Raw genomic sequence first — 70,707 nt, 5'->3', positions numbered from 1 at the left:
AGGAGAGAGAAGTTATGAGACCCTGTGGAAGCGGTGCGATTGTCAATGACATTCTGAAATTGATGGCTCATTAACGAGGTGTAAGGAGAGGAGGCAAGGAGCGGTTCTGCTGGCAGGATTTGCGGTAGACTGTGGCCTGTTCCCGACTGGGCTGCCTGGAGGAAGGTGAGGGATGGAGTACCACTCCTGTCGGGTTTGTTTTTGGAGGTGTCCCTTTTTCCTTTTACTATGAAATGATTATCTGCCCAGTGACCTTGTTATTACCATGGAAAGAGACACTCATACCTGAGGAGCAAATAATATGACACTGGGCAGTGATGTATAGACATGAGCTCATGAATTTCATGTGAAAAGTGTCCTTTTCTGTGTTTATAGAGGTAGAAATTGAGACAAAGGGAGCCGAAGTTACTTAGCAAAATTGCTACCAATTTTTTTTTTTTTTTTTTTTTTTTTTTTTTGGCTGTGTTGGGTCTTCATTGCTGCACCTGGGCTTTCTCTAGTTGCGGCGAGCAGGGACTACTCTTCGTTGCAGTGTGTGGGCTTCTCATTGCAGTGACTTCTCTTGTTGCGTAGCACGAGCTCTAGGTGCGTGGGCTTCAGTAGTTGTAGCGTGCGGGCTCAGTAGTTGTGGCTCACAGGCTCTAGAGCACAGGCTCAGTAGTTGTGGCACATGGGCTTAGTTGCTCGGAGGCATGTGGGATCTTCCCAGACCAGGGCTCAAACCCGTGACTCCTGCATTGGCAGGCGGATTCTTAACCACTGCGCCACCAGGGAAGCCCCCAATTTATTTTTTACGTTAGAAATTATCTGGTGACATTTATTCATGACATCTGGGTTAGGAACCGCTTGATTGCAACTTTCCTTCCTTCTTATCAAGGGACAGCCAGCGCTTGTGGAGGAGAGGCCGACAGGCATGTCAGGATCTCGTGCATCCACAGTGCTTGGACGAGGCACTTGAGAGCATTTGTGGAAGGAGTCATGCATGAATGACTGAATGTCTGAAATCAACTGAAAGGCACAGAGAGGGGCCATCTCATGCTTAGGCCGAAGAGGTGGCTTCCTAAGCAGTGTGATTCCAGGGGCACCATAAAATACCACCCTTCTACCCCCAACAGTGTGATAACAAACAAGCTCCTGCCCCCAGGGAACCAGAGTGCCTGGAATTCCAACAATGGAGAGTCATTCTTTTAGGCAGAGCATTGCTTTCTCAAGAGTTTTATTTTGAAATGCAAATATCCCTATTGAGGCTAACCCTGCCAGGTGACTAGGTGAACTCCTCTAGGGGCAGCTGAGCCATCATGTAGGATCTTCCCAGACCAGGGCTCAAACCTGTGTCCCCTGCATTTGGCAGGTGGATTCTTAACCACTGCACCACCAGGGAAGCCCCTGATGAACGTTTTGAGAGCTTGACTTATCTCACTTGGATGCAACTGGGGAGAAGTCAATTGTTTTCCTTCTTTATGAATCCCTGGCCTCCTCTCCATGGAGGTTCTGGTTACTGGTATGCAAAGACTACTCAGGGGCAGGTGTGGGGGCCAGCAGTGCCTGCCTCTTTTGTACAGTGGGCCACTCTGCTTTACCCAGCAGTGGCAGGCATGAAGCTCTGTTTGCCCCGAGGCTGGTTGCTTCAGGAGGTGCTGACTTCTTCTCCCTCCTGGAGACACACATGATTTCCTTGGAAACACACAGCACAAATTTCTCATTGGGCTTGAAAAGTCATCTGTTATTAAGGCAGAATCCTGAGCAGAGAACAGTCCTGAGGTATATAAGTGCTGCATGGGAGGCACATAAATTCACTCTGATGCCAAGGAAGCCCTTCCTCTTTACCCCCTTTTATTAGGTCACTGATCAGCAGCGTTGATCAGAAGAAATTATGCCTTGTTGACCATGTTCTTGGTTGAAGATCAATGATGTTAATTTTCAGTACATCAATACCCGCATCAGGTGCTAACTGGAAGGGATAAACCTGTTTAGTGTATCACCAGGTGGGACCTGGAAACCGTGCCCTTGAAGGGTGTCCAGATTTGATTTTACCAACCTATTACTCAGATAATAAAATAGTAGGTGGACTCTGAAGACAAGTTGAAAGGCCATTCCAATCCTCTAGTGCTGAGAAGGACAAATGACATAGCAGAGCTTAGGAAAGCCTTTGTTCCTTCTACCCCAGATATGAGCCTCTTCTTTCTTCCCCTCCAGCGTATGTTTTATTTTCTAAGCCCCATATCTTGTAACCATTGTGAGAAAACTTTACTGTGAAAGATGACAACTGTGTCAAGGCTTCTAGGGTTTTAGTCTGAGTGTTGACCTATCGCTTTTTTTTAATGTCATTTTTTTTGTGTTTTGGTCTTGAAGGTGGGCCCGAGTTATCTTCACCTTCGTGAGAAATGCTTGTTATCGTGTGAGTGAAGGTGCAACGTTTCTAGATAGCTGGCCAGGAAGGGGATCAGGAGGCATTGTCTCCCCGGGGTTCTGGGAATCTCAAGTGTCAAAGCCTCTGCTATGGAGTGACTGTGCTACCCTGTGACGGAGGGGGAACTGCCATAGACGGCGGGCCCAGTTGACTCGAAGACTCTAGTCCAGCCTGGCCTTTGCTATGGTAGCTTTTCTAGGCCCTGGTTTTTGCTGAAGTTTCTGGATTCTCAGACACTAAGTTGAGTAGGTTCCTTTCCTGTGACATCTCACCTCTTTACTGCTTTTGCCTGAGGTTGAATTATAATGGCAGACTGTCTTACAACTCCTGGGCATGGGGGGGCCTTCACATTTCCTTCTTCCAACTGCCTATTTGACTTTAAAACAATTTAGAGGGGTTTTAAGCAGAAATTATTGTTAGAATAACCAAGTGTTGTTTTTTTGTTTTTTTTTTTTTAGTGAGACCAAAAAGTCAGGAAATTGGGTTTAGATGAAAACAAAAGGGAATGTCTTCAGATGATTTGACCAATCTGACCATCAGGGTACACTGAGTGGTTGAGAGAAGGTGAGGAGGGTTCCTGCTCCCTTGAGATTTAAAAAATGGGATAACCAGCCACCTACTGTAGATAATGTTGCTATTCCCCACCCAGTGACAGGTGGTTTTCAAGGTTCCCTGGGCTTGAGGGGTCCAGGAGTGCTGTAGGATGAATCAGTAGTTGTGAGGGTGTCCTGGGAGCTCTTGGGGATCAGGACCTAAGGCTGCCTGCGATGGACTGAATTCCACACCCCCCCATACCCCCTGCCGCCCCATTCATATGTCAAAGCCCTGATCCCCAGTGTGAGGGTATTTGGAGATGGGGACTTTGGGAGGTAGTTGGGTTTAGATGAGGCTCTCATGATGGGGTTAGTGCCCTTATGAGCAGAGACACTGGAGAGCTTGCTCCCTCTCTTGCTGCCATGTGAGGACACAGTTAGAAGCCAAGAAAGAGGGTCCTCACCAGAACCCAACCATGGAGACACCTTGATTATGGACTTGCAGCCTCCAGAACTGTGAGAAGATTTCTGTTGTTTAAGCCACCAAGTCTATGGTATTTTGTGTGGCAGCCCGAGCAGACTAAGATACTGCTCAAAGAGGTTCAAACTACCGTGTCTGCAGAGGAACATGGTGACTTGGTCAGTAGTCTCTTTGTTTTGGAGGTTGGGCAAATTTGATTAACCCCTCCAGGCAGGTGTCCTGGAGACTTCAGTGGGCTCACAGTCACGGGCACTTTTCTCTAGTTCTGCTTGGGCACACCAGGTTTCCTCCCCGCTCTGCCCTGTAGACTCTTACTTAACTCCTGCTAAGAAAAAAGATCCAAAGAATTTAACTTTTTTCTTAAGAGATTTCTGTATATCTTGGGGAAAAAAAAAAAAAAAACCAACCCAATCAATCAATGACCCTTTATCAAAACACTTTCCTATGCTCTCAGTGACACTCTTCAGTGGCTGAAGACATATGTAATTTTCCTGCCCAAGAACCAGCAGGGTAAAACCTGGAATTCAAGGGTCTCTTGTCACCAGATGTGCAGAAATGTGAGAGGCCCATGAGGAACTGTCTCCCAACATCTCTCCCAAGGGCTCTGCGTTGCCACCTTGGTGGAGTGACAGGTGGTGGTGGGAACGTGTTAAGTCCTTATTGATGGGCTGTTTGAAGGCTGTGACTTGGCAGGGATGGTTAAGCAGGTGTGTGCTGCTGATCTGTGCTGCAGTGAGGTCCTCCTTGGGGTATTGAGGTTGCTGGTTGGACACAATTTCCTGAAATTGATTGCATTGACTTGTGGATTCTTTTGCAAGCAGCTGTTGTCTCTGCAAGATGCAGCCCCTGAATCACATCCAATTTGTTGAGATCTGACTTGTTGGGTTCAGATGTTTTCTGTTAATTAAACAGCTGCATTTCTCATTTTGAGCTACGGAAAGGGATTGCGGGGAGAAGGAGACACTATGCTCGCGCAGTTTCTCCCCTACGGAAAGAAATTTAAGTTAATCTAGTACATGTTTATTGAGCATTTACAGTGCACAGGGGACTTGGGGATGTAGAGAGGCAGAGGGCATTAATGACACCCTGGTCCCTGCCCTCCAGAAGTGTCCATCCAGCAGGGAGGGGTCGTGGCACTGAGGGAGAGCAAGTCCTGCAAACATGAGACAGATAGCAAGGAGACAAGACTTGTTAGCCTGCAACTGGAAGTGGAGTTATATTACTTAATACTGCATAACAGAGTACCCCAAACTGAGTGACTTAAAAGAACATCTATGATCTCAGTTTCTGTGGGTCAGGAATTTGGGAGTGGCTTAACTGAGGAGTTCTAGCTCACGGTTTCTCATCTTGCAGTACAGATGTCAGCCAGGGCTTCGGTAATCTGAAGGCCTGACTCGGGTTGGAGGACCTGCTCCCAGGAGGGCTCACATGGATATGGGTGGGGGTCCCTGCTTCCTCGCTGTGTGTGCCTTTCCACTTGCTGTTTGAGTCTCTTCACAAAATGGCAGCTGGCTTCTCCCAGAGTGAATGATGCAAGAGAGAGCAAGGCAGAGGCCGAAGTATCTTTTATGACCTACCCTCCAAGGACATCATCATTTCTTCAATGAACTGATTGCACAAGCCAGTACTACTCAATACCAGGAGACAGGGGTCATTAGGGACTATTTGGGGAGCTGGCTGTCACAGGGCTGTCTCCTGCCTGAAGAGGCACCGGGACTGGAGAACCAAACCCTCAATTTCCCTATCTATTTTTTTCTCTTTTATTTATTTACTTTAATGGTAAAATATGCATACCATACAATTTACCATTTTAACCATTTTTAAGTGTTTGGTTCATCCCTGTCTACTCTTACTCCTGATCAAACTGACAGCCTCTGCAGGGACTACTTTTGGAACCTCTGCCTCAGGTCCCCGCCAGTGGGGAGAGCTCTGAGTCTGCCCTGGAGGTGTTGCTGGTGCCTGCTCGGGAACACAGATGCCCCTGCTTCAGAGGGCTCTCCCGGCAGGGCACAGGGGAAGCAGCAGGTGGCTGTGCACTCCGTTTGCCCCCTGAGCTGGCTCCCATATGATTACTCACTCATCTTCACTTTGCACCGTCAGTGTGGAAGCTTCCTCGGCCCTTCATCTAAGCTGAGGTTCACCTCTCTAAAAAGGAAGTTTTTGCATTGCTGACCTAGATTGGTCTCTGCAAAAGCAAGATGCATTTTCTCCCAAGATCCATGGCAGTCAGCCCCCAAATGAAGTTTATTTAATAGAGGAATTAGTTTCAGTTCAATTCTCGAGATGGGATTATGGGTTCATTTGAAGTGAAATGAAAGAAGCAGCAGGCTCCAACGTTGAGGAGAAGCTAATGAACACTGTTTTCTAAGCGTACATGATGCACAATCTGAAAAATGCAGTGTTTCCAGAATGACATTGTTGTTTTCCAAGCTTGTGGCTTACTCTTTCTCCTTCTCACACATATCCTACGAGGACTACATTCCATCACAGATGCACGCGTAGGCCATGGCTCCTTGTGTCTGTGTTTCCATTCCTGGAGCAGTCCCTCCAGAGCTGACACCTTGGAGTAGGCCCACTTCAGATTTCTAGTTGTAGGGGACACTAGTTATTTTTACCTGCCAGCATGCACCTCCCTCCTAGGAATAACTTACTTGTTCTTTGCTCTTAGCCCATGTGCATCCAATGAAGGTGAGTCCATCCTGGGCTCACCCAACCAGCACATTTAGTCCCTCTGGCCCTGGCGATTTGTTCCAATGAGCATGTGATCCAGGCCAGGCCAGTTCGAAAAGTACTCAACTCCGGTACTTTTGTTGAGCTGGTGTACCTGCTGCCATGGGCTCACCACCACGTGTAGCCACCTGTGCATCAGGCAGACACGAGAGACAGCAAGAAGAGGCCAGGCCTTAATGCTTCTGTGCTCTGGACCCAGCTGCAGCCAAATCCAGCCCATATATTCTGTTTTGGCTTGAACCAGTTTGGATTGCCATATTTGGTCAATATGATACAATTTTACTTCTTGGAGATCAGGTGGGTCCACCTCTCCTACATGGAACCTGATGCTTCAGGTACAGGTGCTGTGGAGAATGGATTTCTTTAGTGTCTGTGTGTCACACCATTTGAGTGACCCAAGGCAGTCCTGCACTGTGGTCTTGAGCACCATGCACGGATGTCCACTGCATCCATGCATTTATGGGACGTCTGCCACCAACCTTGAGGACAGGTCTCAGAATTGTAGGCTTGGGCTGGTAGAAACAAATCTGAGGCTTGTGGTCAGGCTGTCATAGTCTAGCATGTGACCTGTCTGTGTCTTAGCAACCTCTTTTGGCAAACGGGGAGAGTGGTACTTGGATTGCAGACTTGTTCTCTCTCTAGTCTTCAACCTTCATTGCTTTGGTACCCATTCTTCCCTCCTTTCTCCTTCCCATCATCTGGGATCTTGCTCCATCAGTTATCCTCTCTTCCACCTCTCAGGTTCTACCTGTTAATTGCCTTCTCCTCCCATGCACAGATTGAAGGCTTGGATACTGAGCAGAAAATGTCCTCTACCCTGGCCTTGGTCCTGCCATCCTCTAGCTACTCATCTCTTTCCCTTGTCAGCCAAGCTTCTTGAAAATATGGTCTATACCACTTCCTCCCATCTCATTCACTCACCCCCACTGCAGTCTTCTCTGGTAAAGGGGACCAGTTTGCCATATTGGCAAAATCAGTGGAAACAGCATACACAAAACCACAGCACAGAATGTACTCAAGGCATGGGTGGCTTTGTGCCTGTGTATGCCCTTCTGTGTATGTGCCTGTGTGTGTAGGTCTCTGGGGCATTGGATATTTGGAGCCCTTCGGTTACTTGAAACTCTCCAAGCCCTGAGTTCCACGACCTCATTCTCTGATGAGTTTTCTTCTAGTTCTCTCTTTCTTCCGCTTCTCTACTTCATGGTCTCCTTTGTGTTCCTGCCTCTGTGGGTTTTGCCTTTAAGATACTGTCCTACCTCTGCTACAGACTCTCTCCAGTGGCACTCATGGTTTTAGTTACTAGCTCTATGCCCTTGCTCCCGAATATTTATCTCTGGTCCCAACCTCTCCCATTACTTACAACTGTTGGGTAGATATCTGCAGTTGGGTATTCTGCAGGAACCTCAATTTCAAAATGTCCAAAGTGGACTTCTGCCTCTGACCATGACAGAGCAAAAGGACTGGACTTATCAAAAACAACTAAAAAAAAAAAAACAAAACAAAACAAAACAGACAAAACGGACGTAACAACTGCTCTCAGCCATTGAATAAAAGGCAGCACAGGGCAGTGATCTATGAGAGAAGGGAGACAAATGAGGTGAGGCCGGATTGCCTGAGCTTCCTGCCTGGAGTGGGTTTCCAGGGAGACGGAGTCCACACAGAGCCCAGTGGTTTCCCTGAGTTGAAAGGCTGAGTGGAGGATTCAGGGAGGCAAAGTAGCTAGAATTTACAGGAAGAATACCAGAGAAGAGATGGAGAGAGCATGATAGAGGGCCCTGGAAATTTGCAGATTCCACTCAAGCCTTTAGTCGAGTATTGGTCAGTGTGTGAATGTGAGGAAAGTACTTGAGGCCACTGGAAAAACCACCACGAAGAAGCAGGTAGAACAATCTCTGGAACTGATACAGGCCCAGAATAGGTCATGTTCCCAGTGGCCAGAGTGGAAAAATACTCAGTATTCCACAATATAGATAAAATGGACAAATTTCTTGAAAGATACAAATTACCAAAGCTTACTCAAGAAAAAAAGTAGATAACCCAAAGAGCCTTATGTCTATTAAAGAAATTAAGTTTGTAGTTAGAAACCTCCCCACAAAATAAACTCCAGGCCCTGATGACTTTAGTGGGGCATTGTACCAATCATTTAGGGAAGAAATAATATCAATTCTATCCAAACTCTTCTAGAAAATGAAGACGAGGGAACACTTCCCAATTCATTCTGTAAGGCCAGCATTACCTTTAATTTCAAACCCAGAAAAAGACAATACAAGAAAAGGGGACTGCAGTTAAGATTTCTCATGAACATAGATGCAAAAATTCTTAACAAAATTTTAGCAAATTGGATCCAACAAAACATAAAGAATACATCATGACCAAGTGGAGCTTATCTAAGGAATGCAAGCAGTTTAACAGTTGAAAATAAATCAGTGTAATTGACCTTAAACAGACTAAAAAGGAAAATCACATAATCATCTCAATAGATGTAGAAAATAATTTGATAAAATCCACAAACAAACATGATAAAAATCCTCAGTAAACTGAATAGAAGACATTTGCTCAACCCGATAGTGGGTTTCTGTGAAAAACCTTCTGCTAACATCATACTTAATGGTGAAAGACAAAGTGCTTTCCCTGTAAGATCAGTAACAAGACAGGGACGTCCATTCTTATTATTTCTATGCACTTCTCTTCATTTCTATTCACTTCTAGCAAGTACACTGTATTCCTATATACTAGCAATAATCATAAATTTAAATTTAAAATAATATAATTTACATTAGCATTAAAATTTTGAAACATCTAGAGATTGGCAAAAAAAGTGCAAAGCCTGTAAACTGAAACCTACAAAACACTGCTGAGAGAAATTAAGAGACCTACATAAATGGGGAGAGATATACCATGTTCATGGATCAGAAGACTCAGTATTGTTAAGATGTTAATTCTCTCCAACTTGATCCTATAGATTCAACATGGTCAAAACTTCAGTCAAGATTCCAGAAGTTTTTTTTTAAGAAACCAACATGCTAATTTTAAAATTTGTATGGAATTGCAAAGGTCCTAAAATAGCTAAAATAATTCTTAAAAGGATGAACAAAGTTGGAGTACTTGCACAAACTGGAAAGGAAGCAGATAAATGGCTAATTGTGTCTGGAGTTTTATGGCCAGGCTGGATTTGGCAAATCTCCTTCCATCCACATCTCGTTGCCATAGTCGAGTCACTTCATGTTACAGAATGGGTGTTGGCCCACCTTGATCCTCTTGGGTCACTTTCATCAACTCCATGCACCTATCCCTGAGCATCTGTCTGTTTTCTGCTTACAGATGGCACCTGCAACCTTCTGTGGGCTGCTGTTGTTTACCAGAGCCTCCTCCCGTATATGTAGAGAATATTGTGTGACATGAGACATGACTGACTGCTGTGGGAGAAGAAAAGACCAGCATTTTTGCCTTGAGGCAGGTCAAACTCCAAGATGTCATTTATGCTCCACAGCTTCCCATGGATCAGGCTGAGTCTGGGACTTTCATGTGCAGTCACATCAATCACATTCTTGTTTGCCTTCTCCCCTTCTCTATCCTGCTTCCCCCCTACCTCCTTGCTAGCATCTTCAGCAGCATATTTTCAACAAATCAATTGCACCCAAGAGAAGCAAGAACTGGTGAGCACCTACTCAGTCTCATAGCTCCTTATTTACCTAACTTTTTCTTTTGGAGACTCAGGTCTAGGCTTCTCTTTGTGAAGAAACCTCCTCAGCTCATCTCCATCACTGAGTGGCTCTGTTGACATGACATGTCTGTTTTCCCTCACTGGACTGGCTCTCCTGCAGACAGGAACTAAGCCACATTCATCTGTGCATCCCAGGTGCTCACGCAGCCCAGCAGCAGGCATACAGTGGACACACTGTTCCTAAACTTTGCATCCCTTCATGAGGTTCTGCTGCAAGGGAAGCATGAGGTACGGTCCAAGGGATCTTTGTTCTCTGCCACCTCCCTGATGTGAAGAGAGCCGAACTGTCCAATGAGACGGCTGGAGAGAGATGCTGGACTCTCAGTGCTGTCCTCAGGACAGTGTTCCCAACTCTGGACTTTGCATGAACAGTTAAATCATTCTTGGCCCCCCAGGCATTACAGCTCCCAAATTACACACTCTATTGCTTTGCAATTAAGCAATACTGCAATTAGAACTAATGCAGCAGAGATGATGATCTGTGGGGCTCGTTCATAAAAATGCTTCATTTAAATATTGAGCTCAGTGCTGAGAAAGAATAAACAGACATAATTCTCTTTTTCTTTTTCTTCTTTTTTTTTTTTACATAAAAAGGAATTTGTCTCAAAACAGTTGTGAGTTTTATGAGTCATCACTTCTGTCCAGCCGGCAGCTTTCTGCTGTGAGATGCATCGGGGTCTCGCCCTCGTGGTGTCCACTTTGCTTGTCGCCACCGTACAGTGGGGGTGGTTCCACAGGCAGATCATGTCTCTTGCCACTTGTGCAGCCCCTCTGATGCTTTGCCATGCAGTGCCTGGGGACCTGATGACAGTTACCTTGTACTTTCTACCCTCTTCCCTCTCCTGGGGAGGTGGGGGAGGGCGGTGCTGAGTCAATACAATGGAGGAGGGCCATTAAAGCAGAGCTTTATGTCTGGAGCACAGAGTCTCCATGGCAGTGGCCCCAGGATGGGCTTCCCTGGCATTCTTTGTCAAGATGGAGAAAGTCAGCCCTGGAGACTCCAGAGTGATGTGGGTCCCTGGCTCCCAAAGCTCGTCTGATGAGCGCAGTGCAAACAGCACAGCAAGTGCTTCATGTCTGGCATTGTGAGACAGAAACCTTCCTATATTTTTGGCTAAAATAGTCTTACCTATTTGAAATGGAGTTTTTTTCCCAATGTTCTTGCTTACTGAAGTCAGTTACCCAGATTGTTTTGTATTCAGTCGAATCATGTGAAATCGCTAATATTTGACTGTTTTGACCTATAAAAATGGCAAATTTGCTTTTATTTCATCATTTGACCAATAAGAATGGCAACTTTGGATGATTCAATCTAATAATTTTACTAACGCTTGGGAAACCAAACATCTGGGGCCCCATGGTGTAGTTGGAAATAACCATATGCCAGGATTGGGTGGGTTTAGAGTCGAGTTTGGTTTCTACTTCTTCCATCGACCCTGGTAACTCCCTTGCCTGGATGAGTCTGTGGAGTGGAACTCACAGTCCATGTCCTTCCCACCTCACAAGTCACATGCCTTTTAAATGATAAAGTGCCCTGTGCACGTGGGTTAATGGCCTACAGCTGGGAAGATTCTTAGGTGTCATGATCAAACCCTCGGCTTGGACTTTTTGGGAGCAAAGTGTTCCTTCTTTAAACTCCAGTTTTTACCTCTTTGGGACGAAGACACTTGGGGCCCAGCTCTGGGGACTGGCCAAGGTAGTCTGCGAGAGGCTAAATTCTATATCTGTTATGGTGGCATCTCATCAAAAGTCAGAACAATTGGGTTAAAAGTGCAAAAATCAATCTGCCAGTTACATTGTCTCCAGAAGATTATGCAACCAGTTTGGATCTTTTAAAAAAAGAAATTGACTCTAGAAAAAACCTTGAAATTCAGTTTTCCCTTCTTGGGGTGGCTTAGAGACCATGTTATTTATAAAATGTTTGGAAATTCTTAGAATAATATCAAAGAGGAAAAAAGTATCATTATTCAGGAAGATGTTTCTAACTTTTAAAGCTCATAAAGTGACTTTACTCAACATTCTACCTATGAAAAATCTCTACTAACTATGTTTTTGTAAAGGGCCTGATAGAGTGGTACATGGTATTTCTATTACAGACCTGGAGGAATTGAAACATTCTCAAGTGACTTTAGTACCTCCAAAACAATGTAGTTCAGTCTAGTCAGCCTTTGGAAATTGTGGATGTTGTTGGTTCCCTGCCCATGTCCTGTTACCCTTCTCACTTTAGTGCATGTGAGCCTTGTTTCCAACAGCCAGCACCTGCATATCTTTCCCGGAGGACTCCTTTGTCACTGGGCACTGTAAGCCAGAAGAGCTCCGGGAGCAGTTCTCAACAACAGCAGGAGTTGGTGTCTGAAACCCGCAGCTCCCTCATTCCTTGGGTGGGATAACTCTCAGGTGTGACTTGCTGGCTTCCAGAGTTCCCCAGTGGGATTAGTTTCAATCTCCCATCATGGTAACTGGCCTGGTAACATACCCTTTATCGACGGCCTTCCTTCCCTGTTTCACTTTCCCTCTCCCCTATAGATATTTCATGATCTCCCAAACAAACTACTTTTGCTCACATCTTTATCCCAGTAGCTGAATCTGGGGTGACTCAAACTAAGACATTCAGTATTCTGGGGATGTTGTGTGTGTGGTCCCAACATATTAACCAGAAATATAGGATTACCCACGACCTGCTATTTCTTGGGCATGCTGGATAATGGCTTATATAACATTATGTAAAATAATTACAATTATAAGAACTTATGCATTGTCCCCAGAGGTCTAGTTGCTTTAGCCAAATTATAATGTGCTTGCCTTCTTCTGGAGCAGTCCCTCAACTTCCCCTTCAGGAACATTCTTCTCCCACCCTCTGTCCTCAGCTCTAGTGAGAGGCTAATAACTCATGTTGGCCAGTGAGAGTGCCACATCTTCCTGGCCACCGTGGTTGGCTCTAAGTTTGGCATATAACCCAACCCAGACCAATGAGAGGCAACCCCAGGATTTTTGCTGGAGTTTTAAGGAAAGAGGTGGTCTCTTTCCACAGGTTGCTAAAGCAGTGGGATGCAGGCTGGGAGCCACAGGAGTTACCACATGGAGAGGGGCCTGCCCAGGACCCATGTGAGCCTCAAGGAAGGCAGAGCTGGGAGGTGGAGGGAGAATAGGGCCTGGTAATGGTGTTTCACCCTAGGTCATGCCTGCACTTTTCATCACATGAGTTGTTTTTCTGTTATTTGCAGTTGAACCAGTCCTGACCAAGCTGCTGAACTGGGAAGAGGGTTTCCCTGGGGGAGTACAGGGTTCCCTTCTCAGAAATGGCTTTCTTAATGGAGGTGTGGGCTACTCTTGGGTGTGGTTACTGAGAAGAAAACTCCTGGCTCTGGTGCCAGGCTTACAAAAGATTAAACTCTATGAACTGGGAAACTTGCCTTTGGTGGCTTTTCCTAGAAGAGAGGTATACAAGAGTTTGGACAAAAAGGTGGGGTACAGGGGCATGTGAAATGCTGAGTAATAGGGGTCAAGGCCGCGCTGCTTCTGCAGCCTCACCCGTGGAGCACAGTGCCAGGTGGTCCCCCCCGGCCCCTGTGGAGCCTTACAGACAGGCTCTGCAGCATTCGGGTGGTAGCCTCTCCACTGAGATTGTGTTGCTGCCCTAAATGGGCACCCCCTCTACCCCACGGTGGTTTGGCCACAGAACTTAGCCATCTCCTGACTGGCTATTAAGAAGGGAAGGGCTGTGAGGGGCATGTGGCCACAGCCAAGAAGAGCAGGTGAAATAGGAGCACCAGGTACTGGTTGTCACTGAGGCCACAGACAGGGCAGGATAGAACAGATGCAGATGGAGGCAAGGGGGGCTGTAGGGGAATGAGATTTACCAGAGGCTGGGGCCAGCATGGACAGCTGAGAACACTCCAGGGACAGGGTAAAGGGGACAGATGGAGCACACAGACCACTTTGACTTGGCCAGTTGATGTGACTACACGGAAAGTGCTATGTTGAAATGTAAAATCACGCTTTTAATTAATCAGTGATGTTCCCATCACGATCCCTGGCAGATTATGGGGTAAGGCTCAGGCCTGGGGTCTGATGTGATCTGATTTGATCATTACTTGGTAAAAGTAATTACTTGGCTATAAGTTTAATGGTTTGGTTTGTAGGCTGAGTTAAATGCCCCTGTGTAAAAACAAGGCCCATCAAAATGCCATTGACAATTCACTCCTTATCATATCTCAACAGTAAGAAGTCTTCCTTTCTGCCTTTGCTATTTAGCAAAGAGATTTCTGTTGTTGGGTGTGGGGAGGGTGGGCCCTTACTTAGTGGACTGAAGAGGGCTGAGTGTGTCCTCCTTGGCTACGCAAAGTATGGACTGTGCGCTCACATCAGCACCACCTGTTACCCCAGACCTGCATTTTAACAAGATTCTCCAGTGGCTTGTGGCACAGAGAAGTGTGAGAAGCACAGAAATAATGGATCCATTGTAATATCTTAGCAGATCACAGTGGCACCCTGTTCCCTCACCAGCAGAATAGGGTAGGGCTGGCAGCCATACTGGATACCATGACCCCAGCTCCTTGTCACATTCAATTAGATTAAGGCTGGTCATCTGACCTAAGATTTGCCAATCAGAGCCCTTCTCTGGGAATTTGGAATAGGACTGGTGTGTGTGTGTGTGTGTGTGTGTGTGTGTGTGTGTGTGTGAGAGAGAGAGAGAGAGACGGGGCGGGGATACAACTTCTCCTTGGGTAAGTGGATGTATAACAGGTGTACTTTCACCAGCTGCAGGGCCCTGAGCAAAGGGAGCCGGTTGGTAGAGAAGACAAGCAGATGTGTTTGACAATGCGTAGCTTGGCTGTACACTGAGAAGCAGGCAGAATGCTTTCCAGAATGATCCACCTGAGGATGGTGAGGCAGGGGCATTCACCCATGGGATCCTCCAGGGCACTGCCCACCCCCGGTGTGCTTCTACTGTGTCTGCTCTTGATGGAACCAGGCTCCACGGCTTAGAAGAAGCCCTTGGTAGGAAAGCAGAGAGCACAGGCTGCACCTTGGGGTGGGGCCTCAGTCATTGTCTGGAAGCATCCACCACAGCTGCGTGAAGTCGGAGAGGGCCGAGGCAAAGTCCTATGTGACCCAGAAAGTACCCGCCACAGTCAGGACACACTGACAGTCACATCTCCATCCCCTCTGTGCCTAAGTAACCCAAATGTGGGAACGTAGTAGATGCCCCCAAATTGGAATGGCTGAAATTATCACCTCAAGTGGCATTTGCAAATGATCTTCCAGCGAAACTTCCCTTTTAATCTTTACCAACGGCATAAATTGGGAAATTGAGAACTTATTTATAGTAACAAGCAAGGACAAAAATCTCTGAATTTTCTCCCCGGTTTTATGGACTTCTTTCTACGATTTCTATTTTGTAGAAAATGCACACTGTAGCGTGCCAAACACCGTGCAGCTCTTTCATAAATAAAAACCAACTGCTGAAATATTTCCTGCCTGATAGATCATTTTCTTAGTCCCTATCTTATAAAATTTATGAGGGAAATGGCAAATTTCTCATTTATTTGACTGATTTTAGTTTTCTACAAAGGCAACAAATACATCCTTTGGACCCGGATCTGCCTATTCATTTGCAAAATTTCCACGTGGCTCATCTTTCTGTTTTCCCAGGTGAGTCTCTGTGCACAGACTGACCAGCTCTGGCAAAGCTGAGAGCAGAAGAGCTGACGTTTCTTCAGTCTTATTTGACTGGAGTTTTCCTTGTTCTTTTTGATTTGTGGTGTGCCTGGCTTCCCCCACATCTGTCTCCATCATTATAGGTGCCCTCTGATTCACGCGGCGCAGCACTGTCTCTCCCGGACACCGCCTGCTTGGAATGGCTCAGGACGGGTCCCACTCCCTGCGCCTGACTCAACTCTGCACCTGCTGCCTGTCACAGCCCTGTGCAGACCCATGTTCATGAGTGGGCTCTGAGACTCCCACATGGCTGCCTTTTGCTCAGACACCCTGAGACTCACTGGTTCTTGTTTCCATATCTCAACACACCTTGGAAAAAGATGTAATAAGGCCTCTACTTCTGGTGACAGCCATTTGTGAAAAAGCACTGAGTTTTGCCCAAATGACAGCAGCTCTGGTGGTAGGGGAAATCCAGCTGTGTCTGGTCTAATAGGACTCTCCAAGCACTGGGGAGAGGGAGGGAGGCCTCATAAGTCTCAGCTCAAATGCCACTTCAGTTCAATTCCACTAACATTTGATGAGTCCTTGCTATCCCTCCCCCACACCTCCTCACAATTAATTATTCCTCCCTCGGGGCCCCTTTCTACCCCATTTCTGTGCTTATCATGGTCCAACTTAAATTCCAATTAACTGTGGATGTGTTAACCCTCCTGCTGGACCACCAGCTCCTTTATGGGGTGGGGGTGAATCCTTCCGTAGTCATCTCTTTCTGCTATATGGGGCAGTTTACAGAATAATAATCAATGTGTTTGTTGAACGAATACAAGTAGCTAATGTCCAGGCCCTGCAGACCTTGTGGGTCCCTGGCCCCCAGGATACCCCACATCCCTAAACTCCCCTTCCTCTGGGTCCTGGTTGCCACCTCTCCCCTGCTTAGGCCAAACAGATCCATTTTTGGCGGTGGCAGGTGTGGTAGATCACCCACCCCAGGTGTACCTCAGGCTCCCTGCCTCAGCTATCTGCTCCACCCTCAGCCACCAAGGAGCCAGGTGTGAGAAAAATTACATTCCTGCAGAGCCTCTCCATAGCGTAAACGTTCTTCTGAAAACCACTGGGAAGTTACACCTTCATAATTGAATCTTCCTTTGTGTGTGTGTGTGTGTGAAATTGTCTTTTCTTTAATTAAAAATATTTTATTGCTTTTATCTTATTACAGAAGTAATAAATGTTCATCACAGAAAAGTTGAACCTCACAGTCAGGCATTAAATTATACATCATCCCACCCACCATGGAGACATAAACTTTTAACACCTTGATATATAACCTTCCAAACCTAATATTTGCAGTGTGCTTCACTTTCTCTGTGTAATAAAGTTGGGATTCAAATCCTATTTTAAATATGCTACAGGAGCTTGCTACTTAAAGGAATTCTAAAGTGATTCCTTTTGGGATGTGAATAATTCCTCTGGGATTTATTCGTGCTACTGGATCAGGCAAAATCTGGAAGTCATAAACTGTTTATGGTTGGGGGGTTTTGTGTCTGATAATTTTTGAAAATTTCTATCTCTATCTCTGCCTCCATATCTATCCATCCATCCATCCATCCATCCGTCATCCATTATCTATTAGCTTATCGTATATTTCCTGAGTGTTGAGAGATTGAGATAAAGAGACAGGCAGGGAAGCCAGCGCTGGCTTGATTGAGTGCCCTCCTCAGGGAGCCTCATGCACTCAGTGCCACATATTCATGGTGTGCCCCAAGGACTGGATTACACGGCAAAAGATTAACATCCCTGCCGTACAAATTAAAAATGTTCTATCATTTGCAGCATGGAGCAGACTAGCGAAAGATGAGCATCTTCTCTTTGAACAATATAATTGAATGTCTCTCAGCCCGAACCCCTCGTTGTATTGATTTGAATTAATTATTTGTGCATTTGTAATCTCCTGGCTTCCCCAGTCCAGGGGTGCCCACATCACAACACTGCGTGGCCGCCCCCTCCCCAGCCATCACCTCTAGTCTGGAAGCCTTGACAGTTCTAAGGACAATTAATCAGTCAAATGGAATCAGTTTTTGCTGATAAAGGGGAGCCTTCTGTGTAAAACTGACATTCCATTTTATGGGAATTAATGTTCTGAAAAGTGACTGTGCTCTGCCTTAAGAATGTTCAGTACATATTTCAAAGAAGTGGTTACTGCCCAAAATCGTTTTAGAACTTCTCTTTGGGAAGGGCCTTCAGAGCCTAAAAAAATTATTCTGATAGTCTCCATGATGGCTAATCCCAAAGAACTGTTGCAAAAATATTTTGAGAATAAAATCATGAGATTGATGCCTCTGGAAGGAGTGCTTTGAAGTGGGAAAAAAAAAAAAAAAAAAGCACCGATGATCTGTGAGGGCCCAGTTCGGGGAAGCTGTGGGAGGAGGTGGTGGAGGGATCAAACTTTCACCGTTGAAGCGCTTAGAGCTGGGCGAGTGGAGGGAGATGGAATAACAAGACCAAGGCTTTTGGTGTTCAAGGAGCAGGAATCTGTTCAGCTGCAAACCGAATTAGTTACATAAAGTATGTTGGTAGATTGTGTTGCAGACACACGGCAGACCTTCCAAAGCAAAATGGAAAATTCTGTATACTATAATTTACTAAAAACAAAAGGCACAGAAAAATTAGCATTTGCAAGGAAAAGAAAACTCAGGTTATCTGCAATCCAATTGAACTTTGCTGTGTGCTTAAATAAAAAACTGGATACATGGTACTTGAAAACATCCATTTACCTGCTTTGGGAATGGGATTCTGGTGAGCCCTGAACCTTCTCTTGCTTCAGCCTCTTTGAGGAGCATTCTGAATGGCTGCTTTCTGGTCCTGTAAGTGACCACAGCTGTCAGAGGCTGCTGAGGGGAGAGGTGGGATGGAGATGGCAAAGGACCTGGGTGCATACTCATTTTCCTGCAGGTGCTCACAGACTGTGTATCTGCATACAGCAGGCTGGGTAAGGTGATGGGGAGTGGTAGAGCTTGTAGTGAAGTGGGGAGACTGTCCTTTTGTAGGGGACAGATACTGCTTGGCACCCACACATTCACCATGTGGGAATGTGGGCCCCATGTGGCCACATATTATGATTATTTTCAAGAGAAGCCAGAAATTTGATTTTTACATGAGAGTTCCCAATATTGTAAAGTAATAATAAAAATCCTTGTGCAGGCCAAACATCCTTGTGTGGCCCACAAACTGCCAGTTTGCAACCTCTGGGTGGGAGATTAAGATGTGCATTTGTCTTGGGGGCTTGGAAAGGGAAAGTTATTTTGTTTTTGGTTTTAACATAAATCCCTGATAGGTCTCAGTCTTTTTTGCTTCTTTTGTTTTTAATTTCACCAGCACAGAAGGTCTGTCCTTGTTTATGATATGTCCTTGCTTATGGTAGGCTCTCACCATTGATTCCTGTATGGCATCATTCGTTCATTCAAAATAATACAGTAAGTTCCCTACCCCACCCCTCAATTCGAAAACTAGGATCGTGAGAATCAGCTACGTCCACCTGTGGGCTCCTCTCTCCCCTACCCCCTTCCTGCCTTCCTCCACCAAGCTATCCATATTCATCACTCCCTTACTTTCCTTTTTAGATTCTTTATCTCTTGGTTTTAGCTGGATTTTAACTTTATAAAAAGGGTATTATACTATATGTAATCTTTTGTAACTTATTTTTTTCAACTAATAGATGCTGAGATGTAGTTCATTGTGTAGTATGCCATCAGCGTGTTCTACAGCAGATTCAGCCATTCTCCTGCCTGTGGGGACTTGTCTGTTTCCAGGTTATGTGAATGGGTCTGCCGTGCACTTTTGTTTATATCTTCCCTGAGCCTATAAACCTGAGAAAGAGTTTTTGCCACTTAGGAGTGGAACTCCTGGGCCACAAGGTATGTGGATGTTCAGTTTTAAGAATTAGTGCCAAGGGCTTCCCTGGTGGCGCAGTGGTTGAGAATCTGCCTGCCAATGCAGGGGACACAGGTTCGAGCCCTGGTCTGGGAGGATCCCACATGCCGTGGAGCAACTAGGCCCGTGAGCCACAATTGCTGAGCCTGCGCGTCTGGAGCCGGTGCTCCGCAACAAGAGAGGCCGCGATAGTGAGAGGCCCGCGCACCGCGATGAAGAGTGGCCCCCGCTTGCCGCAACTAGAGAAAGCCCTCGCACAGAAACGAAGACCCAACACAGCCATGAATGGATAAATAAATAAATAAATAAAATTAAAAAAAAAAAAAAAAGAATTAGTGCCAAAGTGTTTTCCAGTGACGTTAGACCAATTTACCCTCCTACAATCAACGAGTAAGAGATCTTGTGATCCACATCCTCTCTAACACTTGGTACTGTCAAACTTTTTAAATTGTTGATAATTGAGTGGGCATAATCTTTGTGGCTTTGATTCACATTTCTCTTATCACTTTGAGGCTGAACACCTTTTTTATGTATTTTCTGGCTGTATTTTCTCTTCCATGATATGGTGGTTCATGTCTCCTGTCTAATTTCCCATTGTATTATTTGTGCTTTTTTATTGATTTCTAGGAGTTCTTTATACATGCTTGATACTAATCCTTTGTTGGTTGTATTTCATGAATTCTTTCCACTTTCTTTACGGTGGCTTTTGAGAAATGTTCTTAATTATAATGCAGTTAAAATGATCCATCTTATCTTTTATAGTGACCACTTTTGATGTCTTATTTAAGAAATCCTCCCTGACTTCAAAATCTAAAAGACATATCATCTATATCTCCCAAGAGTATTACTTAGTGATAAGAGTTATCACTTATCACTTCCCCCTTAAAAAAAAATTAGATGCAGGGAATAAATCTGATTTTTGTTGTTTTTTTTGCTAGTTGCTGGCAGATTAGACTCGGTGTGAAGTCATGTTTTCTGACTTGAAATGTAGTTTTAGTGCTCCATGGCTCTTTCTCATTTAAAAGGGGTCACTGCCAGTGTTGTTTCCAGACTTTACCTCGTGCTGTGTCTGCAGCCACAAAATAGGAGGGGTCCCTCCTGAAGGACAGGGGTTTTCCATGCATTCTAGGGCCCCTGGAGTCCCAGGGACGAGATAAAGTTTCTTCTGGGCTGAGGAAGGCAGGGAGCTCTGCAGGGCAGCCGCATCACTGTGCAGCCAGGTTGGCTGAACTGGTGCACAGGGTGGGTCACTCCGCTGCTGCACCCTTTCCTTCCTCCCTCTGGAAGGAAAGTGTTTAGAGCAGCAGACTGCTAAGCAAGCACGTGCGTGGACACAGGGAGCAGATGCACTGAGCTTCTTGCCTCTTGTTATCCAGAAAAAGAAGGGGTTGCACCCTCTGAACCCTGGCAAAATGGATGCCAATGTTGTCTGATGTGGAGGTGGGCCTGTATGGGGAAGCAATGCAAAGATAAGAACGGGTACCCCTGCCTGCCTGTGTAAGAAGCACCTTAGCTACAAGCTCAGCTCACAAATGGCTTGATTTGTTGTACTCCAACCAAGGCCAGTCTTGAATCAGTCAGACAGAGCTCTTTGTTCTGACTCAGAGCTGTAACTAAGATTATGGGGTGGAGATAGAATCAAAACTCAGAACGCCACTGGCTCTGGTCACATCACCTTCTGTCAGACTGAGAATTCCTGTCCCTCCCCCAAGGCAGTGCCCTGAAATGCCGCCTGCTGTCTGAAGGGCCCATGTGGGTCAGCAACAGGAGGTGCTGTCACACCTGTAGATTCGGGGGCTGCTCACCAACTTGCCTGGCTCCCCCTCACCTCCCCTAATGCTCTCCTCCACCCTCTCGCTCCGCCTCCGGCTGGGGTGGAGTTTGCCCTGCCATCACCTCCCTCCTCTTCCCTCCTGCCTCCACGCCCTCACTTTGGTGTTGGTTGCAATGCTGACAGTCCCTTCAAGCAGAGTGGGTAGTCCTCACAGGCTGGGACCAGAGGTCCTGACTCACCCACAGTGTGTCCTTCCCAAATTGAAATAAATTGTCTTGTCCTTGGACCCCTATCTGCCCTGGGCTGGAACCAAAATCCAAAGGAAAAGGTGGTTTGGGTGGTGAGTCCAATCCCACCTTTTCCCTTTTCAGTGGTGCTTGGCCCTCCTGGTTTGTATGCATCCCATAAAATTCAATGCAGGCTATTCAGTCTTTGTCCTTATCTTGGAGGGCAGCATAAAGGACCCCAGAGAGCATGTGCCCAGATCCCCATCTGTCTGCTTTGTGGATCTGCAGGGGCACACTTCACTTCTCCCTCCTTTGAGTCCAGGGCACTAAACTAGCAGGGATGCTGGGCCATGGGTGTCCCAGGGTCGGAGGGATTTGCTGTTGCCTCCTATGGACACTCATTCCTCCTTAGTCTGACTTCCATTTTCATCTATGGGGGGGCAGTTAAGCTCCCACTTTAGGGAACTTGCCAAGCCCCGTCATGACTTCCTTCCCAGAAGTCCTTGATCGCCAAGGAGAGACTTAAGGGCTTGTTCCTCTGGGTGCGAGATACTGCCTCTCTGTGCTGAAAAGGGGCAGCCTGTGGGAGCAGTTCCCCAAAGCACACCTGCCTCCTCTTTCCCACACGCATCACGCCAGGACCAGTTGCTTCCAGGCAGGAACCTGGCTGATTGCACGTATGCAGAGGGATCTGGTTTTGGTGATGGAAAATGGCTCCCCGGCTCCTGGCCCCTAGAGTGATCTGGCACAACATCAGCCCATCACTGACACATTGCTTCCATTCAACCTGGCCTCCAGGAAGTTCCTTTTTCTTTTTAAGCACAGAGGGCCTGTATTTAACATGACAGCCCGCTGCAGTATTGAGTTAACTATAAACAGAGATGATCCTTCTGGACAGAATCACCACCCACCAGACAAAATGATTAAATTTACAACTCAACTGGTGCTGATCAATATAAATGAAATGTGAAACAGCTTAATGTAGCCACCAGAAACAGCTGGCCCAAGGTTGTCTTCTCACAGGTATCCCAGTATGTCAGCTCCACACGGGGGCTCTCTGCACATGTGGGATTGTCCAAACTCACTTTTATTTTCTCTTTCCTCTCAAATAAATATGGCAGTACCTTGCCAAATCAGTAGGGGTAGGCTGGATTATGCTGCAATAACAAACAACTCCAAAGCTCAGTGGCTTGAAACAGCCAAGGTTGATACCTCATCGTGCTGCATTTCCAGTGCTGGCCAGCAGAGGAGGCTCTGCCCATCATAGAAACTTGGGACCTTGGCTGGCAGAGCATTTACTGTCTTGAAAGCTTCCAGTCATCCTATCAGGGGAAAAGAATGCTTCTTGCATTAGCAAACCAATGTCTGGGATTGGAAATCATGCATGCCCCTTCTGTTCACAACTCGCTGGCCAGAGCTGGTGACATGGCCCCACCTTCTTGGTATCCCATGCAGGATACCAAGAAGCACAGTCCTAATCACGTGCCAGCCAGTGAAGAGATAGAAATGTTTGCTGAGCAACATCAGTGACAAGCACATCTGTTTAAAAACTGGCTAGGTTTTGAACGAATCCATGGAATCTGGCGATTTAATGTGATCTTGTCATGGAATGACGAATAACAGCCCCCAGGGCTTGTCTATTTCTTTAAGACATGTGTAAACTGCCCCAAACACACACATTTCAGAGGCTCAAAGCAATCTCTGGATGCATGAAGAAAGAGCGTGGAATGCCCCACCTTCTCCCCAGATTCTCTCCTCAAACTAGCAGTGAGTCCAACAACAGTAATCACACCTGGGTGCATAATCTCTAACTGGGCAAATGCATTTGCACAGAGAGTTAAGGCAAAAGGGAAAAGAATGGTTCTTGATCTATATCACACCTCTTCCCAGGAACTCCTTTCCTTCAGGACCCAGGCTGGGCGTGCCTTTCATTCCTGGTTCCATGAGGTTCCCTGTCCCTAGCAGAGGCTGGGCAAGCACTCCGGTCTACTCAGTGTGGCCTTGGCCGGGTGCCCTGAGCTGTCCTCCAGGCTGGGCCGCAGCCAGCCGAGGGTGCAGCTGGCATCAAAGACCATGAGGTCACGGCATTCAGCATTCGGGCTGCTTTGGGCACCAAGGCTTAACATTCATACATGTCTGTAGAAAGGTTATTTCAAAGTTGTTTTTTATTCAACTGTTATTCAGCATTATACAATACAGTTTATAAACAAGTGTCTGACCTTGTTTCCAATCTTTATTTAAAAATAAATATTATTGACAGTGAATTTTAATTATGATAAGATGTATCTTTTTTTTAATCAAAATGTCTCAAAAGAAATAATTTACTTTAATAAAAAAAAGAGAAAAGCCCCCAAAGGAAAAAGTAAATTAAAAATTTCCTAAACACAATAATCTACTAAAAATATTTTGCTTTGTCAGAAAGGCTTTGACCCAGCGTATTTACATAGTATCCTAAAGATAACTGCTCAACAGTTCGTGCAAAATGAAGACTTGGAGGAAAAGTTTAGAAAAGAAAAATACATTAAAATAGAGAAATCATTGATCCCATGCATACTGCATGGTCCAAACTCCATCTTATTTGGAAACTAGATGCATTATTTTAGGTGGTCTACATTTGTGTAACTTCCCCAAAAATATGATTTATTCATTTTCCACGTGGACTTGGTCATGCTTCTCTGAGTCTGTCTGCGTCTGTCTGGCGATGCAGTCCTCACCCAGGGAGTGGGCAGCCACGTGGGCCCACTCGGGAGCACAGGACAGTGCGTCTGTCAGGGGCCCACCAGCAGGCGGAGGAACTTATGTACAGCTAACAGGAGCAGGGACAGGAGCGGGTCTGTGGCGTAGTTAGGGCCGGTGCCTGCAGGGGACGAGAGAGGGACAGGGTTAACACCTGATTCACCAGAACCCAGCGGCCTATGCACAGACGGGGGAGGATGAGCCCTCCCCCGGCTGGGCTCTTAATGTCAGCACCCAGCTGGTACCCAGCTGGCACGCAGCTGCTCTGCGCTCGCTTCCGATTTACCGACCGCACAGGAGCTCACCGTGGTCAGACACAGGGGTGCCCCTTCCTGAAGGGCGTGCGCTAGATAGTAGATCCAAAATCCAAACATTATTTTAGTTGAATAGGAAGACAATATGCTCCCTCTCCACCCCCACCCGCAAGACTACGCTGCAAAGTGGCCTCAGTGTTTAAGGCCCAGCTCCCCACTCCTCCGGAGAGACTCCATGGTTGCGCACAACTCCAGCCCCTCCAACTCCTGCCTGAACTGCACAGTTTTGCATTCACAGACATCCCGCTTGAGGCATCCTGATGTCTGCGCGTGAGTCCTTTCCACAAACTGTCAGTCCAGCCCTTGGGGTCACAGTGGGGCGCTCAGCAATCCCTGGCTGGTGGAGGTGGGTGGGCCAGGGCCCCCCAGGAGTGACCCAAGCACTGTCCTGGTGGGAGGTCACTCCCCTCTGCTCCTTCAATGCGGCCTCTAACCCAAGCCTCTGGCCCACTACTGGGATGGTAACATTGTGCCTTCATCCTCCTCACCGGGGCTGCCTGCTCGGCTCCCCATCTGTCTGTCATAAGGTCTTCATCTGTTTGGAGGGCCTCCTGTGTAACTGGGCGAAAGCCTACCCATGAACTCCAGGCTTCTCACCTGGGAGTGGGATGCTCCCTCCAGGGTCACTGAGAGGAGCCAATGTGGAAGCACCATGCACGCCCCAGGTGCTGCCCAAACCCTGGGGACATCACTACTAACTTGCATAGAATCAGGCTGCATCCGTGGAAGCAGTTTCCAGCCCCACCCTGCTCACCTGCAACATATGGAGGCCTCTTCTCCCCTCACCCCACCTAGCCAGCTGGGCTGGAGCTCCGTACCTGGGAGGAGAGACACAGGAGGCCCTTCCCTGTGCCAAGCAGATGGTACAGAGGTTGTGGCCATTTCCACTTAGCCGCCTGCAGGAGCTGCTGCCAGGCCGGCCAGATTTGTGGCTTCCCTGACAAGGCTGGGCCTGAACCCACAACTTCCTCGCCTTTCCAGGTGGAAGAGCCATTTGTCTTTTCTTTGCAAGGTGTTTCCCTCAATCCCAAATCATTCCTGTGTCCTGGGCCCCAGTCTCCCCTCTGCACAAGGAGAGGGTTGGACAAATGATCCAGGACCATTCTGGCTTGAGATGCCAGGATTCCATCTGTTCATTTTCAAAAAACAAGGGTTGTGTTTGAAGATTTGAAATAAAAGAGGGCATAGGCCATCCGCTGTGCCTGTCTTATCCAAAGTCAATCATTTCTGCACATAGTTCTGAGCCCCCACTGAGAAGCACAAGGACGGGAGAATCCAAACGTGCTAACCTTCCCTTGGGGTATTAATTTTTCACACAGTCGTCACTCCTGGCCCTCCGTGCAGCTTGGCCCGAGTTGACATCCTGCCTGTTGTCATCTGTCCTTGGGGAGGACCACGGTGTGGTCACTCCAAAGACTTGGGTCTTCTTTTGCTGCTCCTCACTGCCACGTGTCTCTGGGAAGGACGAGGGTGGATGCAGTGACGGACTAGTTGATGCATGGCCAGATGCCTGGGTGGATTCACCGAGGCTCAGATGCATGGAAACAGGGATGCAGCCGGCAGAGCACTGGCTCCTGGGCACACAGGGCTCATGTGGCCAGACCGGGCCCACTGGCTTCCACATCTCCTGGTGCCGATCTTTTTGCTCCTGCAAACCCTGACACTCAGGCCCGTGCAGGCGAGACAGAAACAAGCACGTGAGGCATTTAAAAGCAGACGTATGTGTGCAATAGAACTCCAGATCCTCAAGGCACTCAGGGGCAGTAAGCATGGCAAATGGGCTGCGAGCCAGGCAAGGTGAACACTGCTGAACCGTGGGCACAGGAAAAGGGAGGAGAAATTTTAATTTGCCTCCAAATACTGTTGACTTGTCTTTTCCACTATTACAATCTTACCTACTCATATTTAAAATTTTTAAATGTTGCACAAGACTTTCAAAAGACCCTGGATTGAAGCAACCAGCCTGCCACTGTGCTGGGCCAAGGGGGGAGCAGCAGGGGCTTGGAGGATGGGACCGGTGGCTCCCAGAGGCCAATATCTGGGGAGGGTGGACACCAGGGTCTTCAGTGTCTCTGCTGGTGGATGTCTGGGGGTGGGGGGAGCCAGGTTTGGCTTCTGGATGGTACTTCATCCTCTCTCTTACCCAGCATCGCCATAGAGGGGACTAAGGGAGGTGGTATGGGGCAGTGGGCTGGCACCAGGACAGCTTCCAGGCCAGGTTGCTGTGTGACCTGGGCAACACCCTTCACCTCTCTGGGTCCTGTGGCACACTCCATAAAATGCGGATGTACATATGCATGGCTCCATGAAACGAGTATGTGCAGGGCACGTCTCACCAGGTTGGGGTCCAGATTAGCAAGATTGCAGTGGCAGACTGCAAAAATGGCTACAAATGCCCCATCCTCCCTCATCCACTTGCCCCCAGTGTCCACACTCTAGACAGTGCCCTCGCACACCCACGCTGGGGCTGGCCACAGGACTTGCTTTGGCCAATGAATAGTATCAAATGTGAAGCAAGCAAAGGCGTGAAAAGTGCACTGAGGCTTGCCCTTTCTCTGTGGCTCTTGGAACCCACTGCCACGTGAAGAAGACTGGGCTGGCTTGCTGCAGGATAAGAGCCAGGAGATATCCTAGCAGAGGTCCCTCTAGACCAACCAGCCCCCAAATGAAAGGGCAGATGACCACAGATGCATGAATGAGCCTGACAGACACCAGCAGGAGAAACACCCAGCTGACCCACAGAATCATGACCTAAACTGATGACTGTGGTGTCACACCAAAGCCACCAAGTTTTAGGTCTTGTGTTACACAACAAAAGCTCACTGATAGATACAATCATGTAAACAAAAGGGCCTCAAACAGCCTGGAAGTGAATAAAATGTCAATGAAACAGGCAACACAGTTACTTTTCTGAAAAGTGTTGGAGAAGAACCAGTTTTGAGGGTTGTCCTCCTTTTAAGAGAAACATTTTCCATGATAGAATAAGCAGGGGAAACTATCTCCCCAAGCATTTGTTTTCAAGACAGACTGACATCCCTGGACCTCAGGGCAAAGGAGGACTCAGGTTTTGGAACCTCTTGCTACATCACTCATCGGATACCCAAATGAGCCAGGGCAGACCAAGGAAGACTGGCTTCCAGGCTGCTCCTGGAGGAAGAGGGGTCTTCACATCAGAATGGGTTAGAATGCAGGAGTCTGGCAGCCCACTGTCCCCCTCCCCACATACTATCCACTTGGGAGGGACATTGACAATTGTCTAGCACCTGGCTGTTCCCCCCCCACCCCTCAGCATCTGCTGCCCTAGTCCCTGTTCTCACTTTCCTGGAGCAAGCTAGAACTGCCCACTGCCGTCCAGGGCTCACCTCGACCCTCCAGGGCAGGGGCCAGGAGGGTGCCTTTGGCTCCTCAGTTGAGGCAGGACCTCCTATCCTGGCCTCTTTTGTCACGCGGCGTGGAAAGGTCTGTGTTCCTGGTGTTCCCGAGGACGTGGAGGCTGCCGTGATGACTGGTTGCTAACAGTCTATCTATTTCGTCCTTTCCTAAGGCGTACCGGGGACAGCTCTACAACACGCGGAAGCTTATGTCACGGTTAAGCTGGAAAATCAGGCTGCTTGAGAGGTGAGGGAAGCATCTGTTGGAGTAGTAGCTGATTCACTCTTTATATGAAACAAATATCACCATGTTGTTAATCATTCTTAAAGAAATCAAAGCTGCTCTGTGAATATTAACTTTTATCATGTGGATGGTGAGTGGGATAAGACTCACGCCAGAGCCATTTAAAAGGAGCTCCCAAAAATGTGGGCTCACCCAGACCCATGGGCACAGCAAAGGCGCCAGTCCAAGCAGCTTCCACTGGAAAATCCTGCTTCTCTATTTACCCAGCAATGGTAAAACTCCAAAGACCGTGTCAGAAAACAACAGGGAACCTCTGGGGCCATTTGTCACCTAGTGATGAAAGTGAAGGAGGAGGCTTGGCTCCAGCCACCCTCTGGGATCCTCACTTTGCCCACATTGTCTGGAGGCCAAGCCTGTGAGTCTGGTTCCTGGGGGGATGCAGAGGTGGTAGCTGGACACCCCAACTCTGGCCTGGACTCCTACAGGCCTGGGGGCACTGAGGGGACCACTCCCACTCTGCAGGCATCAGGATCATGGTGGGCTGCTCCCCAGCTGACCAGTGGGGATAGCTAGCCAGGACAGCCACTGCCCTCCCTCCACCTGCCCAGCCCACGCTTCTAGGATCATGGATGGTTCTCCTGGTCTCAAGGGTAACTTCTGTCCCGGCTGTGGTCTGCAGCACCTGTCATGCAGGCTGTGGATGGGAGAGAGCTGCAGCCTCTCCGCTTCCCCACTGCAGGCCTGGGAGCTGCAGCCGAGGGGCCAATCTGGATCAGGAGTTTGCAAACAGTGCCCCTCAGAGTCTGGTGTTGCTCAAAGGCTGTATTTTTTTGTTTTGTTTGTTTTGGCTATAGCTTAAAAAGTAAAAATTTATTTCAGGTTTGAGAAAAGTAAGTAAAACTAAGATACATCTGAGGTCTGGTTCTACATGCAAGAATGGCTAACAGGCTGGTTCTGCTCTTGTGACCTAAGCAAATTTGGAGTTTCACTCTGTGGGTCTGCCCTTGCCCCCTCCAGTGCTGCACTAGAATATTCCCATGTTGAGTACGGGTAGCCAGAAAAGAACTAGTCCAGTCTCAGTGGACAAAGCCACTCCACCGGTAAGCATGGATATCCTGACATCAGGACTATGACGAGGGCCTGGAGGACAGATCCCTCCTCTGTGTCAAGCAGAGCAAGCCCACTTATGTCCATTCAGCATTTTGTGCTGTCATGACATGTCTTTTGAATAAGTGCTTTTTGGCTAAAAAAGTTAGAAAACCAAGTGGAGTGCCCTGGATGAGGTTCTTTCAGCGTGGATGTTGGATTCTATTCCTTTCCCCCTTTGCTGCCATCTGAGAATGAGAGAAGACGGCCAGCTCCCAAGTGGCAACAGTCTGAGCTTGGCTGGCCTTTATGGGCTGGACTTGGACATCCACTTACCATGGAGACCACGGTTTGTCTGCCTGGGGCAGCTGGGAACAGACCAGCTCTTACACCCTGTTCCCATCACTGGCCCTGCGCCCCCAGCCCTGACCCAGCTCCATCCTGGACCCACGCTGTGAGTGTGGTGGTGGCCGAGCCCAGCCAAAGAGGAAGGCTCCCCTTGGAGCTTCCTGGGGCCAGGGTACGAGGAGTCTCTCTGTGCGTTTGCAGGGGCTTGTGGAGTAGAACAGAGAGAGCTCTTAGGAGTCATCTTGGCTATGGTTAAACACCATGCCGTTATCTGCAGGGGAGATGCGTAAGGTCACAGAGCCCAGGGGCAACAGAAAGGCACCAAGTCGCCACTTGAGGATTCAATCTGGACTGCAGAAGGGTCTGACTTGGTGCACACAGAGCTCTAAAAATTGTAAATTATAATCCAACATGTAAAATGTGGGAGACTTCTACCTAAAAGCACAGATCCGAATGTCTACTGGAAAGGCCCAAGACACAGCAGCTCTGGGCCTGCTTAGTCACCAAGCTACACAACCAGCAGCTGTCTTCTCTGCAGGAGTCTTCTTCTCACTGCTCTCTCCTGACCCCCAGCTGGGCACAGGGAGGCTGCCAGTTACCTCCCTGGCCCACTGTGCAGTAGGGCCTCCCTTCCCAACCCGCCTCACTCACCTCCATCCCCCACACTTGGCCCTTTGTGGGTGACTGAGTTTGCAACCTCTGAGCCAGCTCTGGTGTGGGATCCAGGGGGCCTGGCTTTCAAGCCGACTTCATCCCCACACCACTGTGTGATGATGGGGAGCTAGCCCTCCTTGCCCTGACATTCCTGGCTTCCTGATGGCCACCTGCACCCATCCTGCTCTGGCTCTCTGCCCTCCCCTGGACGCTATGCTTGGTTAGGCCAGGTGGCCCAGCTGCAGCTGGGTGGGAAGATGCCACCTTGCAAGAGGCTACTTCTGTTGTTGATGTTTTAATTTAAGCCTCTTCATGGATATTTATTCAAAGGGAGTCAGCAAGGAATAATCAAGCACTAACGGAATTGGACAGAATTAATTTCTGCCATAAGATTAATGTGTGCTGGTAACTAGGCAAAAACTAGGAGCAACAAATGGCCTTGGGTTTTAAAGGAAATTGGAAGTGTGGGATGTGGAGATGCAAGAGAAGGGATGAGATGTGGGTCCCTCAGTCCTGTGTTGACCCTGCTCTGCTGGCCTGTCCTACCCCAGCCTTAGGCAGCTGGCTCCTGGGTTTGAGAACAAGCTTTCCTCCTGGTGGGTGACAGCATGTCTACTGGGAGTGATGCCCACAGGGCAGTCTCCTTGTCTAGGCAGTGGGAGGAGCCTGAGCGCTCCCAGGCTGAAAGGGGGCAGACACAGGGGTCGCGCCTATTTTAGCCACGCCTCACTGTGCCCTCTCCCCTGCCATGGCCCCAGTGCAGCAGTGACCTCTTAAAGTGTTTTCCTGCCTCAACTGCCACCCCGTGCCTATCTCCCACCTTCTGACACACCTGGATAGCTATCCCTAAGGGGCAAACCTTCGATGGGTTCTCTCTGCCCTCAGGAGAAAGTGCCACCGTGTCAGTGGCACAGCTGGGGTTGCTTCGTAATCCTCCCCAGCAACCTCACCCACTCCGCTCCTCTGCCACCAGTCCTGCGCTCCGATCCACTGTTCCCTGCCAGCACCTCCAGTGCACTCCAGGCTCACCCTGCAGAACCACTGAGTCCTCCTTTCCCTCTGTCTGGGTCTGACCTGTACCTCAAGCCTGGAACAAGTGCGCCTCCGCCAGGCAGCCCTTTCTGAGCACCCAGACACAGAGGGCTTGGCACAAATGAATGTCTGTGTTCATGTGGCCCTTGCCCGTGTCCCCTTCTCCCCCAGCCCCATAAACGGCTTCCTCACACATCCGACCTCTCCAGCCATGGTGGAACCGCACGTGCCAGAGGGCTGGCCCCAGGCCTCCTCCCCTCCTCTGCCCCCAGCAAGCAGCCCCACCCACATCTGGGGCTCAAGTAGACCAAGCCAAGCACTTTCAGGATAATGATAGCAAACCTGGCTAGCTCCTGCTGGGGCCAGGCACTGTGGCAAGCACGTTACTGGAAATCCCATCCTCTTTACTGCAGGAATTACTATTTTATCCCTATTTTACAGATGGGAAAACTGAGATCTAGAGAGGTAAACTGACTTGCCCAAAGCCTAGGGTTGACAGATAAGATACAGGATGCCCAGTTAAATTTGAATTTCAGATAAACAACTGATAATTTAAGTATATGTTAATCCCAAATATTACATGGGACACACTTATACTAAAATGCTATTGATTGTGTTATCTGAAATTCAAATTTAACCGGGTGTCCTATATTTTTATTTGCTAAATCTAGCAGCCCTACCAAGGTCACACTAAAATAAATGGCAGGTCTGGGACATGAACCCAGACAATCTGGCTTCTGCCCACATACCTAACCACCACACACACCAACTCTCAGGGCTGAAGAGCCAGAACTCTTCTTCCCACAGTGCCTCGGCTAGACCACAGCCCCAGGCTGCTTCTAAGGGAGAGAGCATGGGAATGAGATTTTTTTTTTTTTTTTTTTTTTTTTTTGTATTTTAACATTTATAATGGCTTTTTAATGTGGTCAACGTTGTTGCTAGCTCCTTTCCAGCTTCTTAATTCTTTTGAAATGAAGTCTTGCCCCAGATGATCCTTTAATGGTGCCACTTAATGAAAATGGTTAACAGGCTTTTCCCTACGGTTAGGCGGCTGGTGTCTGCAGGGCCAGGGGCAGCCCTGACCACAGTATCAGGGTACTTCCCAGGGAGGGATGGTGGGGGGTCTCTCTCAGTTCTGGGTCTCGTCTTCAGGGGAGGATCTCCCACCTGCCCATTCATATTCTTTAAACTTTGAGGCTGCGGGGTGCAAATAGGCCTGTGGTTCTTGGTACTTGGTGCCAAGAGAATTCTTTCCTTTAACCCTCTCAGGAGGCTTCGGGAGGTAGGAACCACTATGCCCTTCCACAGGTGAGACAGAGAGGTAAAGTGACTTGCCTAAGGTTGCACAGCTGGTAGGCAGTAGAGGAGTTATCTCTAGTTTACTCCCTGGTATTTTCGAATCAAGTCCAGGACGCCTTCCTGACCCTACCCTCGGGGAAAGTTCTGCCTCACCTGCCTCCACACTTGCCTCAGGTGCCCCAAGCTCCAGGCAAACTGGGCTGCTGCACAGAGGCCACATGTGCTATCACTTTCCTGCCCCCCAGGCCTTTGTTGGTGCTGATAGACAGCCCTTTCCTGTTCCCTCCTGCCCAGAACCCACCCATCCTCCGCAGCTCAGCCCAGAGACACCCACAAGGTGACCTCCAAGACAGCTCTTAATCTGTCGGCTTCTCACCCCCCCACCCACCCACATTGCCCCAGGCTCACTCCTGCCCTGGTCCTTTAACCCTCCCTCTTACCACATCAGCGCTCAGGTGGGCAACGCAGTACTCCTGACTGGCCTCTCCACAGCCACTAACCGAACTAGCCAGGCAACTGCCTAGCCAGAGGCCAGAGTGCCCTTTTCAAATGCAAAGTACACATCATACCCCCGCCCCGCCAAACCCCTAGAGGTTTCATCTAGGCTGAAGACCTAATTCCTCACTGGGCCCCTCCTCAGCCCCCCTGCACCCTTACTTCTCCTTTCCGGGTCCAGCATCCTTCCACGCTGCTTACTCCCTGTCCTCTCATTCACCACCTGCCCCTCCCCTCCATGGGGCTCCCTCAGACACCACGTCCTCCTTGGCCCTGCTGGAGGCTCTCTTTGTCCCATGGGCTCCGGAGCAAGTCACATTTACGCTGGGCTGTGTTTGGGCGGCCACTGCGGTTTACCTTTCGACCCCTGTCTCCTCTGCCAGTGGGTAAACCCATCATCACCTAGGACCCTGCCCACACCTGCAGTGCTCACAAAGTATTTGTTGAACGAATGAATGGGAGTCTTTCTTAGACGGCCCCAGCAGTCTAAGCAGGCATGATGTGCGCCAGGCATCGGCCAGATGCTTCATGTTTGTCATCTTAAACACAAGCTGTATCTTCAAATACACGCTGGGGCTGGAGGCCCATCGCTATCTGACCTTTCAACTGCCCAAGACTGTGTGCACACATCTCTTTGTCTACCTTTCCTCAAATGAACTTCATCATTTTCCCTTTATTCCAATTTCTTCATTAAATAATTTTTGTTCTATTATGCCACGTGCAGCTTTATAAACCGCTTCAAATTTTTCCCTTAGGAGAAAAAAATTTATATACATAAAAATATAAAAATGTATTTGTGTATTTTGTATAATTTATATATTTATATATATATATATATATATATAAATATTTGGACTAAATCAGTTGTTTCAAAATCTTTTAAAGCAGTGGAACTCCTTTTTCAAGCTAAATGCTGCATGGAACCCCAATATTTAAAACCATTAGAAGGGGAACTTCCCTGGCGGTCCAGTGATTAAGACTCTGTGCTTCCAGTGCAGGGGGTGTGGGCTCCATCCCTGGTTGAGGAATTAAGATCCCACATGCCGGGCGGTGTGGAAAAAAACCCACACAACACCCACACCCCCCCAAAAAAAAATTAGAGGCAGAACTGCTCTGGTTGAAGCTGGAGGTAGGGCTGGGGGCCCAGGGTTCCAAGGAACAAAGTTTGGGAACCACTCATTAGAGACTCTCCAGGGCCCCTTCCAGACCTAAAACTCATGGACTTGTAGATGCTGGAGTGCTGGTGTGCCCATTACACGGATGGGGAAAGGGAGACCTGTCAAGGCTTCAAGTGAGTGGTCCCTTCCCCTCTTTGGGGCATTGCAGCCCTATTTAAATCCCACTTGTCCCCTCCATAGCCTTTATGTCCCTCGAGGCAGAGTGTGCCCCAAATTCCCCAGGTCAGGCAAACAGTGAACACTCAGTTAATGCCTGCTCAGTGAAGGCTTCTCTCTGTGTGGGTCCAGGCCCCAGTCTCCCTTGTCCCACTCAGTGGAGCTGGGCCTGGCCAAGAAAAAGCAGGAATGACATACTGGAGGCCCAAGGCTAGGGAAGAAGGGCTGCAGGTCCCTGAGGCCAGTGCAGCAAGGACACAACAGCAGTTCCTTCCTCTAGATTCCACCGAGGTGACACCTGGATATTTCTTTCTGTTTCACACTGAGGACTTTTCTTCAGAAACACAATTTAACTGAAAAGGTTAGCACATTTTAATTGCCCAGGGATAGTGCTCTGAAAATTCTATAACATGTGCTCATTAAATAAAATTAGCACAGAGGAGCTGCCCAGGATATGTCATGCATTAAAATATGACTCTGTAGAACAGAATGCATTATGAATTATTGCCTTGTGTATTTTTTGTTACATTAGTCTTTGATGCGAATACAGTTATTCATCTGCCCACCTGGAGATTTGACTTTTTAAATGCTTGAAAAAATATATTAACTTTTACATGGGCAATAATAATCAAGTCTTGGCCAGGCTACATCCACCAGAGTGCCCGGTGTCCAGCAGAAGGAGGGGTCCCCTGCTCCTGCCTCTCACCAGCGAGTGGCAGAGGTACCTTCTGAAGATTGAGGGATTCAGGGACCTGGGGCAGGCTGGGGACTGGCCGTGTGCCCTTGCTCTACCCGTGGCCTGGGATGGCAGGCAGGAGCATGACCTGGCATGAAATTCTGGGCCTAGCCAGTCTGTGCCATGCCACCACCTGGGACCTTTCTCCTTGTGGCCTCCCCTTCCTGGAGGATGTGGACTGAGTGTTCAGAGTGCAGGTGTGGGGAATGCGAACCCTAGGCACGTCTGCAGCCCCGGCCCCACTCCTCCTGCAAGGCCCATCTTGCGTCTCGCATGCACTCATCTTCCCATCCGTGTTTCATGCACATATCCACTCATCCTTCTTTCTATCCCCCATTTACCCATCCATCCACCCAGTCACACCCTTTTCCCACACATTCCTTCCATCCATCCACCCATCCACATGTCCATTCATCCTTCCTCCCACCCACCCCCAACCTCTTAGTCATCCAGTCACACATCCTTCCCTTCACTCACTCATCAGATACTTGTTTTGCTACCCATCCATCCATCCCATCACTCATCCATTCAAACATTCAGTCCAAGCCCTGCCATCTCTTGGCTGGATCACTGGCTCTAAAGTGGTCTCCCCACATCCACTCTGCTCCTACCTCTCCATTCTCCACAACTGCAGCTAGGGTGTTATTTCAAAAAGCATCATGCCCTGCCAGCCACTTGCTCCCCATCCATTGCCAAAAGCCAAAGCCTCCATCTCCGTGGGGTTTAACCCCTGAACTACCCTTGACTTTAATTTCCTCCCGCACACCTTCTTGCTCTCTCTGCCTTAGCCATAGTAACTCTTTGTCAGGCCTTGCCACAGGATCTTTGCACGTGCTGTCCCCTCTTCCTGGAAGGCCCTACTCTCTCTCTTTCTCAAGCCAACTCTTAATCATCTCCCAGATTATGGCTTAAGTGTCATTCCCTCAGGGACCCTTTCCTGACTGGGTCACGTCTCCTTATTCTTACTTCCCATAGCCCATGGGTCCCTCATTTAGAGTGCCAGCAACAGCTGCAAATTTTTACTTGCTATGTGACTGTTTGATCAATGTCTGTCTCTCCCTGCTCTGACTCCCAGGACCTTGTTGGTCTCATTCACATTGTGTTCTCAGTGCCTAGCATATTTCTTGCACATAAGATGCTCAACGGACATTTTCTGAATGAACGAGGAAATGAATGATTGAACAAACCAGTGTCAGGCCCAGTGAACATGAATGTGGGGTGGTAGGGATACACACATGAGAAAGAATAGGGCCTGCCTTCCCAGGGCATCAGTCTGGATGGGGTGCTCAGTCAGGCACTGACTCCAGGACAGGAGGGAAACGTTGGGGGCCTAAGACTGCAGTGGGGCCCTTCTGAGTGCTCAGGATGGATGAGACCCCTTGGGCTGCAGGGCCAGGAAGACTTCCTCCCTCTGTGGAGTGATCCCCCACTACCAACCCACCCTGGCTGCACCTTTTCTGAGCCCCTTTTTTGTCCCAGCGGAGCCCTGAGTTCATTCTCAGAGTACCTGCTGCTCAGTCTGGCCACCACTGCTGGGCCATCAGCCCCTCCCTGAGGCAGAGGCGGGGTCTACCTGATGCCCTGGGCAGCCCCCACCCCTTGGCCCTAGCCAGACCAGACATAGTTAGCTAGGAACCCCTACCCCAGCTCAGAATGAGCCATGGAAGTATGTCAGCTCCATCTCCCCGGGGGTTTATTAAGGCTCTTTTCTCTGGGCTAAGCGGCATTTGTGTGATAATCAATTGTAATAAGAGTCACTGTGAGGGGACTGACATTGCATTTGGGCTTTCCTGGCTTAAAGAAAACCGAGACTTTCCAGAGGAGAGCAGAAGGGCAGGGGTGGCGGTGGGGGCAGGGGACAGCAGAGGGAGGGGCTCTGGATCTTTGGCTATATCCATCCGTTAAAAGCAGGCAGACCTCCTTGATGAGCCTGCAGTGCTGCGTGGGAGGGAGGTTCATGTGGGGCCCGAAGGGGTCCTGGCCTCCTGGTTCTGCATGCAGCCCGCTCTTCATCCTACCCTCTCCCCATTGGTCCCTGGGTGCCAAGCAGCACCTTTACTGGCAGTCATCAGGCTCAGTGAGCCACAGCGAAGGGATCCAGGCAGGTATGAATATGAAAGACAAAATGCCAGAGCACGTGGAAGACAGTGCAGGCTTGAGCCTGCAACACTGGCCCGAGCCCCATCACTTGACACGCCCATCCCTGCGGGGCACCCGGCCTCCCCACACAAGTGGCTCCCTCTCCTGTGGTAAGAGTCCCAGTGAGGAGGACACTGGGCACCTCCTCTCCACTTAGGCCAGCCCTGGAGGCTCTTTGGCTGCTTGACTGTCACTAGGGGGCCAGGTGCACAGATGTGATGGTGCAATGTGCAGGTGGGACACGAGGAACCATAGTGAACCTGTCCTTGCTCACCAAGGAGCTCCTGACTCATGCAAAACAGCCACAACCAGACAAGGATGAGGACGTGGCATCATCCCCATTTCCTTTCCTCCCCCCTCCAAATGGCACGGAGAGAGAAAGGACAAAAATAGCACCTCACTGAGCCACTGGCAATCTGAGTGCATTTTCTGTTCTGAAGCTCCATCAGCTCCTCTCCTCACCTTTAGCCCCATGACATGTACAGTGCACGGAGGGAGACATGTCTCAGAGCGAAGTCTCAAGACCGGAGCCCCCAGGCCAGCCCCCAGGCCTCATGAAACGACCCTGGACAGTCAGTGCCATTCCCACGAATAATGCCGATAATAAGAATCAGCATCTACTGAGCATTTTCTAGGTGCCAGGCCCTGTGCTAAGCTCCACTCTTTCTGTGGATTATCTCCTCTGATCCTGCCCCTCGCCTTCTGGCATGGGGCACAGGTACCATCCAGATGATAACAGACGTGAGAACTTGCACGTGGGAGGCAGGAAGCGTTGGATCAGGATTCGAATGCAAGCAGCTGGACTCATGTGGAAAATGAGAAGCATAGTACTTATGAAGGGTGAGAGAATGAGGCATGTACTGTGACTTCTGGGTGGCTGGAGCTCTGTAAGTCCCAGAAATAGGGAGATTGGTTGGCATTCAAACCCTGGCTTGCCTATTAGCCAGCTAGCTGAACAGCTAGCTGAATGTGTGAAATGCAGAGGAAGAATTAAGTGGTTGGAAAAGTGGTGACACTTTCTCCTGAACTGTTGTCAGCCTCTCTCAGGTTTGTTTTGTTTTTTCCACCATAATGGGCAGCTCCTTTAAGAGATCTTGTCTAGGCCCTGACTGACCGTAGTCTCCCTGCTTAACGGTGCTGGGTGTCCAGCTGGGTGCACTGCGGAGGTGCCCAGTTCACAGCTGGCCTTCACACATGAGTAGCCCTCTGGAAGGATGGTCACTTCTGAGATGGATGGAGCAGAGCCCGAGGGTGTGGTTGAGTGGGTGAATGGTGGGGCCCCCAAAACACTCTCCTTGAACCACAAAGACCAGAAGCCAGTCCAGAGTAGCTTTGATATTTCAGCCTGGGGGGTGGTAATGATGGAATGGAACAACCAGTACTTTCCAGAAATAGCCTCACCCAGGATTGCCGATGCAGGGACAAGGCTTCACAAGGCCTGCCTCTCAAGGGCTGTCTCATGGAGGGTGTGGCGTGAGAGGAGGCCCGAGTGAGGTCCCGGCCGGCCTCACGCCCTCGCTGCTGCTTAGCACCCCTTGCAGCCGCTTGCACGGCTCTCTGTTCAACAGCAGCTAAACCCTAACCCAGAGGAGGCCAAACTGGGTAATCCATGTTGTATTTATACCACACCTTCCCTGAGAACACCAAAACCACCAACAAGCAGGCTGTTTCCCCCAGAAGCTACATCCCAGGGGAGGAGGTTTGTCATCCTTCATAAGGAAAAGGTAGGGATCGGCAGTTGCAGGTGCTGGGCCTGTTCGCTTGTAACCTTAAACTCTCCTGCAGCCCTTACATAAGACAAAGTGAAGCTTCTCACTGCTTTGGAGTTTCCAAGAGATGCCTAGTAACAGTCAGCAAAGCATGGGGGAATAGCAAAGATGATACTTTTTTTTTTCTTGCGCTGCAAAGGTGTCTTAAAACCAAGTCGGCATCTGCTGTAAAGCTTAGAGGTTTAGACCACAGCCAAGCCCTTGCCTCTGTCCACATGGGGCAGAAGTAATCAATATCATATTACAAAAGCTCTTGACCTCATTTATTCCCATGGATGCTTGGGGAATCCTTAATATTCAGAGCTTTTAAAATGTGTGCCTGGCATATTTAATGAGAAGCTCCTTGGTGGGTTCGGCTCCCAGTGACATTTAGAAAGCCTGGTTCTCCGCCCTTCCCGTGGGGCTGCCACCCTGGCTGAGGAAAGGGTCTGGGCTCTGGGGAGGGGGCTGTTGGATGAAGTGGGGCAGAAAGAGTCACGGGGAACTGCAGAAAGGGGGGACATCAGTGAGATGGGTGTGTGGCATACACCAAGTGCTCGGTGAAAGGCAAGTATTATTTATCATTATTACAATCCTTAGTGCAGCCGTTTCATCCTTAATTTGGGGTCTCCCTGATGCTGAGAGAACAGCTGCACAGTGAGCCGACTCACTGCTCGGTGATGGACAACGGCCCTTCCATTTGGTGTGACTTTCTCAATCCATGGGGCACAAAGTGGGGAGGAAAAGAGAGGCCTCCAGAAACTTCCCCAGGACTGACCTAAGCAGGAGGACAAAGCCCCAGGAGCCTCTTTCAAGCCTGAAATCACACACTGCCTACAGGAGGCCTCCTCTGATTGCCTCAGCTGGATTGGGGCTATCCTCCCTCAGGACTCCCACTGACACAGACAGCTTTGTCCTGGAGTTCCATGGGCGCCCTTGAGGCCCTGAGCTGAGTCTGTGGCTGCCATCACTGGTTCCTGCTCATGGCAACCATGGGACTGGCTGATGAGGGAGAGGACGCCATGTAGTTGATAATCGCACACGTTTGCCACTGACGCGGGTGCCTCCTGTCAGCTGTGAGGCTCAGCCATTTCCTTTATGAAATCCTTTAATTTTCTCTTTCAGGATGCTCAGAGAGCCTCACTTTCTCTTCTCTGGGACAACTTTTGCCAGATTTATCTTCTCTTTAATTATGATCCTTGTGTCACATCAGAGCTTGAGGGAAGAGTGGATTGTTTATTTAAGGTGATGGTTTTCAGGTCCTTGTGGGCCTAGGAAGATGGGAAGACCAGGTGACTGCCGCCTGGCTTGCTGGCCTAGTTGAAGACTCTCCCCACAGCATGGAGATTCTCCCTGGTCATGCGGGTATTGTTTCCGCCAGCTTTGTCATCCACCAGGGGCATGGGTCGAGAGTAAGTGCCTTCACCTTATCCACAGCCCCCTTCGGTCATGGTTTACGGTTGCCATGGCCACACCCAAGGATGCTCCTCTTGATGGCTCCCAGCAGTAACAGTTTCTCTAAAGCCATCACACCTATGGCCTTGGTTGTCTTTCTCTCATTATTAATTGAAATATTGAGAGCCAGTTCTCTGTGTGGGCACCAGGCAGCAGTTTGCCACATCCAGCTGGTTCTCTGTAGGGGCCATGGTGGCTCTTCTCGAAGCTGGAGCTCCAAGGCTAATTAGAGGTTCACACGCCACAGAGCTGATCCCCAGGTCCCTGCAGAGGGGAACCTCTTGCCAACATACAAGCCATTTCAGTTGCAAACTGTATTCTATTAAGGCCACACTTGGCTTCACTGTGGCAACTTTCCAGTTAGAAGGGTTTATCTGGAAGATACCGTTTTGTTTTCTCTCTTTCTTTCCCTCTCTTTCTTTCTTTTTTTTTTTTTTTTCTGGAAATGGCAGCCAGCAACAAAGTGTTCATGAAATATTTTCAGTGTTCAGATTAATTAGGAGTCAGATTTATGAACATGGCTAAGAAGGAGCCCAATCTCCTGTGCTGGCTCTGCTGTGCTAATCTAGCCCATGTTATTTTTAAGCACAAATATCAAAATGTCTTTTGACAAATGAGATGTGAAATGAATGAGTTTTGCACATAAACTTTTAGTGCAAATATGTATTTGGCTACATTGGGCATGTATGGAGCATAGGAAGGCTTTTCTGGCCTGGCTGTGCAGTAGCTATAAAGTATGAAGTTCTGAGTAAGTACCCTCATCCCTTTCCTAGCATTAGTAAAGAGGCTTGCTTAAAAAACAGAGCAACACAGTGTTGTCTGGGGCTTCTGACTTTCTCCCAGGAGCAATTGCTTAACAGGTGACTGTCTGGGGAGGTGGGCTGGGACCATCTCTGAGGTTGCCAATCTGAAACAGCTAGTGTATCCACTCAACCCAGGCCTTATGTGACCTCTTTAATTAGAAACTCAGCTCTGGGTTTGTCTTGGAGTTGGGGTGGGGCAGAATTCATCTTCCTCCCTTGAGAGCTGGGTTATTCCCTTTGTCCCTCCAGATCCACCTGTCGGCTTTCTCCACTCTGCTTTGAGCCCCTGGAAGCTGGCCTGTAGAGCCTGCATCACCTGGTACCCTTACCCTCCGCACCCAGGAAGGTTTGGCCAATGGGAGGCCCTGACAGGGAACTGGAGGGCAGGAGAAGAGAGAGGTTCTGCTGGGCTACTGTGGGTCGGCTGTGTCCCTCTCCCAAGGCCTCAGCTCTTTCAGGGAGGCCTCTCCATCCAGCTAACCTCTCTGGGTTCTGCTAATTGCTCCCTCCCCTTGCCCCTTTCAGGCCCTTTTAGGCCAGTGGCCCTCAGTGCTACTAGCCCTGGGGACCAGTTCTCATCCTTGGCTGTCCTAACCTTGTTCACACCTTTAAAAAATACTCTCGCTGCCTCTCCTCCATGACTCTGCTTGAGTGTGCCATCTGCTTTGCCAGCACCCTCACTGCTGTACTCTGCAAACACCCTTGCCTGGTAACCAAGTGGCAATAGTCCTTCCTCGTCCCCTCCCCTCTAAGCTGCCAAGAACTGAGAGTGGGGTGACGGGAGTGGTGACAGTGGTGGGGGGAGCAAGACTGAGGTCACCGCCTCGAGCTCCCTTTCTGACTCACGCTGGTGGTGGCTCTGGGTGATTGGCTGGCCTGCTGCATCCCAGGGAGGCTCAGGAGGCCCAAGCGCTGCTCAACAACACAGCCCTATAGAAAGGTTACTAATGCTGTGACTCACAACACAGTCTGCAGTCTTCATTCCGTCCACAGCCCACAGGCTTGGCAGCCTTGAGTGGTGAGGCAGGATGGGGCACTTAAGATGGTATGGGTCCCTCCTTGGGATCAAGCCATTCAGGTATGTTTGTGGATTAGAAGTCCTCTAATCCACTTCTCCATGCCCAGAGTGGGACACAGAGGGGCCCACAGCACAGTGATTCTCCCAAGAGCTCACCTGGAGAGTGAAGGTTATGAGCCTTTTGGTCTTCCAGCTGAAGGCCCCACCTTACTGGCCTTCCAAACAGGAGATGGAGAGAAATTTGGGGTCCTTTCTGAGATATGTCTGCATGGTTACCGGCCTGTTCAGGAGCTAGCAATGGTTTTGGGGCAACAGAGACCTTAGGGGTCACCATACCCCTATCCTAGTTGTGCTGCCCTGTCAGCCCTGGTGGGAGCCCAGCTGGCTGTGCTTTCTGGAGGGAAATGAACACTACTTTCCACTCCAGGGAGGGCAGAGGAGCCCCCTGCCTGGGCTGCTGCCCTTATCCATGTGGGCATTAATATGCTGTCCTGTGGCTGGCAGGTGCCATCAGAACTGGGCTGACCTGAGGACCTTCCAGAAAGAAGGGCACTGTCCATGACACCTTCCATGGCTGGGTTCCTGCTATAGCGATGAGTTAATCTGGAGTCTCCTTGTGGTTGAGCCCAGAGACTGGACATCTGACCAGCCATGGCAGGCATAGTCAGGTCAGCCTTGGTTAGGCTCAGGGGGTCAGGCTCTGGGCAGGGGGCAAGGGAGATTCAAGCAGGAATGATCTCTTTTCACATGGCGCTTCCTTGAGCAAAGGCTTTAATGATCCCTGTTGCTCCACTCAGCATTCAAGGCCCTCCACAGCTTGCCAACCACCAGCCACTCAGCTTCATCTCCCTCAACCTCTCCTCTTTGGCCAGAGCAGATAATGGCCTTGGTGATAACAATGAACTTTATATAGCAATTTCCATTCTGAGTTCCCTCTGAGTTCAGGGATTACTAAAGTATTTCTGAAAGAAGTACTTTCAGAGATGGTAAGCCACTTGCCTAAAGTCACACAGCCAGTAAATGAAGGAGGCACAATGCATATCTGGGCTCTGGCTTTCCAAATCCTCTGCCTAGCCACTATACTCACGGTCTACGGGATATCCCAGAGGAATATTCCAGCCCAAGACACACATGTTTACTTGCTAGTGCCCAAGGGGATGAGGAAGAAGGGTGTTTTCTTCACCAACTAGCATCAACTAAGTCAGTCACCCTGTAAGTCAGTAAGCGCTTTTCCAGTATACGTACTGTGTGCTAGTCAGAGATGGCTACATGCCCCGTGATTCAGGCTCCTCTTCCACCCTGAAAAGATGAGGCTGGATAACAGTTGCCAAGCCGAGGATATTTTCTAGCCTGCCTTGCATCTGTTGAACAATCTGACTGAGTTCTGGCCAATGGATGAGGGTGGAATTAACATTTACCACTTCTAGGCCTGGCCTTTAAAAACTCCCTTGCCGTTCTCCAAATCAGCTTTTCTGTGAGAGAATTAAGCCCTACCAAAATGATCCGAGTGGCCATTTTCTCAGTCTTCCAAGAATGACAGATAACTAGATCCATTCTAAATGCATAAGAAAGAAGTCAATTCATCACATGCAATGCGTGCCTTAGAGCCCTAGGGCTTGGTTTGCTCAGAGAACTGGGTTGAAAAGGGCTGCTTCCATTCTCTCTTCCCTTGTTTGTGGGCTGTATGTTGATGCCCAGAGTGAGCATGGAAGCCGCCTCTTAAAGATTCTTAAAGATGGTAGAGTTTTAGCCTGAGTCCCTGAATGACTGCATGGAACAGAGCCACTCCTCCCCCCTCCCCCCTCCCCCCCAGTGATGTAAACCAGAAATAATACATTTGAATTGTATTAAGCCTCTGGCATTTTGAGGTTTTGCACAGCAACTGGTATTACCTTAAACTAATATGGGGGAAAGCTCCAAGACAGGTGGGGGAGTTTGGGGAGAGGACCTCCACAGGTTCCCAGCTGACCCACCTTCCCCCACAGTCTGGGGGAAGGTCTTGCGGGTAGCCATGTGGAGCCTAAGAGGGACGAGGTCTCCAGATGTAGCCAGCAGTCTTAGCCACATGGAGAAGCTCCCACAGGGAGTATAACTTAGTGAGAAACAACTGAACTGATGTGGAAGACAACTGGCAGGGTCTGAACTGCTTGAAGGCTTAAGAATCAGCCAGAGAGGGAGGCTAGGATGCCTGTCTCCTTGGATTCAGCAGGAGAGCCCAGGAGCCTGCATGCTTAAAAAGTGCTGATGCTGGTGGCAGGTGGTCTGCACTTTAAGAACCATGAGAGTAGGGCATGACAGTGTGCTCCCCCCCCCCACCCCCAGTAGGTTTATATACGACTGTCCCAGAGCCCAGCCTCCCAGTGATGCAAGGCCAGTAGAGATGCTCTCTATGGGACTATGCATCAAACAAGACTGAGAGGGAGTGATGAGCCTAAAGTCAGACACAGAGAGTGAGCACTGGGGCTGAGCTCATCTCTGAGGCCCCATCTTTGAGTTGGGAGTGGGGGATGCCTTGGGAGGAAGGGCACAGTGGGCAGTAGGCCCTTCCACCCTCCATAAAACCCCACCACTGCTAAGCAGCCCCTCCTTCTCCAGAGCTGCCTGCTCTGCAGTCAGTCCATTGTCCTTACTCTCTGTTCTCTGACTCCCTTCTCACCATCACTCCCTTCCCCTTCCCCCAACCCTCTCAGCTCCCTAGGAGAGCAGGCCTTAACCTCTGGGTGCCCTCCTAACAATGGTAGGGCTCCATCCTCACCCCCAACCCCCCACCACGAGGGCCTAAAGCAGACTGGAGTGGCGATTTATAGCAGAGCTTGTGTCTAGGACCAGCCTGGAGGTAGCCAAGGAGAGCAGAGCCTACACAGCCAGGCTACCCGTGTTGGCTTGAACAAAGTCTGTCTGTTCAGTCCAGTCAGGCAGCAGCCAGACTTACAAGACCTGAGTTGTAACCACCTCCTCTCACTCTAGACTGGGCGCTAGTGCCCACCCTTTAGGCGCTAAGGGTTCCAGGAGAAGAGCAGGCCCACCGCCGTCGGAGTGCAGCCCGCAGGGTTCAGTTCTCCCAACGCAAGGAGGGCTCCCCTCCCTCCAGCCCGTGTGTAGCGGGAAGTCGCCGGCTGGGCAGCCCGCACACTCATAAACACACGACCTGAATGCTCCAAGCGGCCAACAGTGAAGACAGGAAAACAGCAAGAAGAGCGCAGAAGCGAGGCTGCGGAAAACGCTCCCGGGCGCACCCAGATGAACCACCAACGACTCTGCATCCGCAAACGACCCGAGCCGGACCGCCCCTCCGGCGAGAGCCACCCCCGCGCGAGCGCGCCCTCTCGGCGCCGCCCTTACCCGAGCCGTGCCTCTGGCGCAGAAGGACCGCCTCACGGGGTGGCGGCGACGCTGACGAAGCAGCGGTCGCGGCCGCGACGGTGGTGGTGGCTGCGTGGGCCGCGGAGTCGGCGGCGGCCTCGGGGACTCCGGGACGAGGGGCAGCGGGAGGGCTCCCGGAAGGCGGGCTCTTGTCGCCATGGCCGGGCTCCGAGGTGGCGCGGCCCGCGGCGCCGACGTTGTTGGCATTGGCGGCGCTGGCGGGACCGTGGCGACGCGGGCCGCTGCTCTGAATGTGGGACACGGCTTCGGCGGCCTGCATGTTGGGCGGCGCGGAGCGCGAGAGCACGCGCAGCAGCGCCTGGGCCTTGTGTTCCTGCGTGTCGTCGTCGCCGTAGTCCGATACGCGGCACTCGTAGACGCCCTCGTCCTGACGCCGCACGGCCGACAGCCGCAGCCGGTGCGAGATGTCATTGCCCTGGACGCGCACGGTCTGCAAGACAGCGGGGGCTGGGGTCAGAGGCCGGGATGGGCAGGCCCGCAATCCGCGCTCCTGGCCGGCGTAGTGCAGCTGCGCCCAGCCCCGCAGGGCGCTCCCAGGCCACAGCACCCCAACACTTCTCAGACCCGGCTCTGCCCATCATCACGATTCAGGTTTCCTTCACCCCCGTGGCTCCCCAGTGGTATGGAGCTCCCAACTCTGAGTGGACCCTGGGTGGCCCTGCCCATTGCATCGTGTCTCCAGCTGCCCCATATCTTAAAGGAGTGCTTCAGGTTGCACCCACTGCTCATACAAACCTACCTTCATGTCTTCCCATAGCTTTCCCTTCAGAGCCGCAGAACCCACCCCTTCTTCCTCCCTCTGGCACCTTGGAGAAACCTCAGGCTCGGCCCCGCATCCACTGTGAGGCATGGCCTTACGTGCGGTCCTCCACATCTACTCGCACTAACATTCCTTAATTCTAGAATCCGGTGGACCGGAGTGGTGTCCGTAGGAAAGCCGCCTTGCCCTCAGAGTGCGCATATATACCTGCTCCCGGCTCCAGCCCTTCTCAGGTAACCCTCCGCTCTCCCAAGGAGGCAGGTGGTGTAGAGGCTGCTGCCGGACCCGCTCAGTCCCTGCTACTTATGAACTTGCCTCTCCGCGGCAGCATGAAGCTCCGGACAAAGCTCATCTCCCTGCGGCCTGGTGGAGACGCCGGGGAGCAACAGCTTTGTAGCCCTCACCGAGCTCCCAGAGAACCGTCACCTCTGAACCGAGCATAAGACCTGGTCGTCTCCAGGCCCTGATACTTCCACGCTCCAGCTGGGAAAGCTTGGGCACGTCTCCTCCCCAACACTGGCAAGACTCCTCCCCCTACCACAACTCCCCAAGCCAGCCCACAACACCCGGCACCGCGACCCGCAACCCAGGCGGAGGAGAGGGCTGCAGCGGAGGGCGCCGCCTGGGCGCCGGGTGTGTGCGGGGCACGAGTGGGGGCCACAAGCCTGAGCACCGGTCGCGGCTAAGGCAAGGAGACTGAAGGAGAGTTTTACAGGTGACTGTACAGAGGAGGAAGGAGATTCAGGCCTGGGACCCTTGATTTACACGAAAGAGAACCCTATCCGCTACCGGTGACAGATGGCGCCCCGACACGCTAAGCAGCCGACAATGCAAGGCTGCGAGCAGGGCCCTACACCGCACGGCCGCTGAGCCTTTCTAAAAGGGAGGAAGCTGCGGGGCGCAAAGCGGCCAGAAGGGGTCTCCCGCGGCCCGCGCTGGGCTCCACACTTACGCTGATTTTAGTTGCATCCTTATTTGTTACCTAAAATGCAAAGAGGGAGAGAGAGATATTAGGCTGTCGGCCTTCAGGCTCAGGGAACTCAGATGAGCCTCCTGCAAGAGGATCCTCCGCAGGCGGACTGGGACTCGAAACCGCTCGGGAGGTAGCCACAGCTGAGGGCACGAAGGACATCAGGATTTTCAGGAGTTTTACCCCGAAGGAAGCAGGGCTTGCAGCTAGCATGGCGCCCGGCCAAGGAGGGGCTGCCCTAGCACACCTGCCTGCCAAAGAGGGGAGGCTGGATTGCCACCCGGTGGGAAGAAAGGCCAATTTCCCTCCGGAGGAGCATTCTCATTCCCTGCCGTGTTTCTCTAAACCCCTTGAAAAGCTGGATGGAGGGGCCGGTGTATCTGCACAGGACCCAGTGGGAGACGTGAGCAGTAACTAAGGGTGGGACTCTGGGTAGAGGGTAGGTAGGTGGTGTGTGTGTGTGTGTGTGTGTGTGTGTGTGTGTGTGTGTGTGAGAGAGAGAGAGAGAGAGAGAGAAAGAGAGAGAGAGGGCGCCAGTGCTAGAGACTGTGGTTTAAGAGGCAGATGGGCAGTGGGGGAAGTCCCTCTGATCCTGCGTGGGCTGGAGGTAACCTGTACACCGTGCCCTGCCGGCCTCTGGAACGCAGCCCAGAGGAGCTTAACTCCTTGGCCCTGTGCCCTGGGGACCTCAAAGTGGCAGAGGGCAGGGAAAACCCGGCCCCAGCAAGGGGTCTTCTTTCAACACCCAGCACCCATCAGCCTCTGGGCCCGCAGCCAGCAAGAGCAGGCGAACTGGATGAGGTGCGGCTTCTTAGGGGCTAGGCGTGGAGTTCGGGGAGGTTTCCGGCGAAGGAAGTGAATTAACAGGATCTGGGGGTAACAAATGCTGCTGTTGAAGGTGCTGTGGGCATGGGGAGGGTAGGGAATGGGTTGCACCACAGGGCGGCGCCCTGCCTTCCTCGCCCGGGTTACCCCAGCCGCCCGACACGAGCCGGGTGAGCACCGGCGCCGCGTGGGCGGCCGGTTACCTTGCTCCGGGCGCCGGGCACGCTAAGCGCCAGCTCGTGCAGCAGCTCCCGGGGCGGCTCCTTGAGGTACCACCACTGAATCTCCAGCGAATACGAGGTGGCTCCGCTAGCCCGGAACGCGCAGGGCATTTCGATGTCGTCTCCCTCCCGTACTGTCACATCTTTGGGGACTTCAGTAAATGTAGCTGGGGGCGGGGGAAGAGAGAGGCGTGACCAGCTGTGGGGCGGAGGCCTGGGGCAACCCCCGGCGAGACGGTCGGTCCCCGGCTCGCTTGGCCGTGTGCTGCCCACCCCCCAGCTACTCGTGTGGCCCAGGCGCTGGCAAAGTTCGGTCGAGCAGCTGCCGAGCTGCAGGGGAGACCGGCTACCGCTGCAGGCTGCTTCCCTCCAGATCGCGAGGGGCAGCAGGGGCGGCTTACGCTTCTTCCCCGCGCCTGGCCGCAGTACCAGAGCCAGGCTGGGGCGCGCCAACTCCCGGCACCCCGCAAGCCGCCTGTCCGCAGTTGGAGCCCCGGTCCGGCTCCGAACGACCCGGGCGCGGGCGCCAGCGATGCGGCGACCCTTCGCCTCTCTCCACCCCCTACCCCGCCGGGCCCGGGCTGCACACCGGGATTGCTGGAGACTGTGAAGCCTTCCCCTTCTCTTCCTCCTCCTCCTCGGCGACCAGGGCAGACTGGCTCTGGCGGCCCCGGCAAGGACCCCCGAGCCCCCAGCGGCAGCAAAGTTCCCGCGCTCACCGTCGGCCACGAAGAGCAGCAGGGCGTGCAGCAACAACGGCGGCAGGTATCCGGGGGCACCGAGCCGGTTCCTCTGTTCCATCTCCCGCAGGGGGCGCGGCGGCTACGGGAGCGCGGGCGCGGAGAGGCGGCTGCGGCGGCAGCTCGGGCTCGGATCCGGCTCGGGATCGGGCTAGGACGCCTCCGAGCCTGCCATGGCCCCGCGCGGCGCCCCCTCCCCCGGCCGCCGGCGGCCGCCAATCAGCCCCGCTCCCTCGCCGGCTTGCCCGGCGCGGCTCCGGCTGGGGGCGCGGCTCGGGGTGGGCAGAACGCGAGGTCCTGCCGGGAGGCTACTGGCGATCGGTCCGTGCCTCCCTCTCTCTGGTTATACACTGGACCGATGGGGACCCGCAATTCAGTCTCTGCCCGGCGGGCCGGTCAGGGGCTGGGCCGCCCCGGGACCCATCCCTGGCCAAGAGAGTGTGCGCCTCGGAGCCGTGAGCTTCTGCCTCTCAGTTTCCCTCTGGTTTGGCTCCCGACTGCCACCTCCTCCGGCTCCCGCCCAGCCCTCCCGCTGTCGCCTCCGCCGGTCCCTCCTCGGCTCTTTCCGCAAGGCAAGTGGGCGCTCAGCCGCGGCGCGCAGACCTGGCGTCCGACCCAGCGCAGCGCCAGGGAGAGAGGGTCCGGCGTGGCCGACCCAGAGCCGGAGAGAGGCAGGAGTGGGGGAGGGGAAGGAGAAAGGGAGGGGGCTGTCAGTGGCTGGGCACTGTGCCACCTCCACCGCTGCATCACCCCTCCCCTCCCCTCCACTCCCCTCCCCTCCCCTCCCCTCCCCTCCCCTCCCCTCCTCTCCCCTTCCATAGCAGGCACCGCCCCTGCCCCGGAGCGCCCCCCCCACCCCGGTCGCTTGGAGGGACCACAGTCTCTCTGGTTGCAGCGCAGCTGCGCCCCGCACCCACTTTGGCTGGGGGTCCTCCCACCAAAACTCTCCCTTGCTTCTTTCCAGCCTCCAGAGCCAGAGACGGCCGCTTATCCCTGCGCCCCGCGGGTCCCGAGGCCCTCTCCCCAGACCCCCGTCCTCAACTTCTTACCCCGGTTTGGGCAATAAGCTGCCCCGCTCTTTGTCCCAGGCCCAGGCCATGGCGGGTGGGTGGGCGCCGTGGGCCCGGGAGAAGGGCGGAGCGCTGTGCTGGGCCGGGGACGAGGCTGGGTGACGGCGGCAGCGCCGGGAGTCTGCAGTGTGTGAACGAGAAGTGAGCGCAGAGCGCCCGGCGAGCAGGTGCCAGTGGCGCGGAGAGCGCAAGAGCGAGCCAGAGAGCAGCAGCCGTGAGTGACGGCAGAGGCGGCGGGGGTGGGGTGGGGGGGGTAGCGCCCGGCACGACTCAAGGCCCCGGAGGTTTCCGAGAGGGGGTGGGGTTCCTGCACCTTGATCGCTGGCCCCTGCGTCCCCACTTGTTCTTCGCCGGTCGCGGCCCTCGCTTTACCAGGTGCAGGGGGGTATCCCGAAGAGGCAGGAGGCAAAGGTCGGGTCCACAGCCACGTTCCAGAGCCCATCCCCCGGCTTCGCATCCCCCCCCCCACCTCCCCGCAACCCGTACCTCCCACAGCTTTCACCCGGAGCCTTCTCCCTCCTCAGCCCTCTGCGGGGGTGCAGTCTGGTCCCCAAAGGGAAACGTGGGGCGGGCTTGTGGTTTGGAGGGGCACCTTGCTGTAGGGGCGCCTCCCACACCTCGCCTTGGCTGTCTCTTGCTTCCCTTCCTCAAGGGAGACCCCAGTCCGTGGATTTCAGTATCTCTGTCGCTATCCCTGGTCTCTAACCTCTTAGCTCTGACCTAAGGTTGGGGTGAGAGGAGCCCCTGCAGATTCACGAGGCTGCTATCCCTGCTCACTAACCTTCCTGGAGGCTCTGCCAGAGGGCTCCCCAAGAACTAAGGAGAAGGAAAACGACTGGGCAAATACTTCCCAGCAGCTGACCTGGTCCAGGATGCTCACGGGGGGGGGGGCAGGGGGTGGGGTGGGGAAGAAGCCGCAGGCCCTTTCTAAGCTATGTCTTTACCAACGGGGTGCCCTGGGCAGGGCCATTTACCTCTCCTAGGCCTGGGTTTCAGCATCTCATCTGTGGCCAAGGAGTCATTCCTACCCCCTCAGGCCACTGTTGCTCATCTATTGAGCCCTTGTTAGCCAAGGTCTCTGGCCAGGAAGGGAGGAATGTCTAGGGCCTTCCTTTTCTTCCTACAGTTTCTCTCCAGGTGCCCCAAGGAAGCAGTTGCCAGCTGCCTTCTGCCCTTTCAACTCCCCCACCCCACCCCAAGAGGAGACTTTCCCTTGATAATTCCACCTTTCTTTAGAAACTACCCTTGGATCGCTGAATGTAAAACCCTGCAGGGCCCCATTGCTGTCCTCAACTTCTAAAGGGAGGGGGCAGACTTGCACTGTACTACACAGACTCAGGACACCAGTGGGATTCTAGGAAAGCAGATTCATTTGGGGGCTGATTCCAAGCAGGGTTATGGTGGCAAGAGCTGCCTACTGTGCGGTGGCCTGCCTGGAGGTGCAGCCATCTCCTGTCCTGATACCAGCTCCAAGTAAAGCTGGATGGCCAGTGATCAGGGATGCACATGGGGAGAATTCCTGCAGCTAGAGGGAGTTATACCTCGCTTACTTTAAGGTTTGTGAATCTTGTAAACCTGTACCACCTTGTGGGGTAAGGTGTTTCTTTCCCACTGCATGAGTTGGTGTTATTATTAATAAGAATAATAGCTATACTTTTTTACATACTCTTCATGTCCCAGGCACTTTCCATGCATTAGTTGTCAACATGACAACTGAGCAATCCTTCTCAAACAGAATTCAGATTATTCTTCCTCTGCTCAAAACCCTGCAGTGGCTCCCTTTTCATTCAGGACAAACATCAGTGACCTTGCAGTGGTTGATAAGGTCAAACCATCTGCCTTCCACCTCCACCTCCTCTGTCCTCATCTCATGTTTTCTGTCTTTTTCCTGGTCACACTCTTCTAGCCACACTGGCCTCCTTCCTACAATACCACTCACATGGTGTATTCCCACCCACAGGGCCTTTGTACCAGGTGTTTCGTCTGACTGGGATGATCCTTCCTCTGATACCTGGTTCACTAACTCTGTCATGTTCTTCTGATTTTTTGTTAAGAAGTCACCTCTCAATGAGGCCCACTGGGACCACCATTTTAATATTGCAATTTGCACTCTTCCACCCCCCACCTCCAGCACTCCCAATCCCTCACTTTGCTCTTCTTTTTCTCCTTTCCTTAGCACTAACTTCCTTCCAACATACGATCCAATATCCTTATTTATAGTGTTTCTTGTTTGTGGTCTGTAGATTCTACTCAGGTGGGGCTCTTTGATTGCTTTGTTCCCTGATGTATCTCCAGCACCTAGAATAGGGTCTGGCATACAGTAGGCACTCAGTAAATAGTTGTGGAGTGAATGAATGAGCTCATTTAAACCCTATAACAGTGGGTAGACGCTGTGATTTTACCCATCTTAGAGATGTGGTGGCTGAGCTAAGAGAGCTTGAGGAATTAGCCCAAAGTCACACAACCAAGTAAGGCTTCAACCCAGGTCTGTCTTACCCTGGGCTCCTAATTCTTAACCCAAACACCCCTACCCCAGGTGAGACTGTGGTCCTTGTACCTGGAGTTGGTATAGAAGGTAAGGCCTCTCTGCCTTGACTGATGGCAGCCTGGTGAGGCCTGAGCTAGTTGTGCATCTTCTTCCCTGCTTTTCAGTGGTGCACAGCAGCTCTGTATCGAAAGGGTCTGTTTGCTCTTCTGTGCTGTCCCGTAGACTGTGAGGCCACGGCTGCATCTTTCTTCTCTGTGTCTTTAACTCCCAGCTGGGCCTGACCCACGCGTAGGGCTCCGTGAATGTAGGAACTAGGAGCACTGTTAGGAAGTGTCGAGAAGGGTGCTTTGCTCCTTCTTTCCTGGGGCTTTCCTGGTGGGCAGGGCAGGGACTTCTGTCTCTTTCACCTAGCCCTTTGGCCATTTGGAGGATTGGTGAGCTGAAACCAGCCCGCAGCCCTCACCAGTCCTTGCCGATGTCTGGCTGGCCCCCGCTCCTGCAAGGAAGCCAGTTCCTTCTCACTGAGTCATGGTGGGACATGGTCTCAGTTGGAAGCTCTAAGGAAGGCATCTGTGATGGAGCATGTGTGATGCTTCTCCAAAGGAAAACTACTCTCTGGGGACACAGCTACTCAACCCTACCAACTGCCAGTGTCCCTTGGGTTTCCACAAAGATGCCCTGTTTAGAGGGAATATTGACCATGTGAAATGAAGCTGGTTTCCCACGGATGGATTTGTGAGAGAGCATTTCAGAACCGTTGCATCGCCAGTCCTGAGTGCTCATCAGTAGGTGGTGACAACCATCCTTTGGGCTACAAGGTTTTTCCCTCTCTCTCTCCATCCACAGGCTCTGAAATGCCTGCAGAATCGCTGTGTATAGGGACTTGGAGGTGAGCCCTCCTGTAATGTGATCAATAGGCACTCAACCCACCTGACCCACGGTCTGGCAGTGCCTGGGGGCTTGCTTGTGCCCATCCTCAGCTCTCTAACTCACGCCCACCGTCAGCACACGCTGTTCTGATCAGGCTGTGAGTTGAGGTATGCAGTGCTTGTCAATACCATTTTGTGGCTGAATTCACTGGACTCTCAAAGATGCTTCAAAAGTGCTAGTTAGAAAGACTGCCCAGCCTCTCATGAAAGCACCCTTAAATTACAGCCCTGAGTAAATGGTTTTCCTGGAACTCACTTTCAAAATTTATTTTAATGTTCAGGCCCTCTTGGAGTTTTGGTTTCGATAGTCTTCTCTCGGCTGACCTTTCCTGTCCTCCCCATACCACGTACAGCAACATTGATTTTGCGTAATGTATTTTGATTTTAAGATGCAGTCCATCCATAAACTTTTCTATCAGTAATCCCGGCCACACTCTGTGTACCCTACAGCTTAAAGGAAAAGATCAGATTTATGGGGACTTTTATTTTTGGCCAGTTTAGTCATTCACTTGCCATTAGTGTCAGCGGATAAAGGCCTGAAGTCTAGCCCCAGGAGACTCCCCTCCAAGGGCACGCCTCAGGTCAGCTGCTTCAGCTGAGGGGTGGTGGGCGTGGCAGCGGCGTGGCCCCCTCTGTACCCTGGTGGTCTGTGTCCTGGATGATGAGAGGGAGCTGATGATGGAGTGCCTCCGAGGCGGGGAGGGCAAGTGGGGAAGCTCACAGTTCGGGTTCCTGTTGCCCTCTTTTGCCCTGCATTCCAGGAGAGAGACAGTGGGGCGTCAGCCCCTGAATGGCACAGAGGCAAGAGAGGGCCCTCTGCTCTCACAGGCCTCATGGCCGCCAGGGAGGTGAGCCCGCCCCTGGCCTGTGTGCACACCGCAAAGTGGGCCTGGCTTGCAGTCAGCCTGTGCTGGGTCGGCAGCAGTTGGGGACCCATAGCTATCAGGCCCCAGGGTCTGGCCCATGAATGCTGTGTCAGTGTCACCACGCTGGGTTCCCTGAGCCTGGGGCTATTTGTTTGCTTGTCAGAGACAGGATTGCTGGGACTTGGAGACTGTCTGGAGAGATGGAATAAGGGAGAGAAACTCCAGGCAGAGCCTGTTTCACCTCAAACATTTATTTAGCCAATGTGTCCTGAGAAACTCATCATTCATTTATCCAACGCATTACCTGTGGGCACCAACTTTACCGTGTGCCCGGTGGTGGGGAGCCCACAGCGTCCTGCCTACAGAGAATCTGCATTTCAGCCCAGAAGGGGGCAGAGACACACCCGCAAAGAGGAAACAAGAACTAAGCCTGATCCTCTCGGCCAGTGATGTGTAACGTGCAGCCCACAGCCCGCACACGGACGTGTTCACACACACAGACACACACAGTGGGAGTCCTGGTGGTCAGGGAAGATGTGAAGTGTCAGCCAGACAAAGACCTGGGAGAGGAAGGGTGCTTTAGGCAGAAGGCGTGGCAAATGCCGAGGCCAAGGGTAGGGTAAGGGGGGTTGGAGGGTAGAAGGCAGCAGAGTGTGGTGAATGAGGGGCTCAGGTGGGGCGAGGAGGCGGGGCAGGCAGGTGACGGCGTGCGGGGCCTTGTAGCCACAGTAAGGATTTCTGGGTCTAGAAGAGTGGGACTCAGAGCCCAATGGGAATACAAATCCAGTCCAGAGTGACCCCGGCCCTGGCAGGGGACCTTCAGGGAGGTGGCAGGTGGATCCCACCTGGGAAGACTTCCTGAACTCCTCGGCCCTGAGCCCAGAGCAGGATTTTGACTGAGTGTGGGGGCAGGGTTTGGGTGCATCAGCATCCCAGAGTAGCTGCCTGTGCAAGGTTGGGAGGTGGCAGATCCGGGGACAAAGAGAAGAGTCCAGTGACAGCATCATCAGGTGGAGTTGAGGGACAGGACAGGCTAAGGCTTTGGGCTTGGAGGTGACAAGGAGGAAGTCTGACCCTGATGGCAGCATGAGGTAGGGGTGGGAGCAGGGAAACTGGAGGTGCCAAAGATGGACAAGGTCTGGAAGCTGGGAGCAGGTGCCAGGCAGTTGCCACAGACCGCTCCTTGTTTGGACGCAGCTCCAAGGAGAGGCCTTTGATGAGTCCTCACCTGTCACTGTTCTCTTCTCTCCACTCCCTTTGCACTTGAGAGTTGGCTCTGACAAACAGCAGCACACCTGGCCCAAAAAAGGTGTGAGGGTTTCAGGTGAACCACATGGTGCCCAATTCCCCAGCAGAGTGCCTCACCCTATCCTTCCTGGGTCCTTGACCTGCTGAGGTCTTTGGACCTCTGGGCTTGGTTGGGAAAGCCCTCAAGCCTCAGGTTCTCCAACTGCAATATGGGTTCTAATTTCTGCCCTATCTGCTCTCTCTCCCCCACCTTCCGTGGAGATGCCCATGGTGCTAGGCCAGGGTTGGCAGGAATAGTAGTATGTGGGCAGGCTCCCGGGCCTATGGATACCATCCCTGATGAGCATCATCTTCATGGCCTGGGCTATCCATTGCTCAATGGAAAATTAAGACAAATGCAAAACAAAACAAAGCAGAGCAAGGTGGTGTCCAGGGCTATGGAGTCAGATGGGCTTTGGTTCAGATCCTGGTCTTGCCTTGGCCTCTTGGAACCTCAGTTTTCCCATCTGTAAAAAGGGTATACCAGCTGTGCTCACTGCAGAGGGTGAATAGAAGGATTGATTTTAAGATAAAGTGTTTACAGCAGATCACTCAGCACCTGGAATGTAGTACTAACAGCAGCAGTTCACATTTTAAAGTGCATGCCTATCTGACTTTGGTGTTGTGACAATGTTGGATGGGGGATTTCAGGGTCTTGACTGGCTCTCCTTGAGCCTGGGCACTTGGGAGAGATGGTGTTATTAGGGGGAGGTGATAAGTAGAGCTGAGTGTCCTCTAATGGATTTTATTGTAGCCTTTGTGTGTGTTATGTACATCATTATTTGCCAGAGTAAATCTTACAGACCCATGGAGAGTTGTGTGTTTTTTAATATTCACAATACACTTGGGGTTTTATTTCCCACTGGATCTATTAGTTTAATTTAGTACACGACAGACTGTATATTTAACCAAAAATTGCTTTGACATTATGGAGAATTAAGAGGCTGGGGCAGATGGATCTGAGTGGATCGATCTGCTTGAGATAAAACTCTTATTTCCCCATAAGTGTTCTTCACCTTAATGGTGAGAATGGTGATTGGAAAACATGGAGCTGGCTAATAATGACCAGGGGCCGGCCAGGGCTCTGGCTCCAATGCTTTCTCTAGACCCATGAGAATCTCCCCCTTGGCGAGATGTTGTTTGATGGTTCCGCTGGAGATGCTGTTGGGGGCCAGAGGTGACCCCTCTGGTGACCTCCCAGTACCTTTGACCAGTCAGCCTTCTGAAGAGTCGGTGTCATGTGGTCAGGGAACCAGGGCAGGCACAGAGCCCAGAGGCCTGGGGCACAGTGCTATGGAGGCAGTGATGGGATGGCCAAAGCTGGGAATCTTGGCTGTTTCTCTGCCATGCTGAGCTGAACCTCAGCTCCCCCTGTCAGAGGGCACCAGGATGCCTACCTCCTGGGGCTGCTGTGGGAAGTGATGAGCTGAAGTCTGGGAAGTAGCTTTGTGAATTGTCATGGTGGGGGATTCATGCTGATGATTATGGTACTGTATCCTCTGCATTTCTGGGTCTCAGGAGCCACTCAGGAAATGCCAGTTGGGCTTACAGATGGCTTCATTTCCAGGTCCCTAAGGTTTTGGCATCTTTCCTTCCACATCCTTCTGAGCCACCATCTAGAAGTTTCAGCCCAGAGCACCCCTATGGGGGCCTTGGGGCCAATGAGAGGCACTGTGGCCCACAGGAGGCTCCCGGGCGCTTGGTGGCTCCCTCTCCCTCCCTGCAGGGTGGGCTGAAGTGGTGCTGGACTGGGTGTCGTGACTGGCTCTGAAGGGCGAGGGGAAGCAGCAGGGCTCTCCATCCACGGAGACCGTCCTGGGCTGAGGCGGCCCCTGCAGGTCTGGGGGGAGGTTCACTTCTGGCGCCACCTAGAAGCCCCAAGGCTGGGCTCAGGACGCTGACCCGAGTCCCATTTCACAGCCGCCTGTGGTCCTGCCAAAGCAGTTCAGGCTTGCTCACCTGCCTGTCCACCCCACTCTTCTGGCTGATTCCAGCCAGCCAGGCCCTCTTCCTCCAGTAAGCCTTCTTCATGGTCTCTTCCTCCCCCTTGGCTGCCCTTGCGATTTGTCCTGCACCCGGAGCGGCCTTCGTGCCTGGGTTAAGCTCTCTTCTCAGGAAGGCCTAGACTTGCTCTCATCTCACAGGCTGACTACTGTGAGGTGGTGGTGCCTGCTGGGGCTCTGGTTGAGGAGAGCAGGGGTGCACAGCTGGGTTCTGCAGGGAAGCGTGCTGTCATGGATTGGTGACGTCTGCCAACAGCATGGGGGCGCTGAGAGGGAGCAGGGGATATGCCACCTCTGGAGTGGATTCCTGGGCTCCCTGATCTCTGGACAGAGCTTCCTCTTCTTGCTTCCCCTCAAGGCCAGCACACGAAGGTCTGTGCCTGGGGTTGGCAGAGCCTGGGAGTGAACCGGAGGGCTCGCTGTAGTGGCAGGGACAGGTGCCAGGGTACTGGTGGCACCATATTTCAGGCTGCCTCCCTGCTCCTGCCCAAGTGGAGTTATCCGCAGAAAGAGAACGCTTGTTTGTACCTGCCTGGACACTTTGCCTGGCACGTGGCAGGAAGCTCGGGCAGTTGCACGGCTCCCGGAGAGTTTCAGAGCCAGGCTGTTTTCGAAGGACCTTTCCCGGTTTCATACTAGATGGTGGCCCCTCCCTACTTTGGGGCTACAGTCGGTACAGTAGGGAACGGGCACAAGTTCTGAGTTCAACATCGCCTTTGGTTTCAGAGCCTCAGAGCGTCTGGTCTGGAAGACTCTGGAGGTCAGCTCACGTCCCCTGCTCGGGTGCACCTGGGGAAGCGCACGGACGGGGTCCAGAAGGGACAGATCTGTCACGCAGGGGCTCCCACCCTGGCCATCTAGGCCCCTGCCCCCTTGGTGCTGAGGCCTGGGCCTGGGAGAGGCTCCACAGCACAGCGGTGACCTTCATGCCTGACTCGCCCCTGTAGAGTTCCTCCTGCCCTTAGACTGGCAGCTGCCAGTGCTGCTCGGTTTGCGAAATGTCAGTGGTTTAATATCAATTCTGGAGGTTTTATTGTCCCCCCACCCCTGTTTTCCGATGGGATTTTGATCCAATCAAGGCCAATCCAGAGCGCTGGTAGGTAGATTTGTGTTCCTGTCCGAAGTTGACAAAAGGACACCCTGCCTGGGGAGCCAGGGGCTGCTATGGCTTCGAACGTGTGTGATTACTTTTCTGTCCCCCTGGGCTCTGGAGTCAGGCCACACTTTCCCCAGGAGAGCAGTTTCGGGTGGGTGCGGCTGCTTCTCCCTGTGGGGACTCATGGCTGGGCCAAGGCGCCTGGGGGTTTAAACTCAGGCAGTGGCCAGCCACAAAAATGCCCTGGTTTTGTTTACAAAACGTCTTTGATGCTTCAGGCCTAAATTAATTTTTCACAGTAATGTTTCAAAATGTCATTTTTCTCTTTCCAGAAAAAAAAAAAAAAAACTGTTGAATGAGATTCGCGGTTTGGGAAGAGGTCTGAGTTGGGGAGACCCCAGGCCCCGACCCTCACTAGCCTGTGCCCCTCTCCTCCTCTCTCTGGCTTGGCCCCTGCCCTCTCCAGTCCTGCTCGTTCCAGGGTGGAGTATGGGTGCAAGAATTTTTGTCAGGTTTTGATCTTGTGCCGTGGCACTTAGAGAGGTGGTATTTAGAGACTCAGCCCAGCCTGGCAAGCCTTTAGTGAGCACCTGCTGTGTGCATGGCCCAGTGAGGGAAAGTCAAGCCTGGACAAAGAGGAGCGGTCGAGGGGGCTCTGAGTACGTGTGGAGCTCCCTGGGGACGGGGACGGGGAGGTCTGGCCCCACGGGAGCGCAGCAGCATCCGCTGTGGGCCTCCTCTGAGGTAGGAGGGCTTCCGCAGCAGCTGTGGCTTCCAGGGCCCACCCGGCTGAGGGTGGTGGAGGGAGACCAGCGTGGCCAGGTTGAGGGGCTGGTACAGCTGTGAAAGGTGACAGCTGGCAGTGCTCCGTGGTAAGAAAGAACGGCAGCGTGCACCTGGAGTCACCCCGGGAGGTGACGAAGGAACATGGCTCTCCCCACACCTGCCTGCAGTCCTGGGCCTGCCCTTCAGACTGGGGCGGCAGCCCACCCCACATCCGCCTTCAGCATGGCCAGGCCCTATCGCTTGTGCGTCCTCTCATATCCTGCAGCCTCTCTCTCCGAGCCAGTCTGTGCCGGCTCCACAAGTCTCCGATGGGCCGGACCTCCTACCCCAACCCTTCTTGCACGGACTGGAGTCCCAGGCTGCGCCCTCAGGACATGGGTGGTAGGCACGTGCTGAGTGTGTTTACGTGCAGGGAGGGTGTGTGTGTGTGTCTGTGTGTGTGGATGGGGCACTTGTGCACAGACAGCCTGCCCTCTGTGTGTGTGTGTGCACAGGCAGTGTTTGCCTGGATAAGTGACAGCTGGTGTGAGCAGACAGACAGCATAGGTGTGTGTAAATGGTGTGCCTATGCCCAGACAGTGTGTGCACAGTGTGTGTGCAAGTGGAGTATGTGTGTGGTACACACATAGGCAGGGAGGCAAGTTGTGGCCAGGGGGCTGGCGAACAGGAAGCAGGAGACTCTGCTCTCCTTGTCCTGCCTCCCCTCCCCCTCCCTCACTTCCTCCTCTTTCTCTCCCTCCCTTGACTCCAGCTCGCTCCTTTCTTCCTTCCTCCTCTCCTTTTAATGGTTCTCCTCTCTCCAAGGACTGCAAATCTGAGCCAGCTTCCCTTCCTCCTCCTTCCTCTGGGCCATTCCATCTTGTGCCTGGCTGCTCTGGTTGGGGCAGTGGATGGGGACTCTGGACAGGCTTGGGCTGGCCAGAAGAGGGCCCACCTGCCCACACAGCATGGTCCTCCCTCACCCCTCATGCTGAGTCCCAGGCCTCTCTTGGAGGCCCGAAGCCCAGCATGTGGATTCTCCGGCCTGCGGGGCCAGGCAGACGTGTGAAGGGGTGAGGCAGCTGGTCCCAGAGGTGCTGGGGAGTACCCAGGACAGGGCAGCCCTTGCTGTCACACCCCACCTTGGGGGGGCACTGCTCAGTGCAGACCCTGAGAGGCCTGATGTCCTAGTGTTTTAGATGAAGCTGGAAATCCAAGTTTTTATGAAAAATCTAATTTTTAAAAGTTGATTTCACAACAAAAATAAACCCTACAGGGTCTTCAGGCTAAATTTGACCCCGGGGTCCAGTTTGCCTCATTAGCAGTCCCAGCCGAGGCCCCAGAGGCAAGACACTTTTGATGTGGCCCTCACCCTCCCACTGAAACTGTGGAGACACTGATGCAGGACTGACACTGACACTCTTGTGCCAGCTGTGGGGACACTTGTGAGACCGGAGGTATCTATGAGGTACGGCACTCGTGGATTTTTCAGACTCACCTGAATTTTCTGTCCATTTCAAGTTCAGGTGAGAATGTTATTCTTGAATCTGGCTTTTTTCTTTTTTCAGTTGTTTAGGTCTCTTACCTGTGCTGGTGCCAGAGTGTTTGAGCCCAAAGACTGTCTGGGGTGGTGCTGGCTGCAGGGAAGCAGTGGCCTTGGAGGGGTGGGAAGTGCAGCTGGTGCCAGTCAGGCTCTGTTCCCTTGTTTCACCCACCCAGCAACCCTGTGTCTAGAATTCCTGTCCCTTTTACAGATGAGGAAGCTGGGTTCACACACAGAAAGGAGGAACTTGGCCTATAGGTCCTGCACTGCCTGCTTTGTCCCCCTGCTCCTGGGATGGAAGGTCTCAGGCTAGGGAGGGCAGATGGTACGTCTTGTTCCTAGGCCTTCCTGCAGAGGCCCACAGAGGCCACCATCCACCTCTCTCTTCCCTTCCTTGGGGCAGCTCTGTGTCTGTGTCCTTGCTGCTCAGTCCTTCTCAGCATGGCCTCACCCTCTTCCTTCATTGCAATGGCTCCCAAAAAGATGCCTCCATGCCTCGAAATTCTCCAATGTAAGGGACACTGTTTAGTCCTAATCTGGACCTTCTAGCACATTCGGCATGGTTGGGCGTGCTCTTCTCCCTGAAGCACTTGCTCCCTTGGCTTCTGCGATGCTGTCTCTTGGCTTCCCTCCCACTGCTCTGGACACACACCCTCAGTCTCCTTGTTGGCTGCTCATCTTTGCCAAGCTGCTGAGTTGGAGTCCTCACAACTTGGTCCCAGGACCTCTTTTCTGGCTCAGATGGGGGTGGTCCTTTGTCTTTGTGGGCTTCCATGTAGATGACACAAAGGATCCTCATGATGTCCACCTGAGGCTCATGACTTCCCTCCACAACCCTGGTCTGCTGTGAACCTGGTGGTCATCTCCGTCTCAGTAACTGGCCTGGCCATCCCTGGACCATGCTGAGGCCTCCCGCACCTAGCATTTGCCTCTATTGTGAAAGAAGCTCTGTAACGTTGCTGGGTCTTTGTGCTGAAGGGTGGGCCTCTGGCTCTTTCCTGCAAGGCTCAGTCAGTCATGAGATGTGTTGTCACTTAGGACTGAGAGGCACCCACCAGCCTGGTCTGTCAGGAAGTCCAGTGTGTTTCCTTCTTTACCTCATAATCATTCTTACCATTTATTGAGTACCAACAGGGAGTAGATCTGCAATAAATTCTTCCTGAACAAATAAATGAATGAAGGCATGAACGCATTAACACCCTATGGGAGAGTTACTATTTTCATTTCCATTATGCAGATGAAAAGTCTGAGTTCTGGAGCGACTTAGTAACATAAGCAAAGTGCACAGCTCTGGTTCCCAGTAGAGCTGAGGGAAGCCTGTTCTGCCAGCAGAGGCCGGCAATTGGAGCTGTCCAGGGTCCCTGGCTCAGCTCCTCGCGTCCTTGGTCTCCTCCTCCTTTCCCGTTGGGGGATTTCCCCTCTTAGTATCTCCAGTTGGGGGCTGTGTAAATGCAGCTACTGGGTTAGTCAGTGCAGACGTTGGTGAGCAACTTGGTAATTATTTCCAAAAATATTGACTCGTAATGTGAAGAAAGCTCTTTTCCATGCCACCCGTCAGCAGAAAATTGCCTTTGGTATTAACATTTCATCAACCGCATAATGTGAATTGATGTAAATGCATAATTAGAAATAATAGCCTGGGAAAATTTACTCTTATTTGTAAAATTGAGCTTGTTAAATTAAAATGGGAGCTAACAACTTCCATCTCACTCTTAAAACATGTCCGAGGCTTTGCCTGCCTTGCTTTGCAGGAGCCCCACATCAGTGGGGGCCTGTGTGCATCAGCAGCTCTGCAGGGAGACCCTGGAGAGGGGATACCCTCTGAGGAGGCACGGACACCACCTGTCCAAAAGGTGGCTCTCTAGTAACGTGAACGGGCCTCTCCAAGACATCTTAATCAGCACACAAAAAATGACAGTCCCTGAGGAAAGAAGGCTGGGTAATTTCCTCAGCCCTCATTCTTCTTGTAGAATGGGCGCCAGGCCAGCTGCCTAACCTGAGTCCCAGAGACATTGTGGGGGCTGGGAAAGATGCTGTATGTTCAGGTGCAATGAAATAGACGAACATGTTCTACAAATTCTAGGAGTTTGCAGAGGACAGTGACAAAAATTTCATCATCAATAATATTTACTCATTCATTTAACAAGCACTCTTTTTTTTTTTAAACATCTTTATTGGAGTATAATTGCTTTACAATGGTGTGTTAGTTTCTGCTTTATAACAAAGTGAATCAGCTATACATATACATATGTCCCCATATCTCTTCCCTCTTGCATCTCCCTCCCTCCCACCATCCCTATCCCAGCCCTCTAGGTGGTCACAAAGCACCGAGCTGATCTCCCTGTGCTATGCGGCTGCTTCCCATTAGCTATCTATTTTACGTTTGGTAGTGTATATATGTCCATGCCACTCTCTCACTTTGTCCCAGCTTACCCTTCCCCCTCCCCGTGTCCTCAAGTCCATTCTCTAGTAGGTCTGCATCTTTATTCCCGTCTTGCCACTAGGTTCTTCATGACCACTTTTTTTTTTTTTTTTTTTTTTAGATTCCATATATATGTGTTAGCATAGATTTGCTTTTTCTGTGAACTCATAAATGTTTATTTTCCTGGGTCACAGAACTTTTCAGAGACAGTTAAAACTCTGTCAACTATGATCTCTTTCTGACTTCACTCTGTATGACAGTCTCTAGGTCCATCCACCTCACTACAAATAACTCAGTTTTGTTCCTTTTTATGGCTGAGTAATATTCCATTGTATATATGTGCCACATCTTCTTTATCCATGCATCTGTTGATGGACACTTAGGTTGCTTCCATATCCTGGCTATTGTAAATAGAGTTGCAATGAACATTTTGGTACATGACTCTTTTGAATTATGGCTTTCTCAGGGTATATGCCCAGTAGTGGGATTGCTGGGTCGTATGGTAGTTCAATTTTTAGTTTTTTAAGGAACATCCATACTGTTCTCCATAGTGGCTGTATCAATTTACATTCCCACCAACAGTGCAGGAGAGTGCCCTTTTCTCCACACCCTCTCCAGCATTTATTGTTTGTAGATTTTTTGATGATGGCCATTCTGACCAGTGTGAGATGATATCTCATTGTAGTTTTGATTTGCATTTCTCTAATGATTACTGATGTTGAGCATTCTTTCATGTATCTGTTGGCAATCTGTATATCTTCTTTGGAGAAATGTCTATTTAGGTCTTCTGCCCATTTTTGGATTGGGTTGTTTTTGTTTTTTTGATATTGAGCTGCATGAGCTGCTTGTAAATTTTGGAGATTAATCCTTTGTCAGTTGCTTCATTTGCAAATATTTTCTCCCATTCTGAGGGGTATCTTTTCATCTTGTTTATGGTTTCCTTTGCTGTGCAAAAGCTTTTAAGTTTCATTAGGTCCCATTTGTTTATTTGTGTTTTTATTTCCATTTCTCTGAGAGGTGGGTCAAAAAGGATCTTGCTGTGATTTATGTCATAGAGTGTTCTGCCTATGTTTTCCTCTAAGAGTTTGATAGTGTCTGGCCTTACATTTAGGTCTTTAATCCATTTTGAGTTTATGTTTGTGTATGGTGTTAGGGAGTGTTCTCATTTCATTCTTTTACATGTAGCTGTCCAGTTTTCCCAGCACGACTTATTGAAGAGGCTGTCTTTTTTCCATTGTATACTCTTGCCTCCTTTATCAAAGATAAGGTGACTATACGTGTGTGGGTTTATCTCTGGGCTTTCTATCCTGTTCCATTGATCTGTATTTCTGTTTTTGTGCCAGTACCATACTGTCTTGATTACTGTAGCTTTGTAGTATAGTTTGAACTCAGGGAGCCTGATTCCTCCAGCTCCGTTTTTCTTTCTCAAGATTGCTTTGGCTATTCAGGGTCTTTTGTGTTTCCATAAACATTGTGAAATTTTTCGTTCTAGTTCTGTGAAAAATGCCAGTGGTAGTTTGGTAGGGATTGTATTGAATCTGTAGATTGCCTTGGGTGGTAGAGTCATTTTCACAATGTTGATTCTTCCAATCCAAGAACAGGGTATATCTCTCCATCTGTTTGTATCATCTTTAATTTCTTTCATCAGTGTCTTATAATTTTCTGCATACAGGTCTTTTGTCTCCTTAGGTAGGTTTATTCCTAGGTATTTTATTCTTCTTGTGGCAATGGTAAATGGGAGTGTTTTCTTAATTTCTCTTTCAGATTTTTCATCATTAGTGTATAGGAATGCAAGAGATTTCTGTGCATTAATTTTGTATCCTGCTACTTTACCAAATTCATTGATTAGCTCTAGTAGTTTTCTGGTAGCATCCTTAGGATTCTCTATGTATAGTATCATGTCATCTGCAAACAGTGACAGCTTTACTTCTTCTTTTCCAATTTGGATTCATTTTGTTTCTTTTTCTTCTCTCATTGCTGTGGCTAAAACTTCCAAAATTGTGTTGAATAATAGTGGTGAGAGTGGACAACCTTGTCTTGTTCCTGATCTTAGTGGAAATGGTTTCAGTTTTTCACCGTTGGGGACGATGTTGGCTGTGGGTTTGTCATATATGGCCTTTATTATGTTGAGGAAAGTTCCCTCTATGCCTACTTTCTGGAGGGTTTTTATCATAAATTGGTGTTGAATTTTATCGAAAGGTTTCTCTGCATCTATTGAGATGATCATATGGTTTTTCTCCTTCAATTTGTTAATATGGTGTATCACATTGATTGATTTGCGTATATTGAAGAATCCTTGCATTCCTGGGATAAACCCCACTTGATCATGGTGTATGATCCTTTTAATGTGCTGTTGGATTCTGTTTGCTAGTATTTTGTTGAGGATTTTTGCGTCTATGTTCATCAGTGATATTGGCCTGTAATTTTCTTTCTTTGTGACTTCTTTGTCTGGTTTTGGTATCAGAGTGATGGTGGCCTCGTAGAATGAGTTTGGGAGTGTTCCTCCCTCTGCTATATTTTGGAAGAGTTTGAGAAGGATAGGTATTAGCTCTTCTCTAAATGTTTGATAGAATTCGCCTGTGAAGCCATCTGATCCTGGGCTTTTGTTTGTTGGAAGATTTTTAATCACAGTTTCAATTTCAGTGCTTGTGATTGGTCTGTTCATATTTTCTATTTCTTCCTGGTTTAGTCTTGGAAGGTTGTGCATTTCTAAGAATTTGTCCATTTCTTCCAGGTTGTCCATTTTATTGGCAGAGAGTTGCTTGTATTAATCTCTCATGATCCTTTGTATTTCTGCAGTGTTAGTTGTTACTTCTCCTTTTTCATTTCTAATTCTATTGATTTGAGTCTTCTCCCTTTTTTTTCTTGATAAGTCTGGCTAATGGTTTATCAATTTTGTTTATCTTCTCAAAGAACCAGGTTTTAGTTTTATTGATCTTTGCTATCGTTTGCTTTATTTTTTTTCCATTTATTTCTGATCTGATCTTTATGATTTCTTTCCTTCTGCTAACTTTGGGGTTTTTTGTTCTTCTTTCTCTAATTGGTTTAGGTGTAAGTTTAGGTTGTTTATTTGAGATGTTTCCTGTTTCTTAAGGTAAGATTGTATTGCTATAAACTTCCCTCTTAGAACTGCTTTTGCTGCATCCCATAGCTTTTGAGTCATTGTTTTTTCATTGTCATTTGTTTCTAGGTATTTTTTGATTTCCCCTTTGATTTCCTCAGTGATCTTTTGGTTTTTAAGTAGTGTGATGTTTAGCCTCCATGTGTTTGTATTTCTTACAGATTTTTTCCGGTAATTGATATCTAGTCTCATAGTGTTGTGGTCGGAAAAGATACTTGATACGATTTCAATTTTCTTAAATTTACCAAGGCCTGATTTGAGACCCAAGATATGATCGATCCTGGAGACTGTTCCATGAACACTTGAGAATAATGTGTATTCTGTTGTTTTGGGATGGAATGTCCTATAAATATCAATTAAATCCATCTTGTTTAATGTATCATTTAAAGCTTGTGTTTCCTTATTTACTTTCATTTTGGATGATCTGTCCATTGGTGAAAGTGGGATGTTAAAGTCCCCTACTATGATTGTGTTACTGTCGATTTCCCCTTTTATGGCTGTTAGTATTTGCCTTATGTATTGCGGTGCTCCTATGTTGGGCGCATAAATATTTACAATTGTTATATCTTCTTCTTGGATTGATCCCTTGATCATTATGTAGTGTCCTTCTTTGTCTCTTGTAATAGTCTTTGATTTAAAGTCTATTTTGTCTGATGTGAGAATTGCTACTCCAGTTTTCGTTTGATTTCCATTTGCATGGAATATCTTTTTCCATCCACTCACTTTCAGTCTGCATGTGTCCGTAGGTCTGAAGTGGGTCTCTTGTAGACAGCATATATATGGGTCTTGTTTTTGTGTCCTTTCAGCCAATCTATGTCTTTTTGGTGGGAGCATTTAATCCATTTACATTTAAGGTAATTATCGATATGTATGTTCCTATTACCATTTTCTTAATTGTTTTGGGTTTATTATTGTAGGTCCTTTTCTTCTCTTGTGTTTCCCTCTTAGAGAAGTTCCTTTAGGATTTGTTGTAGAGCTAGCTGGTTTGGTGGTGCTGAATTCTCTTAGCTTTTGCTTGTCTGTAAAGGTTTTAATTTCTCCATCAAATCTGAATGAGATCCTTGCTGGGTAGAGTAATCTTGGTTGTAGGTTTTTCTCCTTCATCACTTTAAATATGTCCTGCCGCTCCCTTCTGGCTTTCAGTTTCTGCTGAAAGATCAGCTGTTAACCTTATGGGGATTCCCTTATGCGTTATTTGTTGTTTTTCCCTTGCTGCTTTTAATATTTGTTCTTTGTATTTAATTTTTATAGTTTGATTAATATGTGTCTTGGCGTGTTTTTCCTTGGATTTATCCTGTATGAGACTCTGCGCTTCCTGGACTTTATTAACTCTTTCCTTTCCCATATTAGGGAAGTTTTCAACTATAATCTCTTCAAATATTTTCTCAGTCCCTTTCTTTTTCTCTTCTTCTTCTGGGACCCCTATAATTCGAATGTTGGTGCATTTAATGTTGTCCCAGAGGTCTCTGAGACTGTCCTCAATTCTTCTCATTCTTTTTTCTTTATTCTGCTCTGCAGTAGTTATTTCCACTATTTTATCTTCCAGGTCACTTATCCGTTCTTCTGCCTCAGTTATTCTGCTATTGATCCCTTCTAGAGAATTTTTAATTTCATTTATTGTGTTGTCCATCACTGTTTGTTTGCTCTTTAGTTCTTCTAGGTCCTTGTTAAATGTTTCTTGTATTTTCTCCGTTCTATTTCCAAGATTTTGGATCATCTTTACTATCATTATTCTGAATTCTTTTTCAGGTAGACTGCCTATTTCCTCTTCATTTTTTAGGTCTCGTGGGTTTTCGCCTTGCTCCTTCATCTGCTGTGTGTTTCTCTGTCTTCTCCTTGTGCTTAACTTACTGTGTTTGGGATCTCCTTTTCGCAGGCTGCAGGTGCATAGTTTCTGTTGTTTTTGGTGTCTGTCCCCAGTGGCTAAGGTTGGTTCAGTGGGTTGTGTAGGCTTCCTGGTGGAGGGGACTAGTGCCTGTGTTCTGGTGGATGAGGCTGGATCTTGTCTTTTTGGTGGGCAGGTCCACGTCTGGTGGTGTGTTTTGGGGTGTCTGTGGCCTTATTATGATTTTAGGCAGTCTCTGTGCTAATGGATGGGGCTGTGTTCCTGTCTTGCTAGTTGTTTGGCATAGGGTGTCCAGCACTGTAGCTTGCTGGTCATTGAGTGGAGCTGGGTCTTGGCGTTGAGATGGACATCTCTGGGAGATTTTCACCGTTTGATATTACGTGGAGCTGGGAGGTCTCTTGTGGACCAGTGTGCTGAACTCGGCTCTCCCACCTCAGAGGCACAGCCCTGATGCCTGGCTGGAGCACCAAGAGCCTGTCCTCCACACGGCTACCATTTGGAGTCGGGTCCCCAACCTTTTTCCCGCCGTTAGAGGGAGGTGTCCAAGCTAGGCCGCCCTGGGCAGAGAAGCCAGAAGGCTGGTGGAACCCGCGGGAGCGTGGGTAGGGCGGCGAAGAGGGAAGCCAATAGCTACTTTTTAAAATAAAACAAACAGGGACTTCCCTGGCAGTCCAGTGGTTAAGATTCTATGCTCTCAGTGCAGGGGTCCCAGGTTCGATCCCTGGTCAGGGAGCTAGATCCCACATAGCGCAACGAAGAGCCCACGTGCCTCAACTGAAGATCCCGCAGGCAGCAACGAAGATCCTGTGTGCTGCAACTGCTGGTCTTGGAAGGTCTCCGGGTGAGGAGGGGAGACTGGGGCTTATCCTGGCAGTAGCCGTATTTGGGAGCTCCTTCCACTGAGGGAGGCTGATGCCGGCCTCCAGCTCCTTAGCGACAAGACCCGGCCTCGCCCCACAGCCTGCTGGGGCCAGTCCAACAATCACTCTTTAAGCATCTACTCCATGTCAAACCCTGTGCTAGGTGGTGGGTGTACAGAGATGGAGAAGATATGGTGTCTTGTCTGATCTCTTGGAGCTCACCATCTAGGTGGGAGGGGCAGGCATTTAAACGTACTTTCATTTTGGTTGCAAGTGACAGAAAAACAATTCACACTATCTAAAACAAACAAGCAAACAAAACGAAATCTATTGACTCATAACTGGAATGGCTTTCAGGCAGAGCTTGATCGAGGGACACAAATGAATTTATCAGGATTCTTGTCTGTTTTCTCTAGGCTCTTTCTCTGCATGTTAGCCTCATTCCCTCTACTCTTGCAGGTTGCACCCCCCCCAACCCCTCCCCCTCCATGTGGGGAAGGGTGATATTGGCATGCTGTTCACATTTATAGCCAATGGCTGATTTTTTAAAGGAAAAAGCCTGCAGCTTTTCCACATGGAGAAAACCCCTTCTCGCACACCCTATCCTTATTGGATGAGTGGAGCTAACTTCATTCCCCAGCTTCAGAGGTAGAAATGTGACTCAGACCTTGCCAATCAGAACACTCTGGCTCCTAACCACAAGATTAGGTCCAGGGATGCAGAGGACCCTGGCTGGAGGTAATGTCCATGTCATGACAAGGAGTCTGGCCTGAGTTACTGGGAAGGCAGCACTCCTTGGTCTCCAGAATGGTGGGCTGTGAAGATGGCCAGAGCCACCTCCCTCTGGGGGAAGGCAGAGCAGACACTTAGCTGATCCTACGAAGTTGCTCGCGTCCCTGGTGCAGCCACACTTGGAAGGAGGTGCACCCCCGGACTCCTCAATTCCATGGCCATTTCCCTCCTTTGTACACTCCAGTTGGAGTGCAGTTTTCTGTCAGTTCCTACTGGAAGAGTTCTGGCAGTATCTGTCCAGGTCTTTATCCCCAATTAAAAATTACTCATTAAATAGAAGCTACTGCTGTCTTTAATAAGGCCCAGCATAAATGAGCCCCCCCCCCCTTTCTAGAAGCCCTTGCTTGTGTGCTCACAGTTTCATCTTTCAACCCTGTTGGCATGTTGTCTGTCCCCCTTTTGTGGCCCCAGTCAGGGCTGAGCCCACGGCTGTGAGGAGG

The 70,707-nt window shown here is 50.3% G+C and overlaps 1 protein-coding gene across 1 annotated transcript; it reads right to left on the bottom strand.

The window, feature by feature from the left end:
* Nucleotides 1-24,138: 24,138 nt before the first annotated feature.
* Nucleotides 24,139-49,240, bottom strand: VSTM2B (V-set and transmembrane domain containing 2B). The gene is made up of 5 exons (XM_068529108.1): nucleotides 49,159-49,240; nucleotides 48,422-48,606; nucleotides 47,376-47,405; nucleotides 45,622-46,093; nucleotides 24,139-24,324 (listed from the first exon to the last, which is right to left on the bottom strand). The coding sequence occupies exons 1-5, from the start codon at nucleotides 49,238-49,240 to the stop codon at nucleotides 24,236-24,238; spliced, it is 858 nt and encodes a 285-aa protein (XP_068385209.1). The 3' UTR covers nucleotides 24,139-24,235.
* Between the last annotated feature and the right edge of the window lie 21,467 nt (nucleotides 49,241-70,707).

Source organism: Eschrichtius robustus, chromosome 19, assembly GCF_028021215.1.
Source record: "Eschrichtius robustus isolate mEscRob2 chromosome 19, mEscRob2.pri, whole genome shotgun sequence".
Taxonomy (NCBI): Eukaryota; Metazoa; Chordata; class Mammalia; order Artiodactyla; family Eschrichtiidae; genus Eschrichtius; species Eschrichtius robustus.
Note: the sequence above shows the minus strand (reverse complement) of the source record. Positions and strands in the feature narration are given on the sequence as shown.

Excerpts from the sequence above, each read along its gene's own strand:
- VSTM2B (XM_068529108.1), bottom strand. The coding sequence starts at position 49,240 with ATGGAACAGAGGAACCGGCTCGGTGCCCCCGGATACCTGCCGCCGTTG. Across the intron at positions 46,094-47,375 it reads AGGATGCAACTAAAATCAGC|ACCGTGCGCGTCCAGGGCAA; the intron begins GTAAGTGTGGAG and ends GCTGTCTTGCAG. Across the intron at positions 24,325-45,621 it reads GCGCCAGAGGCACGGCTCGG|GCACCGGCCCTAACTACGCC; the intron begins GTAAGGGCGGCG and ends CGTCCCCTGCAG.